General features: G+C 39.3%; 2 pseudogenes; both read right to left on the minus strand.

Annotated features, from left to right (window-relative positions):
- Positions 1-19116: 19116 nt before the first annotated feature.
- On the minus strand, positions 19117-43724 carry LOC124513760 (60S ribosomal protein L36-like; annotated as a pseudogene).
- Positions 43725-44165: 441 nt separating this feature from the next.
- Positions 44166-44740, minus strand: LOC124513761 (28S ribosomal protein S7, mitochondrial-like; annotated as a pseudogene).
- Positions 44741-60948: the final 16208 nt, after the last annotated feature.

A 60948-nucleotide genomic window follows, 5' to 3' on the forward strand; every position in this document is an offset into this window, starting at 1 on the left:
ACACAGGGAGGAAGGCACAAGTATGCAAGCTGTCTTGGAAACTGCTTCAGTAGGTTTCTCAGGAAGGTTTTCTAAACCACTCTTGGTCTCTAAGTATTCTCATATTTTACAGCTGTAGTCTTACAGATATGACAAAAGTACTTCCCAAGAATCAAACGCTGCAAGTACATAGAGTACGGTGAATTCTTTATCTGTCACAAAAGTGGGGGACAAGTGAAATTCTAAGAAGAAAACACTAGTTTTAAAACCTTTATAAAGCTACTTATTTAGCTACCCAGAAAATTTTTTTAAATGAAGCTCTAAGCAATTCAGAGTATGTGTAAGCTATTCTTTAAATGATATATAACATACCTGGCTCACTGCTACTTGCAGTCTGCAAAGTTGAGTTTGGTTTAGGGTTCTCCTTCTACTTTTGGTTAATCTTTTTCTTCCTCTTCATTTTTTTCTTCTTCTTGCCTGGGTTCTTCTCCTGTGTCATAGTCATCATCATTCTGTGTCCTACGAAGTATCAGGCTGATCTTTGGACTGGATGCTCATGGAAAAAGAACCCCAACTGAAGGTCTTCAGGAATTTTAGCTGTAATAAACCTACTCAGCATTCCTAACTGGGCATTTCAGGACTCTAAAAGTAATTGAAGAATGAGTCTTTAGAAATTGTTTTGTACATGATCCTAGAAGCTCCTTTTTTTGTGCTATCCTGTTGTATAATGCATTCTGAGTGACATTCCTCTTCCTGCAAAGTATTTGTCATCCAATGCAGCCTGTAACCTATGGTCCATAAGAAAAGAAGGGATCAGAATTATCTGGGTATGACCTCATTATATATGTTTTAGTCAACACCTCTTTTTTTTAAAAATTTTTTTTTTCTTCAACGTTTTTATTTATTTTTGGGACAGAGAGAGACAGAGCATGAACGGGGGAGGGGCAGAGAGAGAGGGAGACACAGAATCGGAAACAGGCTCCGAGCCATCCACCCAGAGCCTGACGCGGGGCTCGAACTCACGGACCGCGAGATCATGACCTGGCTGAAGTCAGACGCTTAACCGACTGCGCCACCCAGGCGCCCCAGTCAACACCTCTTTTGAGAAATATTCACTGGACTCAGAGAAATTCTATGAAAGTCATAGGCTCACCAGCATTGAAGAGCTTGAGCAAAATATCTTTCAGGTGCTATAAAATAGGATCATTGGGTTTCTGACCACATTTCTGAGCAACTCTGCATTCTTCAAAACTTTCATGCCAAAATAAAGAATTTTTTAGGGTAGACTTTACCTTTAGACGTTTTCTAAAGTTTTGTCTTCTTTTTTAATTTCCTTAACTGTCTCCTTAACATCCAGTTCCACTTATTTTCATCTTCTGTAGGCTCATAAGGTGATTTGTATCTCTTATCAAACAGAGGTTGATAGGGACAGGTATATTTTCTCTCAGTACCATGAATTGCTTTATGACATTTAGATTTTATTTTTGCCTGCTCTATCTGGAGTATTCTGAAAGCAGTAAGTCACTGCTTAATGACATTAAGCAAGTCTTAAAAGAAGTTTACACATGCTCAAACTGAATTTATCACATTTTTCTTGGGAAGCTACCTCAGCCTGAGGAATTTGCCTCCTCTCCACAGTTATTTTCTTCCGTGCAGTCTTCAACAACAAGGTGGCCATCCACGTTTGTTGCACCTTGTGATGCCAGTGTCACAGCCTCCCTGGCAGAAAAGAGCCTCCTGAGCATAGCTTGAGGGTCTTTTGCTTGCCTGTGTCAATGCCTTTATCCTCCTCCTCATTGTCTGTGAGGCTCAAGTGTTCTCCATCCCCTAATTAAGACGGGTGGCTCAGGAGGGTGTCAGTGGGGAAAGATGATGGGCATGCCCTCAGCACCATATTGTATCGTTCTGGTGTCATGTGGCCTACTCCTCCTGGTTGGGCAAATGGAGCTGGTTTTATGTTGCTTTCATCAGACATGTTGGGGGCAGCCAGGTGCCTCCTCACTAGCTATGACTGGGAAGCAGGGACACAGGTGAGAACAAACGAGGATGTGGTGGTGGCAGTGCTTCTGGGGTGAGGACAATGGGCTGTGGTTGGCATGGTGGCCACCACTGCTGGAGAACCTTGCCTAGTAGATTCCCTGTCAGCCTTGAGCTGGTATTTAAATCTGACCAGTAATAGACACATGAAAAGTTGCTCAACATCGTTCATCATCAGGGAAATACAAATCAAAACCACCGTGAGATACAACCTCACACCTGTCCGAATGGCTAAAATTAACAACTCAAGAAACAACAGATGTTGTCAAGGATGTGGAGAAAGGGGGAACCCTTTTGCACTGCTGATGGGAATGCAAACTGGTGCAGCCACTCTGGAAAACAGTATGGAATTTCCTGAAAAAATTAAAAATAGAACTACCCTGAAACCCAACAATTGCACTACTAGGAATTTGTCCAAAGGATACAAAAATGCTGATTTGAAGGGGCACATGCACCCCAATGTTTATAGAAGCATTATCAACAATAGCCAAATTATGGAAAGAGCCCAAATGTCCATAAACTGATGAATAGATAAAGAAGATGTGATGTGTATACACAATGGAATATTATTTGGCAATCAAAAAGAATGAAATTTTGGGGGTGCCTAGGTGTCTCAGGGTGCTTGATTTCAGCTTGGGTGATGATCTCGAGGTTCATGTATTTGAGCCCCGTGTTGAGCTCTGCACTGGTCGTGCAGAGCCTGCTTGGAATTCTCTCTCTCCCTCTCTCTCTGCCCCTCTCGTGTTCTCTCCCTCTTTCTCTTTCAAAGTAAATAAATAAACTTAAAAAAAAGAATGAAATCATGCCATTTACAACAACCTGGATGGAAATAGAATGTGTTATATAGTAAGCGTAATAAATCAGTCAGAGAAAGACAAATGCCATATGATTCCACTCATATGTGGAATTTAAGAAACACAACAGATGAATATAGGGGAAGGGAAAGAAAATTAAGATAAAAACAGAGAGGGAAGCAAACCATAAGAGACTCTTAAATAAAGAGAACAAACTAAGGGTTGCTGGAGGGGAGGTGGTGGGGGGATGGGCTAAATGGGTGATGGGCATTAAGGAAGGCACTCGTTGGGATGAGCACTGGGTGTTATATGTAAGTGATGAATCACTAAATTCTACTCCTGAAATCATCATTACACTATACGTTAACTAACTTGGATTTCAATTAAAAAAAATATATGGTCAAGGTCAGGGCAAGTTGAGGAAGAGCTCAGGAAAGGTCAAAGTGCTGTTCCCTCCAGCAAGTTTCTCCTGCTGACCCTGGAGGCCTCTAGGTCTAAACTCATTTTCTATGAAGTGGTAATTGACAGGTGGTCTCTTTGTCACCCCACCTGCCACATTGCCTTCAATTTGCTTCTGTGAGGAGGGCTCATTGCTTCCCTCTCCATGCAGACCTCAGGAAGAAAGACTAGTTTACGATTACCAATATGTCATATGCAAATGATTTAAGATAAGTAGCCTTTTTTTAAATGCAATTAAAAACATTTAAATTCAAGTTAGTTAACATATAGTGTAATGATAAATTCTAGAATAGAATTTAGTGATTCATCACTTATGTGTAACACCCAGTGCTCATCCCAACAAGTGCCCTCCTTAATGCTCATCACCCATTTAGCCCATCCCCCCACCCAACACTCTTCCAGCAACCCTCAGTTTGTTCTCTGTATTTAAGAGTCTCTTATGGTTTGTCTCCCTCTCTGTTTTTATCTTATTTTTGTTTCCCTTCTCCTATGTTCATCTCTTTTGTTCTGTTAAGTCCATCCATTCCAGTGTGTCATTCCTAGCCATGTTTCCTTCTTGACTTTCTGCTTATATGATCTGTCCCTTGCTATAAGTGGAGTGTTGAAGTCCCCTACTATTATGGTATTATTATCAAAGAGTTTCTTTATATTTGTGATTGATTCATATATTTGGGTGTTTTATGTTGGGGGCATAAATATTTATAATTTTTAGGTCTTCTTGGTGGAGAGACCCCTTAATTATGATATAATGCCCTTCTTTATCTCTTTTTACAGTCTTTTAAAATCTAGTTTGTCTGATATAACTATGGCTAATCCAGCTTTCTTTTGACAACCATTGGCATGATAGATGTTTCTCCATATCTTTACTTTCAATATGCAGGTGTCTTTAGGTCTAAAATGAGTTTCTTGTGAACAGTCTATAGATGAGTCTTGTTTTCTTATCTAATCTGCTACCCTGTGTCTTTTGATTGTAGCATTTAGTCTGTTGACATTTAGAGTGAGTACTGAAAGATATGAATTTAGTGCCATTGCATTGCCTGTAGAGGTGGTGTTTCTGGTGATATTCTCTGGTCCTTTCTAGTCTTTCTTGCTTTTGGTCTTTTTTGTTTTGTTTTGCCTTTTCTCCAGTCAAAGAATCTGGCTTAAAATTTCTTGTAGGGCTGGTTTAGTGGTCATGAACTCCTTTAGTTTTTGTTTATCTGGGAAAGTCTTTATCTCTCCTTGTATTTTGTATGACAACCTTGCTGGAAAAAGAATTCTTGACTGCATATTTTTCTAATTCGGCACATTGAATATTTCCTGCCACTCCTTTCTGGCCTGCCAAGATTCTGTGGATAGGTCTGCTGTGAACCTGATCTGTTTTCCCTTATAGGTTAAAGACTTTTTTCCCTTGATACTTTCATAATTCTTTCCTTATCTGTGTATTTTGTGAATTTGACTATGATATGCCCTGGTGATGGTTGAATCTAATGGGAGTTTCCTGGATTAGGAATGTTTTCTGCTATAATTTGCTTACATAAACCTTCTGTCCTTTTTTCTCCCTCTTCATATTCTGGGATTCCTATGATTGGGTTGTTACTCCTTTTTAGTAAGTCACTGAGTTCTCTAAGTGTTGTATCATGCTCTTTTGCCTTTGTTTTCCTCTTTTTTCTGCTTCATTATTCTCTATAATTTTATCTTCTATATCACTGATTTGCTGCTCTGCTTCATCCATCCTTGCCATTGTGGCATTTATTTGAGATTGCATCTTGTTTATAGCATTTTTAATTTTGGCCTGACTAGATTTTCTTTTATTTCCATAGAAAGAGATTCTGTGGTGTCTTCTATGATTTTTTCAACCCCTGCTATTCTTTTTTTTCAATTTTTTAATGTTTATTTATTTTTGAGAGAAACGGACAGAGTGTGAGTAAGAGAGGGCAGAGAAAGAGGGAGACACAGAATCTGAAGTAGGCTTCAGGCTCTGAGCCATCAGCACTGGGCCCGATGCAGGGCTCGAACTCATGAACCATGATATCATGACCTGAGCTGAAGTCGGATGCTCAACCGACTGAGCCACCCAGGTGCCCCATCCCCAGCTAGTATTCTTATCGTGGTTCTAAACTCTAGTTCAGATATCTTACTTATATCTGTGTTGGTTAATTCCCTGGCTGTCATTTCTTCCTGTTCTTTCTTTTGGGGTGAGTTCCTTCCTTTTGTCATTTTGGAAGAAAAAAAATTATGAAATAAAAAATTAAAATTATTAGAATCACAACAAAAAATCAAATAAAGGAAGCTAGATCCTATGTGTGTTTTGTTCTGCTTGTTGAAAGATACTAGGTGTGTTTTGTTCTGCTTGTTGAAAGAACCTTGATAGAAAAGAGAAAAAAGGAAAGGAAAGAAAAGAAAAGTAAGAAAAAATTTAAAAATTAAAAAATATTTATATAATAGAATAGAACAAAATAAAATGAAATAGAATAAAAAATTTAAAAATAAAAAAGTAAGAAAATAAAAACAAAAATTTCTCTTTCTGCATCCAAGAAATAGAAACTAAGAAAAAAGAAATCATTTTAAGCAAAAACAGAAGCCAAGAAAATGAACAAATAAATGAACCAGCAAACAGAACGAACCTTAATGAAGTTAGATACAATTTCCCCTAGAACTGAAACTTTGATGCACACTATAGTCTATACACTAAGCGGGTGGACAGATTTGTGCTTGCTTTCTGAGGGATGTGCTTGGAGGGTGCAGTTGGGCGGGGCTTGGTGTAATGACTCCATTCTCCACTAGGTGGCACTGCTTAGCTTAGTGGGGTGGATCAGTGTGCGTGTGCACATGTGCGTGTGTGGGAGATGTGGAAATGGCTTCACCCAGACCCCTTGTCTTTGGCGCAGGAACTTTGCACTCTCACCAACCTGTGACCAAGCACCCATCCTTTGTTTCAGTCCTCCATCCACTCCTCACCTCTACCCTGTCCGTGTCCAACCTGTCCGCTTGTCAGGGGGCACCTCTCTCCAGAGTTTTATCTCAGATGGGGTTGTGTTTCAAAACCGCATAATTCAGGGGTGCCTGGGTGGCTCAGTCGGTTAAGTGTCCAATACTTGGTTTTGGCTCAGGTCATGATCTCGCAGTTCGTGAGTTCAAGCCTCACACATCGGGCTGACAGCGCAGAGCCTGCTTGGGACTCTCTCTCTCCCTCTCTTTCTGCCCCTCCCCCATGCTCTTTCTCTCCCTCTTTCAAAATAAGTAAATAAAATTTGAAAACCCCCCACACTTCAGAGACCACCCCCCCCACAGCTTGGATACATGCCAACTCTGTGGGGGGATGGTCTCACTCATCAGTGGCTGGGTGCCAGCTTGCGCCAGAAAACATTTGTGTGATTGTGCAGTGGCAGAGGTTCAGAGATTATGACAAATCACAACACACAGCCAGTGCCAGGTTTCATCGCACTCTGGTGTCTTTGTCCCAATACCAGCAAATGTGACTGCTCTCCAGGGTCCACTGGGACCTTGCATGTGGGGAGGCCATATGGTCTCTACCAAATGTACTCCAAGCAGGGGAACTGCTTCTACCCTTGTAGCACATGGACCCTCAGACCATGATGCCTGCTCCTGGGGATTTGCCCTGACTCCTTACCAGAGAACTGCCAGGTATTGAGCTCCAAAACTTCAGACTCTGTGCTCCATTGCTTATAGAATCCTGGTAGTATTGAAACTCTCTCTTTTCTCCCCATCAGTGCTTTTGGGGAATGGATTTCTTGTTCAGTCCCCTGTGAGTGTTTTCACTCTTTCTTTCCAGGTACTTTTGGGCAGAGTGCTCTCCTTACATGATCCTGGTGTGTCGCGCTCTCCCCCTTTCTCTTTCTCTCTCTGTGCTCTCTCTGCGAAAATGGCTTCTTACCCCCTGCAGCTTTTCTCTCCCCCACTTCACCTCTCCATACCATGTACCTGCCGAGTTCTGTGGCTCAAGTGATGCAGATTGTTGTGTCAATCCTCAGATCAATTTCCTAGGTGTTCAAAATGGTTTGATGCTGATCTAGCTTTGTTTTTGAGACAAGCTCAGGGTCTCCATGCTGCTCTGCTGTCTTAACTCCCAAGTCTCTAATGTACCCAAAGTTTAAGAACCAGGGTTGTAGATGCTTATGTTTGAACTCATTGTACTTCACAGATGAGTAAAATGAGGCTCAGAAGGATTAAGAAACTGAGCAGAGCTGCTGATTTTTAGTAGTGCTGTTTTTACTGTCCTAAGAGAGTCTGTCCAGCTAATCAGTCTGAGTAAATGAGGTCTGTGCAGCTGCAGTTTTATTTTAAAATGAACTCTTTTTGGGGTGCCTGGATGGCTCAGTCGGTTAAGCCTCTGACTCTTGATTTCAGTTCAGGTCATGATCTCATGGTTTGTGAGTTCTAGCCCCATGTCAGGCTCTGTGCTGACAGTGCCAAGCCTGCTTGGGATTCTCTCTCTCTCCCTCTCTCTCTGCCCCTCCTCCACGCTCTCTCTCTCTTTCAAAAATAAATGAACTTTAAAGTAAAGCAAAATGGACTCTTTCTCCAGGGCACTTGGGTGGCTCAGTTGGTTAAGTGTCTTTCAGCTCAGGTCATGATCTCATAGTTCGTGGGTTGGAGCCCTACATCGGACTCTCTGCTGTCAGTACAGAGCCCACTTAGAATCCTCTGCATCCCTCTCTTTTTCTGCCCACTCCTGCCCATGCATGCTCGTTCTCTCTCTCAAAAACAAATAAACATTGGGGCACCAGGGTGGCTCAGTCAGTTAAGTGTCTCTTCGGCTCAGGTCATGATCTCTCAGTTCTTGGGTTTGAGCCCTGTATCGGGCTCTGTGCTGACAGCTCAGAGCCTGGAGCCTGCTTCAGATTCTGTGTCTCCCTCCCTCTCTGCCATCTCCAGCTAGTGCTCTGTCTCTCTCTCTCAAGAATAAACATTAAAAAAATTAAAAAAAACATTAAAAAATCTATTAAATAAAATTAATAACATTAACTCTTTTCCCAATATGAGGCTCAAGCTCATGACCCCGAGATCAAGAGTCACATGCACTACCAACTGAGCCAGCCAGGCTCCCCAAATAAGATAGGTAGCTTTAACAAACACAATAGGTATAGATTCCACCAAGGAAAAGGAGTGTTTTCTCCCACTAACAAACTCCAATGATACTTCGTTTTTTTTTTAACCTTTTGGTTCCAGATCAGGAAGACTACATGGTTTTATGCAAAATGCCCTGGAGATTAATGCTCAAATATTAATGTAAATATTTTAGGTTGTAAGAGACCTTAGAAATCATGCAATCCAGTGGTTCTCCAAACTTGAGTGTGCATGGGAATCACCTGAAGGGCTTATTGGACCACAGATTGCTGGGCCCCACTGCCAAGGTCAGGCTTCCAGGGTCTGGGGTGACCTGAGAATTTGCATTTCCAATAAGTTCCCATGGGAGGCTGCTGGTGCTGGCCAAAACATGCACTTTGAGAACCAGGGTTCTAACCAACTTCCTCATTTCACAGATGGGTCAACTGAGGCAGAATCCCAGCTGGGTTCCAAAGTTGGTTTTAATACTTATCCGTTGTTATGACTTGGCAATCTCATTTAGCTTTTCTGTGCCTGTTTTCTCATCTACAAAATTAGGGTAACAACCCCTGTGATGCCTACCCCGTGGAGTTGTCTAATTTACAGGGTGGTTGCTGTTGGGTAGTTATTCAGGCATTTAGTTACAGCCCTCTAATTTGGTTATGGAGCAGTCATGTGGTTATTAGGTCTATGAACTTAAACATATCCCCCCTAGCTACTAACAGTTTACACCCCTCCTTCCCTTTTGTCTAGGACTTAGAGAGGCAGATGCTGTCATATTGAGGTTGGACATCCCTCAATGTATTTTCTCATTTTGCATTTGCCTCTTATGCTTGTTAATATTTATAAGTATTTTAGTTTCCTTTTTTTGTGTAGAAGGTTTCCAATATTTTCCTTTTGTATTTCTTCCATCTTTAAATTTATAAAATTCTTTACCATCTGATGACATGACCATTTAAGCAAACATTTTCTTCTCATTTTTGTGCTGCAAATTTTTTTTTACCATCTATACTTTTATCCATCTGAGTTATTTTGGCACATGATATGAAGTTTGGATCATGATTGGTTTGTTTTTTGTTTTTGTTTTTGTCCCCAAGCAGCTAACCTCTGGCATCTTTTGTTGAGTAATCCCTTTCCTCTCCTTTGACGTGTGTCTGTGAATTCTTTAGTACTTTCTAGGAATGTAGAATAGGTGGGAGACAGATTTGTATCTAGGCCCATTTTTGTTATTTTTATTTTTTTAAGTTTTATTTATTTAAGTAGTCTCTACACCCAATGTGGGGCTCGAACTCACAATCCCAAGATCATGCTCTTCCAACTGAGCCAGTCAGGTCCCTGAAGCCCATTTTTTTTTTAATGGGGAAGTTGAGGCATGATTTGTGTGTTTGAGTCCTGCTTCGAGCTCTGCACTGGTGGTGCAGAGCCTGCTTGGGAATCTCTCTCCCTCTCTGTCTCTCTCCCTTCCCCACTTGTGCGCTCTCTTCCTCTCTCTCTCAAAATAAATAAACTTTAAAAAATTGGGGAAGTTGAGGCCCAGAAAAGTTAACAGGTTTTCTTAACGTTGTGCTAGTTAATGGAGAAACCATGACTAAACCCAAGGTTGCTGAGATCTAATCTGAATTTGAGGTAGGTCTGCATTTTGTGTATCCAAATTTAGTGGTGGAAATTGACTAATAATGTTTCTTCATTTTCTGGCCCCTAGTTGGGCCAGGGGTGCCTAGGTGGCTCAGTTAAGTGTCCAGCTCTTGGTTTTGGCTCAGGTCATGATCTCGCATGTTGTGGGATGGAGCCCTGAGTCAGACTCCATGCTGAATGGGATTCTCTCTCTCCCTCTCTCTCTACCCCTCCCCTACTTACTTGCACGTGCTTTCTCTCTCTCAATAATTAAATTAATTAAAAAAATAAATTACTACTTGGGCCAAACACAATATGCTCTCAGCTCACATGTGACCATGGGTTGGTAAATTTTTAACTTTTTCAAAAAGTATTTTTAGCATTGGCATGGGACTTGTAGCCTGACTTCTGTTCTAACCATCCCAAACATAGAGCATCTAGCTAATATCAACAGAGAAGCATTTCCTTATTTTTTTCATTCCCTTTCTTCTTCCCCAAATAACCCAGCACAGCAATTTGTATTCTTGTTCTTGTAAGAGACCAGTTGAATTAGATTATCTGAATTCGTTTATGGCATTAATGACCATTTTTGGTAGTTTCCTGATTTTATTGACTTGAATTGTAATCTAGGGTTAGACTAATACATGGCAGGTTACCCTTCATTATGGTTCCTGGAGTGATGAAACTTCAAGGCCTGTAATCAATTTAACAAGATAAAAGAGATTCAAGTGTGCTGCATTTGAAGGGAAACCAGGGTAGTAATTGCATACTAGTGCCTCTTCCTTTCATTTACCTTTTACCTTAACTCACAAATCGCTCCGGGAGAGCTTGCAATCTTCATCCTTACCTGTAGCAGTTTTATAAAAAATATTTCCCATATTTTGACATCTTGCCTGAATTACTGTTGACTGACAAATGTGCTATTGATAATTTAGACACCGGGCCACTGATGCACTGTTTAATTAGGGAAGCGCTACCTGAGGGAGGACTGAGAAATTTTATAATGGGGAGAATTAAAAGATCATGCATTGAAGCAGCAGTGTGACTTGTTTTGGAAGATGAAGGTTATTGTAAAATTGTTTTCCTTGGTTATGCCACAGGGCCTTTCAGAAATGGTACACAATTTGGTGATGAGGTAGAGAAGAAAACCTTATCTTCTTCTCAACTTTACTACTTCCTCCTTAGTTCAAACTTTAACAATCTGTCACCTTGATTATTGCAATATCCTCATAACTGGTCTCCCCCACTTCCATTATTGCTAGCTTTCAGTCTGTTCTTAATACAGCAGTCAGAGCAATCCTATTCATAAATCCAGTCATGTTCAAATCCCTCTTTCCAATACCTCCCATATCATGTTAGGTGAAACCCAAGTGATGCCAATAGCCTTCTGGAGCCCTTTGTGATCCAGACTCTCATTACTTCTCTGGTGTTCTATCCTGCTTCTCTCCCAATACTCTGTTCCAGCCACACTGGCTGTGCCTGTGACACACTGGGCATTGTCTTCCTTAGGATTTTTGCACTTGTTTCCTCTGCCTCCGGTCCTCTTCCCTCAGTGATCTGTATGCCTTGTTCCCTCACTTCATCTGGGGTGGGGGAGAGGGGAAAGTGGGTGATGGGCATTGAGGAGGGCACCTGTTGGGATGAGCACTGGGTGTTGTATGGAAACCAATCTGACAATAAATTATATTTAATATATATAAAAAAGGTCATCTTCTTACCGGGGCCTTCCCTGATTGTTTGACTTTAACTTGAAACCCTCCTTCAGTACTCTTACTTACTTTTCCTGCTCTTTTTTTTTCTTACCTGATCATATCACTTGCTAACCTACTCTATACTTTACTTATTTGTTTACGGTTTATAAAGGTGTCTCTGGGCAGGGCAGGAGCGTCTTGGGCCCACAAGGTGAGATTCTCTTCATCAGATTAAGGAAAGTTTTCTTTGGGGTTTATTAAGTGCTTTTTCTACATGTATTAAGATAATAATTAGATTGTTCTTTTAATGTGGGAATTACATTGCTAGGGGTGTTTCAATTTTCTCTCTTCAAAGAACCAACGTCTGTCTTTGTTGATGTTTATATTTGATTTCTACTTCATTCCTGCTCTTTCTTATTTCCTTCCTTCTACATTCTTTGAGTTTAATTTTGTGTCCTTTTTCTAACTTCTTGAGATAGATACTAGATCTGCCTTGATTTATCAGCCTTTTATCTTTTCTAAGATATACACTTAAGGAGAAGGCCACTTTCATGGATTGTTACCTATGCAGTCACACAGGGTACCACACTCAGAAGCCCTCCCCACCCCAACTTGATTTATGCTGTTGCCATCTTAAAATTTTTTATTTTATCTTAGTACTGCTTCTAAAATGGAATCTTATGGGGCAATAGAGCATGCACATGAACTTGGTAATATGTGCCATACACATGTCTGAAATTCCTTGCTACCCTGTTTGTAGATGGTGTTTGTGATGCTCCATGTTTACAGGATTCTCACATGTAAATATGTCATATGTTTATGCAGAACATAAAGATGAACAGTAAAAATTTATGCTAAGAGTTTAAAATTAAAAATTTTCTTTCTTAAAGATTCTTAAGATTATATTTAAATAGCAAATAGAAAATACCACAACAAGTTGAGAGCAAGAATGTGATGAAAAGGACAGAGCTTTATATAGTATCTTTAATGGGACTTCCCCTTACAGCCCAGCTTTTTAGACAAAGGGCCATGCAATTTCATTTTGTACTGGGCCTGGCAAATTATGTAGACAGCCCTGCTTAAATGTCTTTCCAAGCACAGCATCCCAAAAGTTTGACAGAGCATATTTTCACTATAATTCAGTTCAAAATATTTTTAAAATTTCACTGAGAGTTTTTTTCCTTTTATCCATGGAGTATTTACAAAATGAATTTCTTATCTCTCAAACATGTGGAGACTTTCTAGTTATTGTCTTATTATTTCTAGATTATCCTCAGTCTGTTGAGATCACATATTCTGTGATTTTATTCCTTTCAAACTTGTTGCTTTGGGGACGCCTGGGTGGCTCAGTCGGTTAAGCTTTCAGCTGTGGTTCGGTCAGGATCTCATGGTTCGTGAGTTCAGGCCCTCCATTGGGCTCTGCACAGTATGGAGCCTGCTTGGGATTCTCTCCCTCTCTCTCTCTGCCCCTCCCCTAATTGCTCTTTCTCTCTTTCTTTCAAAATAAATAAACTTAAAAAAACTTGTTGCTTTGTAATGCATGTAGTCAATTTTAGTAAATGTTCAATGAGCACTTGAAATATATATATTCTGCAAAATTCAGTGCAGTGTTTTTTATATGTTAAGTCCAGTTTGTCAGTTGTGTTATTTATATCTTCTATAGCTTTATTGAATTTTTGTCTGGTAAGTTGTTGAGAGAAATATGTTGAAATCTCCCTGTGCTATTATTGTATTTTCTATTTCTCCTTTTAGTCTTGTCAATTATTAAATAATTATTTTATAAATTTTGAGGTTTATTGTGTTTCCATTTTCATTTGTTTCAAGATATTCTTTGGTTTTTCTTTTGATTTCATCTTTGACCCATTGGTTTTTCAGGAGTCTCTTATTTAAAAAAATTTTTTTTAATGTTTATTTATTTTTGACAGAGAGAGAGAGACAGAGCATGAGTGGGGGAGGGGCAGAGAGAGAGGGAGACACAGAATCTGAATCAGGCTCCAGGCTCTGAGCTGTCAGCATAGAGCCCGATGCAGTGCTCGAACTCACGAGTTACGAGATCATGACCTGAGCCAAAGTTGGACGCTCAACCAACTGAGCCACCCAGGTGCCTCTTCATAGAGAGAATCTTAAGCACGCTCCAAGCTCAGCAGGGCTTGAACTCACAAACGGTGAGATCAGGACCTGAGCCGAAGTTGGATGCTCAACTGACTGAGCCACCCAGGTACCCCTAGAACATCAACTCTTGATCTCTAAGTTGGGAGTTTAAGCCCCATGTTGGGCATACAGCTTACTTTAAAAAAAAATTCCATAGGCAGAAATGGTTGGACGAGGAATTCCAGAAAGGGCCATGACTAATAATAAAAGATAGTCAACATTGGAAGAGGTATGGTGTGCCCCTCTAGCAGTATAATGATGTTTGAGGGTATCATCTAGGTGCCCTCAAAACTCACTGATGCAGAAATGGAACTATGGTGAGACTTGAGGTCATATTTTTATCCCATGCTGGTGAAACAGACCATACTTGTTATCTAAGTGTAGTGTTTGGCGATATGAGCTTATTATATCATATCATGTTTCCTCACATTTTTACCTACAAGTGGCCCAAAGGAATATCCCCATACTCTAGAAAGGAATAATTCCAGAATAAAAATAATAAGCCATTGTCCTAACTGTTTTGTTATAGTGTAAAATGTTGCACGCATTTTTATCTGGACTTGAAACCAAAAATCGAGAAAAATGATGAGCATCAATTTGCGGAGAGACTAATTACTACCATATCATATTGTGTCCCATTCTTTTCCATGCCACATCCACCCATATGCCTATCTATTCTGTTGGTAGGAACAGTCAAAAATTGGAGAGGGATGAATACTGAAGTTAGAAGAAAACTCCAGTTCAGTTCTCCTTAGCGGCTCACAAAAGCCCAACTTCAGAGGATAGAAATAAATCAGTCTGTAGGTTCCCTGGATTTACTTTGTTTGTCTGAAGCAATTTATCTGAATAAACTTTCCTCTTACTTCTGTAGTGCTTGATAATACTGTCAGAAAAGATGCTAAGTTTTAAGAAAATAATATTTTAAAGCTTCTAAGAAATAGGCTTAAGAAAATAAATTATGGTGTAATAATTTCTTGTTTAAACCCAAATCAAATTACTTTATCACCTAACATTATTACCACTTCATTTTTGTTGTTGTTGTTGTTGTGTGTGTATGTGTTTAAGTAGGCTTCACACCCAGCATGGAGCCCAACACAGGGCTTGAACTCATGACCTTGAGATCAAGACCTGATCTGAGTTCGAGTCGAATACTCAACCAACTAAGCCATCCAGGTACTCCTATTTCCACATTTTTTCATGCTTTTAAATTAGTTGGTAAGTGAAGAGAGTGGGTTGCCACACATTTGGTGTAATGATATTGCTGGGAAGGTGTCATCTTGATGTACACAAAGCCTCCTTACTGATGCTGAAATGGAACTCTGATATGAGATTAGGGAAATTCCTACAGCTTGTATATATTCCTGCAGCACATTAAACATTTATGTCCAGATCTGAATTTGTTTCAAACCTCCTTTGTTGCTCTCTCTTTGGCTCTGCCAACTGAATGGGTAAGGGATTCAGCCTCCTGTGCTAGGGCTTTTCCTAAGGGAAAGAGCTGGTATTCTTCATTTTTTATATAAACAGGCTGATTTCCTGTTTCTCTAAGACTCCATTTTGTGTACTGAAAGAAAAACAAAAGAAAGATGCAGCTGATTAAGTCCATTCCCCAAGGGTATTGTACTGGGCCAAAGATATACTGTATGTGATTGCTTTCGTTGATATTTGGTGTGCTTATAAAAAATAACAATAGCAAGCATTTATTAGGTTTTAATGTTGTAACAGTTGCAAGTACCTTACATTTCATTTTTAATCTTTCTGATAGCCTATGAAGAAGGTGTTATTATTTCCATTTTATAAAGATGAGGAAACTGAGCCTCAGAGAGTTGAAGTGGCTTGCCCAAGGCACACAATCAGTCAGTGTTGGAGCTGGAATTTTAGCACAGGCAGGCAGACTATAGATTCCATGCTCTTAGCGAGGAATTGGCAAATTTTTCTGTAAGGCGATAGATAATAAATCTATTTAGGCTTCGTAGGCCATATAGTCTCTTTTGCAAGTACTCACCTCTGCTGTTGTAGAATAAAAGCAGTCATAAACAGTATATAAATTAATGGAAAAGGCTGTGTCCAATAAAGCTTTATTTACAAAAACAAATGGAGGGATGTAGACTGTGGGCTATTCATTTGTTGAACTCTGCTCTTAACCACTATGAAATATTGTCACAATGTTAAGGATTAATGATTCATGAATAACCAAGGTGTTTTCCTTATTCTTCTATGGGAGATAGACAATGCTCTTAGTCTTATAGAATGAAAAGCCAAAAGGATACTTAATATTTGTAACCTTTTGTTTATAAAATATTTCCATATAGGTGGCCCAGTTAGTTAAGTGTGACTCGGTTTTGGCTCAGGTCATGATCTTGCAGTTCATGGGTTTGAGCCCCACATCAGCTCCGCACTGACAGTGCAGAGCTTACTTGGGATTCTCTCTCTCCCTCTCTCCCTGCCCCTCCCCTGCTTGCATTCTCTCTCTCAAAATAAATGAATAAACTTAAAAAAATTTAAAGTATTTCCATATTTATATCTACATATACATTTATTTATATAAATGTACATATTTAGATGTGCAGGTATACATGAACATAGACATGCAGGTACACACAGGGGTATGTGTGCATGTGTTTGGGATATATATACACACACCTCCCTATATTATATATATATGTAATAAATAATTAATAGTTAATAAATATATAATATATATAATATATATGTGTATATATATATATACACATACATATTAAAATGTTCATTGTGGTTATTTCTTGAGTTAGGGAATATTTTGAATTTTCTTTTGTAAAAGTGATGACTTTTCTAATTTTTATGTAATGCATATTTATTACTGACTGGAATCAGAGCAAATTAAAATTATAAAAACATGTTTATTGGGATATTTTCCACGTGGGAGGCACAGAAATGGAGAAAAGACATAGCATTGGGTAGAAGCTAAAACCAGGAAAAAGAGGCTGCTCAGGCACATACCAAGGTTTAACAGATCTGACAATATGAGTTTTTTTATTTTTCAGCTCCATAAGTATTCTTATTTTTTAATATTTATTTTTGAGAGAGAGAGCACGAGCAGGGGAAGGGCAGAGAGAGAGAGGGAGACACAGAATCTGAAGTAGGCTCCAGTCTCTGACCTGTCAGCACAAAGCCTGATGTAGGGCTTGAACTCACAAGTGTGAGATCATGACCTGAGCCGAAGTTGGAGGCTTAACAGAGTGAACCATCCAGGTGCCCCCTGCCATAAGTATTCTTACTGACTGATCTGTGAAAATGAATCTGGACTTTTTAAATGGATTACCTTTTCTAGTTATGATATTAAAATTTGTCAGAAAGCATTAAAGATACATTAGAAGGAGAAAAAAATTGATTTCTAATTCCAACGTGCTTACACAATGAACTTACGCAGGACAAATGGCTTCCCCATTGTCTAACTCCTGTAGTATGGGTGGCTTCTCCAGGGCCTAGCTTCTATGGTACAAGGGATCCAGCAGCTCCCAGCTGCCCTAAGGTCTTCCTGGTAATGCTCTCTTAGGTGATTTTGCAGCGGAGTGCTTCTGCTAAAACACTTCCCATGAACTCCCATGACAATGAATTTCTGACAAGTTCCAAAGAACAAATTTCTGGCAAGTTTTACTGGTGTGGCATCACAGCAACCTCTTTGCCATCCAGTCAGCCATGGCTATGTCCTCTTCCCCAATGTTTATATCCCAGCCCTATTGGAGGAGGGTTGTGGGACTGAGGAGGAACTCTTCCTTGGGAATTCAATCTCTGCATTGGGGGTAGTGATTGCTCCTTATAGATGTTATTTCTGTACAGTGAAACCTTGGATTGCAAGTAACTTGTTCTGCAAGTTTTCAGCAAGATGAACAACGATTTCTAATAAATTTTAACTTGATAAACGAGCAGTGTCTTGCAATATGGGTAGTATATGATGCTGAATGTCACGGGATCACAACTGAGTCAATGGTATACAAGTACTTTGGATTACAAGCCTGTTTCTGGAATGAATTATGTTCACAGACCAAAGTTTTACTGTATTTATTATTTCTTTTGTTTCTTTTATTTTTTTAATGTTTATTTTTGAAAGAGAGAGTCTGAGTGGGGGAGGGGCAGAGAGGGAGGGAGAATCTAAAGCAGGTTCTGCACTGTCAGTACAGAGCCTGATGTGGGGTTCAAACTCACAAGCCCTGAGATCATGACCTAAGCCAAAGTTGGACACTCAACTGACTGAGCCACCCATGCACCACTATTATTATTATTTTTAATGTTTATTTATTTTGAGAGCGAGCAAGAGCATGCATGTGTGCAAGCAGTGGAGGGGAAGAGAGAGGGAGAGAGAGAATCCCAAGCAGGCCCCACTCTGTCAGCACAGAGCTTGAACTTACGCACTGTGAGATGACCTGAGCTGAAATCAAGAATCAGATGCTTAACTGATTTGAACCACTCAGGTGCCCCTGCTATTTCTGTATTTAGAATGGTCTCTACTTCTTCCTAGCCAATCCCTTCTTACTATAATTTTCTGTTGTAACTAAATTTTTTTCTTTAATTTTAGAGAGAGAGAGTGTGTGCAAGGCTGGGGGGAGGGACAGAGGGAGAGAGAATCTTAACCAGGCTCCGTGCTCAGTGCAGAACCCTGCACGGGGCTTGATCCTACAGTCCTGGGATCATGATCTAAACCAAAATCAAGAGTCAGATGTTCAACCGAGCCACCCAGGCACCCCATATAATTAATCGTTTTTATATTAAACTTTCCCTGTTAAAATTACCATGTCATTTATTTCACCTGATTGGACCCAGACTGATACACCAGCACACTGAACCTGGCTGCTTAGGATATCTGAGGACCAAGCAGACAGAGTCTTCTTAATCAACCAAGAGGGAGCCAACTAAATTGGGAAAGTGAATATTGACCTTTCTGACAGTTACCGAAGGACTGAATCAGGAGCAGATTTATTATCTAAAACCAAATGCTGTTGCTTTTATTTTCTGAGTTGGATGAAACTGCTCTTGGTCTCTCTCAATTTTACATTGCCTAATTGGTATGGACTTTATGTCTTCAAGTTAGTTTTATGCATATGGTTAAATTATCTTTTTCTAGAATGGCGGTGTTCTGTAGTGGCAAGTATAGATTTGGAGCAAGGCAGATCTGTTTGAATCCTGACTTTATCACTGACTCGCTATATGAACTTATGTAAATAAATTAGTCTTTCTGAGTCAGTTCAGATTCCCCCTTTGTAAAATGGGGGAAATGGTACCTACCTAATGTGTTACTGATGGTTTCTCTATTTTTATTTTTTTCAAGTTCCAAAAAAACTTTATTACATACAGAGGGGAGGGGTTCAGTCCTTCTTGGATACCCTTTTCCTCATAGCTGCCAGGATGTTGCTTAGCTCCTCTCTCTTCCTTTGGCACGGATGTGTGTCCCTACCCTTTTCTTGATGAAGTTGAGAGTGTGCACTTGTCCTTGGAGACCTTGGGCAGCTCCATGGCTCACTGCTGGTATGGGGTGAAGCCGCACACCTCTCTGATCATGTCCCACATGAACTTGGTGTGCCTTGTGAGGCACTTGCTCATGTTCTTGGTCACCTTGTGGCCCTTGTTGAGGCCCATGGCCACAAGGCAGCTCACAGCTGTGGCTGATTGTCCTCAATAGTTCCTGCCTGTTACTGGAGGTTTAATACCAATGAGTGTAGGGGCGCCTGGGTGGCTCAGTTGGTTAAGTGTCCGACTCTTGATTTTGGCTCAGGGGAATGGGCTCATTCACTGCCTTGGGCTCTGTGCTGACAGCTCAGAGCCTGGAGCCTGCTTCAGATTCTGTGTCTCCCTCTCTCTCTGTCCCTCCCCTGTTCACGCTTGTCTCTCTCTCTCTCTGCTGCACACCCCCTTGTGCTCTCTCTGTCTCAAAGATAAACATTAAAAAATTAAACGAATGAGTGTAAAGGCCATATGGTGCTTCATACATAGTAATTGCTAAATTTCAGCTAGTAATTTTTGCTATTATTAGTGTGTACAGGAAATTATTCTTCAAGTAGATGTAGAGGAAACAAGAGTTATGATCTTAAAGCTGGACCCACATGTATGTTAGGAGCAGATTGTAACATAAAGGTATGAAAGACTCTTTGTCTCCCTAGCCCCCTTTTCTTTCAGGAAGACGCATATCTATAGTCTATAAGTAGACAGTGAAGAACCAGGATGAAGTCCAGGAGCAGATGTTGGAAGCAACATTGGTCCCGTTAGGTCCTGACTGAGCTTAGCATGCTTAGGTGCAAGTGAGAGGGGCTGGCTCTCGCTTAAAGAATGGTGACTCCAAATTAGGTAACAATCATATTATACCAATAGTTAGGACCCCTGCTGTAAGTAGGTTTTCTCTTGATTTAGCTTCCCATGATGCCTAAGGAATAAAGAGAAGGCTTATTTGATATGCACACCAGGATGTATGCATGTGTTGGGTGGTGCTGAGTGTCTTTTAGTGGGACTCCTACTGTGATTGACTCCTTACAAATAAAATGTGCATGTAGCTTGGTTCCCTTTTCATGTCTCTGTAAAACAAGACGGATTCCAGTTCTTCTAGCCTGAGACCATGTCCCGGATGAGCTTCTGGTGTGTCACATCTGCGTCTCTGTGTGTCTATTTGCCTCTGTACTTGTCAGTGACATTCATCAGTGGAGGGAAATAGCTTTTGCAGTTGCAGATCTGTTGTTGAGTTTGGCCAGGCCTGGCTAAGTAGGTTATGCCTGGCTCAGGCTGGTCTTCTATGGAAGTAGAGTAGGTGGTATTCTTTGGATTAAGTTATCAAGGACCCATGTTAACATTTATTGCCTACTTTGTGCAAGATTCTGTACTAAATGTTAATAAATTATCTCCTTCCCAACCTCAGAAGACTATGAAGTAGGTGCTATTATTATCTAATTTTATAGATGAGAAAACTGAGGCTTAGGTGATTTATCCAAAGTTACACAGCTAAAAAGTGGCGTTCATTCATTCAATGAGGATTTTTTTGAGCAACCTCTGCATTGAGTACTGTTCTAAGTGGTAGGGATATACCAGAAAACAAGAGAGACAAATACCCCTGACCTCATGGATCTTATATTTCTAATGGTAAAAAACAAAAATTGAAATATATGTTATATAGTGATAAGTGCTAAGAAGATATCTAAAACAGAGAAGGGTATAGGGAGTATGTATATAAGATTGCAGTTTATTATTTATTTATTTAAAATTTTTTTTAATGTTTATTTATTTTTGAGAGAGAGACAGAATGTGAGTGAGGGAGGAGCAGAGAGAGAGAGAGACACAGAATCTGAAGCAGGCTCAGGCTTTGAGCTGTCAGCACATAGCCCGATGCGGGGCTCAAACTCACGAACCGGGAGATCGTGACCCAAGCTGAAGTCGGATGCTTACCGACTGAGCCACCCAGGCGCCCCATGATTGCAGTTTAGAGAAAGTGGTCAGAAAAGATGTCACTGACAAGGTGACATTCGACCAGAGCTGTGAGGGACGTGAGAGAGTGAGCCATGAGAATATCTGCAAGGAGGAGAATTCCAGGCAAAGGGAACAGAAGTGTCAAAGGTGTAAAAGGCCTTGATGCAGGAATATTCCTGGCATGGTGTAGGAACAACAAAGAGGTTAATAGGACTGGAACACAGTGAGCAGAAGGGATAGTAGGAGATGAGATAAGAGAAGTAACAAGGATCCAGGTTGTATAGGACCTTATAGCCATTGTAAAGATTTGACTTTTACTCTGAGACTAGAGAGTTTGGGCACAAGAGTGATATATATATAGACTTTTCTTTTAATAGGATCCATCTATTATATTGAGAATAAACTGGGGTTAAACAGGTATAGCAAGGAGGAAGAATACATTAAGTGATTTGTCAAAAGATTAATCTTTTTTTAAATGAACACTTTTTATTTAAAAAATTTTAATGTTTATTTTTAAGAGAGACAGAGCGTGAGTGAGCAGGGGAGAGGCAGAGAGAGAGGTAGACACAGAATCCAAAGCGGGCTCCAGGCTCTGAGCTGTCAGCACAGAGCCCTATGTGGGGCTCAAACCCACAAACTGAGATCATAATCTGAACCAAAATCAAGAGTCAGATGCTTAACCAACTGAGTCACCTAGGCGCCCCACAAAAAATTAAATCTTTGAGTTCAACTCAATAAACACTGAATACAGGAGTGCCTGGGTAACTCAGTCAGAAGAGCATGTGCCTCTTGATCTTGCAGTTGTGAGTTCAAGCCCCATGTTGGGTGTAGGTATTACTAAAAAAATTAAGGAGCATCTGCGTGGCTCAGTTGGTTAAGTGTCTGACTCTTGATTTCAGCTCAGGTCATGATCTCACGGTTTGTGAGATTGAGCCCCATGTCGAGTTCTGCACTGACAGTGCAGAGCATGGTTGAGATTCTCTCTCTCCCTCTCTCTCTGCTCCTCCCTGACTCATGCATGCACAGGCGCACTCTTTCTCTCTCCTTCAAAATAAATAAACTTTTGGTGCCTGGGTGGCTCAGTCGGTTAAGCGTCTGACTCTTGATTTCAGCTCAGGTCATGATCTCACAGTTTGTGAGATAGAGCCCCGCATTAGGCTTTGTGCTGGCAGCACAAGGCTGCTTGGGATTCTCTCTCTAACCCTCCCTGCCCTACCCCCCACCCCCAAATAAGTTAAGAAACTTAAAAAAATTAATTTAAAAAAATTAAACACTGAATAAAGGGCTGGATCTAGTATTTGTGGAGTCTGAGGCTTTATACAATTTGGGGGGCCATCTTAAAGAATTCAAAAATAGGTATATATGTGAGTTATTTATTTTTAAAATTAAAAATTTTTTTAGAGAGAGCGAGTGCGTGAGCGAGTGAGAGGGGCAGAGGGAGAGAGAGAAATCTTAAGCAGGTTCCATGCTCAGTGCGGAGCCTGATGTGGGGCTTGATCCCATGACCCTGGGATCATGACCTGAGCCAAAATCAAGAATTGGACACTCAACTGACTAAGCCACCCAGGCACCCCACATTTTTTAAATTAAAAAAAAGGAAGAGGGGCATCTGGGTGGCTCATTCGGTTGAGCATCTGACTCTTGATTTCAGCTCAGGTCTCTTGGTTTGTGAGATTGAGCCCTGAATTGGGCTCTGCATTGACAGTGACAGTGCAGAGCCTGCTTGGGATTCTCTTTCTCCCTCTCTCACTGCCCCTCCCCTGGTTGTACTCTCTCTATTTCAAAATAAAAATAAACATTAAAAAAAAGAAGGGACTGGGAAAGGGTCTATGGAAGTAAGGGACTCTAAAGCATTAAGCTTCATTAACTTCACAAGTATGTCTGCCTCTGAGTGAATTACTGTGTATCCGACTGTATGCTAGGCCCTGGGAGCAGAGGGATGGATAAATCACAGTGATTAAATTGAACACCTGGACTATTGGAAAGCCTTCTCTCTGACTTTCCATATCTCCTTTTCTGCAATCAACCCAGCATACAACTGAAGATTTATTTTCCTAAATCACTGCTGTATCACTATGGTACTCCTCTTCTAAAAGCCTCTCATTGACTTTCCATTGCTTGAAGCAGTTCTCATATTCTATCAGGCATCAGAATCACTTGATGAGGTCTGTGTGTGTGTGTGTGTGGGGGGGGGATGCTTGTTCAAAATACAGGTTCCCTGGCCCCAGCCCTAAACCTGCTGAATCAGAGTCATTGGACTCCGGGTCTGTAATTCATTTTAAACACTCTCCAGGTGATTCTGATGTGGGTGGCTACACTTTAGTAGTAGCTAATGTGCTGAGGCCAAAGCTCCTTAATATGGGATATCATCCATAGTCTTGACCTACTTGTATCCTTCTTATTCTTCAACATAGACCATCCATTCTAGCCATTGTTTCTCAAGCATGCTTGACACATTTCTGACTCTTTAGAATCTTTGATCACTTTGCTCCAGCTGGCTGAAATGCCCTTTCTTTCCTTACTGCCTCTCCAAATATTAGTCATTTCTTAAGTCCTAATTCAGGTTTAGTCTCTTTCTTGGTGCCTTCTCTGACCCAACAGCCCATAGCCTTCACACTCCCAGAGTACTCACCAGCAACCTTGTCATGTTTATTGCATTATTATACTTCTTAGGTCTGTTAGCTCAACTAGGCCATAAATTCCCTCAATGTAGGGTCCATTCCTTTACCTTTTTGTATCTCCCAAGGGCCTTTCCCAGTACTGAGCAGGCAGAAAAACAAAAGGAGGAGGTAGGAAAGAGTGTTTATGCTCATAATGGAGCATATTTCTTGTCCTTTATATTCTCATTTAGTAGAGCATAACAAATTCCCAAACAACTACTTTTCAATGAACAATGCAGATTTGGTTCATAAATACAGGTTCCAAAAATACATTGAAGATAAAACCTCTTTGGCTCAGATTCTCCTGTCGCAGGAAGGTATTCAGTGATATACTACTGGATACTGGCTGCTATTTTAGTAAATATTTCAGGAATCAATTTATTCTGTGCTGTGATTTTTAAATTTTTATCCAAGGTTGTTGTATTTCATGTTTTGTTGCTCTTGAAGGAGTTTATCTGCATGCTGAAACTGTGTACTTCTAGGCTATTGGAAAAGAAACTCTATCACCAAAGTATATCTAGAGGTTGCATTGAGGTTTACTAATGATTATGACATTATACTTATCAAGGTTTAAGACAAGAGGATGGTTCCAGAGTCACTCTCCCATTAGCCTGTTCACACAAGAATGAGTATAATGTCTACATTTTTTAAAGGAGGGCAAACAGGCACAGGTTAATAAGACATGGTCAGATGGGGCATCTGGGTGGCTCAGTCAGTTAAGCCTCCGACTCTTGGTTTTGGTCATGATCTCATGGTTTGTGAGATTGAGTCCTGCATCAGGCTCTGTGCTACAGCATGGAGCCTGCATGGGATTCTCTCTCTCCCTCTCTCTCTGCCCCTTTCCCCCTTCAAAATAAGTAAATAAACATTAAACAAAAGAAAAGAAAAGAAAAAGCCATGGTCAGGCAGTGAGATTGTAATCTTGCTGAAAATTGAGTTTATGGAGCCTTGTTTTTTCTATTTTTGTTGTTTAGTATATTGAGTTTCAAACTGTTTTCCAGAGTCTTAGGGTTCTACAGAGTTACTCTGATGGCCACTGAGAGCTAGGGTCTGGTGGTTAGGGCTGATATTGTTGTAAGAAACAGAGAAGTATTCAAATTCCATTTGGCTTCTGCCTTCGTCCCAAAGGGTAGAACTCTGCATGGTAAGAATGAATCCAATGTCAAGATAAAAGTTGAGCTTGTGACCTCAAGTCTTTTGGCACAGTTTATATCCTAGGGGACTGATCACAGATGGGATTATAGCACTGCTGTTTAGGAATCTTTAAGGAATCATGAAAATGGACTTACTTCCCAGTAAGGAAACTGGGAGAGGAACAGATACTGTTCTGATTTTCAAAATGGAAGAAGGTAGAGTCTGTGAACTATATAGACTCATAAACTCAACTTTATTTTTTAATAAGTGAACTCGACACCTAACATGGGGCTTGAACTCACAACCCTGAGATCAAGAGTCACATGCTCTACCCACTGAGCCAGCCAGGTGCCCCAAGACTGATAAGCTCAACTTTTATTATTTCTGTTTTCAATGTCATTGACTTCCACTATTTATTTCCTTCCCTTTGCTTGCTTTGAGTTTGTTTTTAGTTTCTTTTTTTAATGTTTTATTATTTGTTTTTGAGAGAGAGTGTGTGAGCCGAGGAGGGGCAGAGAGAGAGAGAGAGGGAAATAAAGGATCTGAGGCATGTTTTGTACTGTCAGCAGAGAGCCCCATCCATGCTGGGCTCAAACTCACAAACTGTGAGATCATGACCTGGGCTGAAGTCGGACACTTAATTGACTGAGCCATCCAGGTGCCCCTGTTTTTAGTTTAAGTCAGGCCTTTAGGTTATTGAGACTTTTTCTCTTTTCTTTTTGTTTTTTTTTCTAAATTTTAATTTATTTATTATTATTTTTTAAATTTTTGACAGAGAGTGAGAGCAAGAGAGCATGAGCAGGGGAAGGGCAGAGGGATAGAGACTGTTAAGCAGGCTCCATGCCCAGAGCAGAGCCCAGTCTCACGACTGACCCTGAGATCATGACCTGAGCCAAAATCAAGAGTCAGACAGCTTAACCCACTAAGCCACCCAGGTGTCCCTTCTCTTTTCTAATATAAGCATTTAATCCTATAAATTTCTTTTTAGCACTTCTTTAGCTATATCCTTCAACGTCTGATATGTTTATTTTTATTTTCAATCAATTCAGTGTATTATTTTAATTTCTTTAAGACTTATTCTTTGCCTTAAGGATTATTTAGATTTTGATTTGTTTCCAAGGGTTTGGAGATTTTCCTGTTATCTGTTATTGATTTTGTTTATTGGTATATGTTCCATGTGCATGTGAAAAGAATGTGTATTCTGCGGTCGTTGACTGGTGTGTTCTATAAATGCCGTTTAGACCCTGTCAGTTGATGGTGTTGTTGAATGCTATATGCTTGTTGATTTTTTGCCTAGTTCTGTCAGTTTTTGAAACAAGAGTTTTGAAGTCTTCAATTATAATTTTTTGTCTGTTTCTCCTTTCATTCTATCAGTATTTGCTTCATATATTGTGCAGCTCTGTTGTTCGGGGCATAAACAATGGGAATGTGTTATGTCATCTTAATAGACACTTTCATTATATAATGTCCTCTCCCTCTTTATCTCTGATAATTTTCATTGCTCTGGTCTACTTTATTTGATATTAATATAGCCACACTTGCTTTTCTTTGTTTAATATATGAATGATATAACTTTTTCTAGCCTTTTACTTCCAACATGTGTATATTCTGATATTTGAAGTTTCTTTTATAAGCATATCATTGTATCATATTTGGAAACTATTCTGCTACTTTGTCTTTTAATTTGTGTATTTAGACTGTATACATTTAATGTAATTATTGATATGTTAGGGCTTAAGTGTAACATTCTTTGTTTTCTGTTCTCTCTGTTCTTCACTTTTGTGTTTATTTTTCCTTCATTCTTTTGATTTCCTCATACCTTCTTTAGAATTCCATTTTGATTTATCTATATTTTTTTACAACTTTATTGAGACATAATTCACATACCAAATAATTTGGCCACTTAAAGTACACAATTCGATGGTTTTAATATATTGAATTGTGTAATCATCACCACAATCTTTATCACCCAAAAAGAAACCCTGCAACCCTCTAAGCAACCACAAATCTACCTCTCTCTCTCTCTCTCTCTCTCTCTCTCTCTCAATTTTGGACATTTTGTGAATGGAATATTGTATTATGTGGTCTTTTGTGACTGCCTTTACTTAGCATGTTTTCAAGGGTCATCTGTGTTGTAACATGTATCGGTACATCATTCTTCTTATGGTTGACTAACATTCCATTAGACAGAGATACAATATTTGTTTATCCCTTCGTCATTTGATGGACATTTGAGTAGATTCTGCCACTTGGCTATTACAAATAATGCTGCTATGAACTTTTGTGCACAAGTTTTTGTGTGGATGTGTTTTCACTTCTCTTGGGCATATATCTAGGAGGAGTAGAATTGCTTGGTCAAATGGTAACTTTATGCTTAACTTTTTGAGGAATTTCCAGATTGTTTTCCAAAGTGGCTACACAGTTTGATATTCCCACCAGCAGTGTATAAGGGTTATGGCTTTATATCCTCACCAAACTAACTCTAATTATCCTTTTCCTTTTTGTATAACCATCCCGGTAGGTATGAAGTGGTATCTCATTGTGATTTTTATTTATATTTCCCTGATAATGAATGACATTGAACATTGCTTCATGTGTTTATTGTCCATATCTTTGGGGAAATGTCTGTTTAGATAATTTGCTGGTTTTAAAAATTGGGTTGTCATTTTATTATTGTGTTTTAATCATTCTTTATATATTCTAGGTATGAGTCCCTTATTAGGTATATGATTTACAAAAATTTTCTCCCTTTCTGTGAGTTGTCTCCACTTTCTTGATAGAATCCTAAGAAACAAAAGCTTCTTAAAATTTTTTATGACATTTAAGTTACTTGTTTTTCTTATGTTGCTTGCATTTTTGGTGTCATATCTAAGATTCCACTGACAAATCCATATTCTATTTTCTGAGAGTTTTATAGTTTTGACTCTTTAAAAAAATGTTTATAAGTTAATTTATTTTGAGAGAGAGAGAATGAGAGAGTGTGTGTGTGAGCAGGAGTTGGGGGGCAGAGAGAAAGGGAAGGAGAGAATCCCAAGCAGGCTCCTCACTGTCAGCATAGAGCCTGATGTGGGGCTCAGTCTCACGACCCTGAGATCATGACCTGAGCTGAAATTAAGAGTCAGCCACTTAACCACCTGAGCTACCCAGGCGGCCCTATGGTCTTGACTCTTATATTTGGGTTTTTATTCATTTTGAATTTTTGTATGTTGTGTGATATACAGATCCAACCTCATTCTTTTATATGTGGCTATCAAGTTGTCCAAGCACCATTTATTGAAAAAACTGTTCTTTCCCACCGAATTGTATTGGTGTGTCTATTGAAAATCAACTGACTATATACATGGGCTTTTTTCTAGACTCTCAATTATATTCCACTCATCTATATGTCTATTCTTATGCCAGTACCATGCTGTCTAGATTACTGTTGTTTTGTAGTAGATTTTGAACTCAGGAAATTTTAAGTCCAACTTTTGTTCTTTTCTAAGATTATTTTGGCTATTGTGAGTTCCTTGAGTTTCCATAGGAATTTTAGGATCGGTTTGTTAATTTCTAGAACATAGCCAGTTGGTATTTTGATATAGATTAAATGGAATCTTTAGGTCAATTTGGGGAGTACTACTATCTTAACAATATTATGTCTTCCAATCTGTGATGGCTAATTTTATGCATCAATTTGGCTAGACCACAGTACCCAGATATTTGGTCAAATATTAGTGTGGATGTTGCTGGGAAGATATTTTTTAGATGCTCTCCATAATGTGGATGGACTTCATCTAATCAGTTGGAAGGTTTAAGAGAAAAAAGACTGACCTCCGCACAAGAAAGGATTCTGTCTGCTGACTGCCTTCAAACTCAAGCATCCCTTCTTCCCTGGGTGCCCGGCTAGTTTTGCATTTCTTTTATTAAAATTATTCCTAAATGTTGTGTTCTTTTTGATGCTATTTTATTTTTTTTTTATTTTTTTTTAAATATTTTTTTTCAACGTTTTTTCATTTATTTTTGGGACAGAGAGAGACAGAGCATGAACGGGGGAGGGGCAGAGAGAGAGGGAGACACAGAATCGGAAACAGGCTCCAGGCTCCGAGCCATCAGCCCAGAACCTGACGCGGGGCTCGAACTCACGGACCGCGAGATCGTGACCTGGCTGAAGTCGGACGCCCAACCGACTGCGCCACCCAGGCGCCCCTTGATGCTATTTTAAATGGAATTGTTTTCTTAATTTCATTTTCATATTGGTCATTGAAAATGTATAGAAAGACAATTGATTCTTATATATTTGTCTTCTATTTTGCAGCCTTGCTTAACTCATTTATTAATTTTTACAGTTTTTCAAAAATGGATACTTTTGGGAGGTATTTTCAAAAATGGATACTTTTGGGTGGCTCAGTTGGTGACGTGTTGGACTCTTGATCTCAGCTCAGGTCTACTTAAAAAAATTGGTTCTTGTATATGCTAACTAATTTGGATGTAAATTAAAAAATAAAATTAATTTAAAAAATGGGTTCTTTTGGGGCGTCTGGCTCACTCACTCAGTAGAGCATGTGACTCTTGATCACAGGGTTGTGAGTTTAAGCCCCACCCATGTTGGGTGTGGAGCCTACTCAAAAAAATGGATTCTTTAGGATTTTCTACATACCAGATGATGTCTTGTGTGAATAGAGATAGTTTTACCTCATCCTTCCCAATCTAGATATCTTTTATTTCATTTTCTCGACTAGGTGTCCTGGTTAGAAACTCCAGTAAAAATTTTGAATAGAAGTGGTGAGAGCAGACATTCTTGTCTTGTTACTAGTCTTAGAGGGAAAACACCCATCTCTTACCATTAAGTAGGATGTTAGCTATAGGTGTTTTGTAGATGCTTTTTATCAGACTGATGGTTCCCTTCTATTCCTAGTTTGAGTATTACTGATATGAAAAGGTGCTGGAGTTTCTCAGATGTTTTATCTGCATCTATTGAGATGATCCGTGTGTTTTTTGTTTTTTAATTCTGTTCACATGGTATATTATATTCATTGATTTTTTTTCCAAGTTAATATACCCTCATGTTCATGGGATAAATCCCAGCTAGTCATGGTGTATAATTCTTTCTATATGTTGATGGATTTGGTTTGCTAGTATTTTGTTGAAGATTTTTGAGTCTGTGTTCTTAAGAGATACTGGTAGGTAGCTTTTTTTCACATCATGTCGTCGTCTGATTTTAGCACCAGTGTAACAAGGGACTCATAGAATGAGTTGGAAATGTTCCCTCTTCTTTTTTGGGGGAAAATTTTTCAAGAATCAACATTAATTCTTTAAGTATTTGGCAAAATTTACCTGTAAAGTCACCTGGTCCTGGGCTTTTTCTTTGTTGGGAAGTGTTTGATTACTGATTCAGTTTCTTGTTAAAAGTCTACTCATATTTTTGTTTGTTGTTGAATCAGTTTTGCTCATTTGTGTTCCCTAGCAATGTATCCATTTCATTCGTTATCTAATTTATTGGCCTGCAATTTTTTTTATAATTGTTTATAATTGTTTTTATTTCTATAATGTCTATTAGCTTCATAATTGTTTTTATCTCCGCAATGTCTCTTAGCTTGGGCTGTTATAGCAAAGTACCATAGACTGGGTGGCGTATACACAACAGACATTTATTTCTCACAGTTCTTTTTTTTTTTTTTATATGAAGTTTATTGACAACTTGGTTTCCATACAACACCCAGTGCTCATCCCAAAAGGTGCCCTCCTCAATACCCATCACCCACCCGCCCCTCCCTCCCACCCCCCATCAACCCTCAGTTTGTTCTCGGTTTTTAACAGTCTCTTATGCTTTGGCTCTCTCCCACTCTAACGTCCTTTTTTTTTTTTTTTTCCTTCCCCTCCCCCATGGGTTCCTGTTAAGTTTCTCAGGATCCACATAAGAGTGAAACCATATGGTATCTGTCTTTCTCTGTATGGCTTATTTCACTTAGCATCACACTCTCCAGTTCCATCCACGTTGCTACAAAAGGCCATATTTCATTTTTTCTCATTGCCACGTAGTATTCCATTGTGTATATAAACCACAATTTCTTTATCCATTCATCAGTTGATGGACATTTAGGCTCTTTCCATAATTTGGCTATTGTTGAGAGTGCTGCTATGAACATTGGGGTACAAGTGCCCCTATGCATCAGTACTCCTGTATCCCTTGGGTAGATTCCTAGCAGTGCTATTGCTGGGTCATAGGGTAGGTCTATTTTTAATTTTCTGAGGAACCTCCACACTGCTTTCCAGAGCGGCTGCACCAATTTGCATTCCCACCAACAGTGCAAGAGGGTTCCCGTTTCTCCACATCCTCTCCAGCATCTATAGTCTCCTGATTTGTTCATTTTGGCCACTCTGACTGGCGTGAGGTGATACCTGAGTGTGGTTTTGATTTGTATTTCCCTGATAAGGAGTGACGCTGAACATCTTTTCATGTGCCTGTTGGCCATCTGGATGTCTTCTTTAGAGAAGTGTCTATTCATGTTTTCTGCCCATTTCTTCACTGGGTTATTTGTTTTTCGGGTGTGGAGTTTGGTGAGCTCTTTATAGATTTTAGATACTAGACCTTTGTCCGATATGTCATTTGCAAATATCTTTTCCCATTCCGTTGGTTGCCTTTTAGTTTTGTTGGTTGTTTCCTTTGCTGTGCAGAAGCTTTTTATCTTCATAAGGTCCCAGTAATTCACTTTTGCTTTTAATTCCCTTGCCTTTGGGGATGTGTCGAGTAAGAGATTGCTACGGCTGAGGTCAGAGAGGTCTTTTCCTGCTTTCTCCTCTAAGGTTCTGATGGTTTCCTGTCTCACATTTAGGTCCTTTATCCATTTTGAGTTTATTTTTGTAAATGGTGTGAGAAAGTGGTCTAGTTTCAACCTTCTGCATGTTGCTGTCCAGTTCTCCCAGCACCATTTGTTAAAGAGGCTGTCTTTTTTCCATTGGATGTTCTTTCCTGCTTTGTCAAAGATGAGTTGGCCATATGTTTGTGGGTCTAGTTCTGGGGTTTCTATTCTATTCCATTGGTCTGTGTGTCTGTTTTTGTGCCAATACCATGCTGTCTTGATGATGACAGCTTTGTAGTAGAGGCTGAAGTCTGGGATTGTGATGCCTCCTGCTTTGGTCTTCTTCTTCAAAATTCCTTTGGCTATTCGGGGCCTTTGGTGGTTCCATATGAATTTTAGGATTGCTTGTTCTAGTTTCGAGAAGAATGCTGGTGCAATTTTGATTGGGATTGCATTGAATGTGTAGATAGCTTTGGGTAGTATTGACATTTTGACAATATTTATTTTTCCAATCCATGAGCAGGGAATGTCTTTCCATTTCTTTAAATCTTCTTCAATTACCTTCATAAGCTTTCTATAGTTTTCAGCATACAGATCCTTTACATCTTTGGTTAGATTTATTCCTAGGTATTTTATGCTTTTTGGTGCAATTGTGAATGGGATCAGTTTCTTTATTTGTCTTTCTGTTGCTTCATTGTTAGTGTATAAGAATGCAACTGATTTCTGTACATTGATTTTGTATCCTGCAACTTTGCTGAATTCATGTATCAGTTCTAGCAGACTTTTGGTGGAGTCTATCGGATTTTCCATGTATAATATCATGTCATCTGCAAAAAGCGAAAGCTTGACTTCATCTTTGCCAATTTTGATGCCTTTGATTTCCTTTTGTTGTCTGATTGCTGATGCTAGAACTTCCAGCACTATGTTAAACAACAAAGGTGAGAGTGGGCATCCCTGTCGTGTTCCTGATCTCAGGGAAAAAGCTCTCAGTTTTTCCCCGTTGAGGATGATGTTAGCTGTGGGCTTTTCATAAATGGCTTTTATGATCTTTAAGTATGTTCCTTCTATCCCGACTTTCTCAAGGGTTTTTATTAAGAAAGGGTGCTGGATTTTGTCAAAGGCCTTTTCTGCATCGATTGACAGGATCATATGGTTCTTCTCTTTTTTTTTGTTAATGTGATGTATCACGTTGATTGATTTGCGAATGTTGAACCAGCCCTGCATCCCAGGAATGAATCCCACTTGATCATGGTGAATAATTCTTTTTATATGCTGTTGAATTCGATTTGCTAGTATCTTATTGAGAATTTTGGCATCCATATTCATCAGGGATATTGGCCTGTAGTTCTCTTTTTTTACTGGGTCTCTGTCTGGTTTAGGAATCAAAGTAATACTGGCTTCATAGAATGAGTCTGGAAGTTTTCCTTCCCTTTCTATTTCTTGGAATAGCTTGAGAAGGATAGGTATTATCTCGGCTTTAAACGTCTGGTAGAACTCCCCTGGGAAGCCATCTGGTCCTGGACTCTTATTTGTTGGGAGATTTTTGATAACCGATTCAATTTCTTCGCTGGTTATGGGTCTGTTCAAGCTTTCTATTTCCTCCTGATTGAGTTTTGGAAGAGTGTGGGTGTTCAGGAATTTGTCCATTTCTTCCAGGTTGTCCAATTTGTTGGCATATAATTTTTCATAGTATTCCCTGATAATTGTTTGTATCTCTGAGGGATTGGTTGTGATAATTCCATTTTCATTCATGATTTTATCTATTTGGGTCATCTCCCTTTTCTTTTTGAGAAGCCTGGCTAGAGGTTTGTCAATTTTGTTTATTTTTTCAAAAAACCAACTCTTGGTTTCGTGGATCTGCTCTACAGTTTTTTTAGATTCTCTATTGTTTATTTCTGCTCTGATCTTTATTATTTCTCTTCTTCTGCTGGGTTTAGGCTGCCTTTGCTGTTCTGCTTCTATTTCCTTTAGGTGTGCTGTTAGATTTTGTATTTGGGATTTTTCTTGTTTCTTGAGATAGGCCTGGATTGCAATGTATTTTCCTCTCAGGACTGCCTTCGCTGCGTCCCAAAGCGTTTGGATTGTTGTATTTTCATTTTCGTTTGTTTCCATATATTTTTTGATTTCTTCTCTAATTGCCTGGTTGACCCACTCATTCGTTAGTAGGGTGTTCTTTAACCTCCATGCTTTTGGAGGTTTTCCAGACTTTTTCCTGTGGTTGATTTCAAGCTTCATAGCATTGTGGTCTGAAAGTATGCATGGTATAATTTCAATTCTTGTAAACTTATGAAGGGCTGTTTTGTGACCCAGTATATGATCTATCTTGGAGAATGTTCCATGTGCACTCGAGAAGAAAGTATATTCTGTTGCTTTGGGATGCAGAGTTCTAAATATATCTGTCAAGTCCATCTGATCCAGTGTCTCATTCAGGGCCCTTGTTTCTTTATTGACCGTGTGTCTAGATGATCTATCCATTTCTGTAAGTGGGGTGTTAAAGTCCCCTGCAATTACCACATTCTTATCAATAAGGTTGCTTCTGTTTATGAGTAATTGTTTTATATATTTGGGGGCTCCGGTATTCGGCGCATAGACATTTATAATTGTTAGCTCTTCCTGATGGATAGACCCTGTAACTATTATATAATGTCCTTCTTCATCTCTTGTTACAGCCTTTAATTTAAAGTCTAGTTTGTCTGATATAAGTATGGCTACTCCAGCTTTCTTCTGGCTTCCAGTAGCATGATAAATAGTCCTCCATCCCCTCACTCTGAATCTAAAGGTGTCCTCAGGTCTAAAATGAGTCTCTTGTAGACAGCAAATAGATGGGTCTTGTTTTTTTATCCATTCTGATACCCTATGTCTTTTGGTTGGTGCATTTAATCCATTTACATTCAGTGTTATTATAGAAAGATACGGGTTTAGAGTCATTGTGATGTCTGTATGTTTTATGCTTGTAGTGATGTCTCTGGTACTTTGTCTCACAGGGTCCCCCTTAGGATCTCTTGTAGGGCTGGTTTAGTGGTGACAAATTCCTTCAGTTTTTGTTTGTTTGGGAAGACCTTTATCTCTCCTTCTATTCTAAATGACAGACTTGCTGGATAAAGGATTCTTGGCTGCATATTTTTGCTGTCTAGCACCCTGAAAATCTCGTGCCAATTCTTTCTGGCCTGCCAAGTTTCAAAAGAGAGATCAGTCACGAGTCTTATAGGTCTCCCTTTATATGTGAGGGCACGTTTACCCCTTGCTGCTTTCAGAATTTTCTCTTTATCCTTGTATTTTGCCAGTTTCACTATGATATGTCGTGCAGAAGATCGATTCAAGTTACGTCTGAACGGAGTTCTCTGTGCCTCTTGGATTTCAATGCCTTTTTCCTTCCCCAGTTCAGGGAAGTTCTCAGCTATTATTTCTTCAAGTACCCCTTCAGCACCTTTCCCTCTCTCTTCCTCCTCTGGGATACCAATTATGCGTATATTATTTCTTTTTAGTGTATCACTTAGTTCTCTAATTTTCCCCTCATACTCCTGGATTTTTTTATCTCTCTTTTTCTCAGCTTCCTCTTTTTCCATAACTTTATCTTCTAGTTCACCTATTCTCTCCTCTGCCTCTTCCATCCGAGCCGTGGTGGTTTGCATTTTGTTTTCCATTTCCTTTAAAGCGTTTTTCAGCTCCTCGTGACTGTTCCTTAGTCCCCTGATGTCTGTAGCAAGAGACTCTCTGCTGTCCTGTATGCTGTTTTCCAGCCCAGCGATTAATTTTATGACTATTATTCTAAATTCACTTTCTGTTATATTATTTAAATCCTTTTTGATCAGCTCATTAGCTGTTGTTATTTCCTGGAGATTCTTCTGAGGGGAATTCTTCCGCTTGGTCATTTTGGATAGTCCCTGGTGTGGTGAGGGCCTGCAGGGCACTTCCCCTGTGCTGTGGTGTATAACTGGAGTTGGTGGGCGGGGCCGCAGTCCGACCTGATGTCTGCCCCCAGCCCACCGCTGGGGCCACAGTCAGACTGGTGTGTGCCTTCTCTTCCCCTCTCCTAGGGGCGGGATTCACTGTGGGGTGGCGTGGCCCGTCTGGGCTACTTGCACACTGCCAGGCTTGTGATGCTGGGGATCTGGCGTATTAGCTGGGGTGGGAAGGCAAGGTGCATGGCGGCAGGGGGGGCAGGCTTAGCTCGCTTCTCCTTAGGTGATCCACTTCAGGAGGGGCCCTGTGGCAGCCGGAGGGAGTCAGATCGCTGCCGGAGGTTTGGCTCCGCAGAAGCACAGAGTTGGGTGTTCGCGCGGAGCGAGCAATTTCCCTGGCCGGAGCCGGTTCCCTTTGGGATTTTGGCTGTGGGATGGGCGGGGGAGATGGCGCTGGCTAGCGCCTTTGTTCCCCGCCAAACTGAGCTCTGTCGTCCGGGGGCTCCGCAGCTCACCCTCCCTTTGTCCTCCAGCCTTCCCGCTTTCTGAGCAGAGCTGTTAACTTATGACCTCCCAGACGCTAAGTCGCGCTTGCTGTCGGAACACAGTCCGTCAGGCCCCTCCGCTTTTGCAAGCCGGACTCGGGGGCTCTGCTTGGCCGGCGAGCCGCCCCTCCGCCCCGGCTCCCTCCCGCCAGTCCGTGGAGCGCGCACCGCCTCGCCGCCCTTCCTACCCTCTTCCGTGGGCCTCTCGTCTGCACTTGGGTCCGGTGACTCTGTTCTGCTAATCCTCTGGCGGTTTTCTGGGTTATTTAGGCAGGTGTAGGTGGAATCTAAGTGATCAGCAGGACGCGCGGTGAGCCCAGCGTCCTCCTACGCCGCCATCTTCCCAGAATCTACCTTTCTCACAGTTCTTGAGGCTAGAAGTCTGAGATAAGGAGGCCAAACATAGTTGAATTCTGGAGAGGCCCTCTTCTTGGTTGTAGACTGCTGTCTTCTCATGGTGATCTCACATGGCAGAAGTGGGCAGGGAAGCTCTCTGAGGTCTCTTTTATAGGGACACTAATTCCACTCATGAGAGCTCCCAATGACCCCACCTCCAAATATCATCATGTTGGGGATTAGGTTTCTGAATAGGAATTTGGAGGGGAACACAAACATTTAGTCTCTAGCAGCAACCTTTTTTATTTCTGATTCTAGTAATTTGAGTCTTATGTCTTTTTTTCTTGATCAGTCTAGCTAAAGGTTTGTCAATTTTGTTGATCTTGTCAGAGAACCAAATCTTGGTTTCATTGATTTTTCTTTATTGTTTTTCTATTTTCTATTTTACCTTTGATCTAATCTTTATTATTTTTTTAACCTCTGTTTGCTTTAGGTTTAGTTTGCTCTTCTTTTCCCAGTGCCTTGAGGTGGAAGGTTAGCTTATTGATCTGAGATCTTTCTTTCTTTTTTTTTTTTTTAAAAGGCATTTATAGCTATAAAATCCTGTTAAGCACTGTTTTTACTGGATCCTGTAAGGTTTGGTATTTGTGTTATCATTTTCATTTATCTCAAAGTACTTTCAAATTTCCCTTATGATTTCTTATTTAACCTATTGATTATTTAGGAGTGTGGTGTTTAATTGTACGTGTTTGTGAACATACCAAATTTCCTTCTGTTACTGATTTACAGTTTTGTTCTATTGTGGTTGAAGAACATACTTTGTATGATTTCTGTCCTCCTACTGAGACTTGTTTTATGGCCTACCAAATGGTTTACTGTGGAGAGCATTCCATGTGCACTTGAGAAGAATGTGTATCTTGCTGTTCTTGGGAGGCATGTTCTATATATGTCCATTAGGTATAGATATTTTATAGTGTTATTCAGTTCTTCTATTTCCTTGTTAATATTTTGTCTTGTTGTTGTATCCATTATTGAATACGGATTTTTTACTCTCTAAGTATTATTGTAGAATCGATTGTTTATTAATTTCTGTCAGATTTTGCTTCATGTAATTTGGTGCTCTATAATTGAATGTGTAGGTTTATACTTGTTATATAATCCTGATGGATTGTCCCTTTTATCATTGTAAAATATCCCTCTTTATCTCTAAAAGCACTTTTTTGTTTTAAAGTGCATTTTGTTTGATATTAGTATAGCCATTCCAGCTTTCTTACTATTGCTGTCTGCAGGATAGATTTTTCCCCATCCTTTTACTTTCAATCTATTTATATCTATTTTTAAGTAAAAAAATTTTTATGTTTTATTTTTTTATATTTGAGAGAGAGAGAGAGACAGGGACAGAGTGCGAGCAGGGGAGGGGCATAAAGACAGAGACAGAATCTGAAACAGACTGCAGGCTCGGAGCTGTCAGCACAGAGCCTGATGCGGGCCTCGAACTCATGAGCAGCGAGATCATGACCTGAGCCAAAGTCGGTTGCTTAGCTGCCACCCAGGCGCCCCGTCTGTTTATATATTTGAATAATAAGTGTGTGTCCTGTAGATGACATACAGGTAGAGCTTGATTTTTATCCATTTTGATAAACTCTGCCTTTTAATTATGTTGTCACTAATATAATTTTGTTTATACTATTTTTCCTTTTTTGTTTTCTATATGTCCCATGCCTTTTTGTTACTCTTTCTCATGTACTGCTTTCTTTTGCTTTAAGTGAATATTTTCTAATGTACAATTTTAATTTCTTTAACTTTTCCATTATAGTTTTGAGTTATTTCCTTTGTTGTTCCTTCATGGTCCCTTAGGCTTACCATATACATCTTATCAAAATTTGCTTCAGATTTATGCTAATTTAGTTCCAGTGAGACACAGAAAGGTTACTCCTGTGTACCTCTGTTCCCTTTTTCCTCTTTTTGTGATGTTATTGATACATGTATTATATATGTTAAAGGCACAATAACATAGTGCTATAATTACTACTTCATACAATTTTATATATTTTAAAGAAACAGGAGCAAGAGGAACATGTATATATATGTTTAGCTTTTGTTATATTGACCTTATTTCCATTTCTGGTTTCTTCATTTATTTCTGTTGATCCACATTACCATGTAGTACAGCTCTGTTCCCTACCACCTCCCCTACGTTATTGGCAAACCTATTACATTTCTATATATTGTAGGCCCTTCAGTGCAATTATACATATATTTTTAATTGTTTTTTTAAGTTGGTCAAGAGACAAAAGGAAAGAAATATGCATTTATACTGTCTTTTATAATGACATATAATTAACTTTACAAGTAGTTTTTGCTTTTTTTTGCTTTTTTATTTGAAATACTGTCTGGGTCACTTGCTTTCAGCCTAGTATTTCTTATAAGGTAGGTCTGCTAAGCAACAAATTCTCTCATATTGTGTTGATCAAGGAATGTCTTTATTTCACATTTATTATTCAGAGATAGCTTTGAGGGATATAGGATTCTTGGTTGATAGTTTTTTGTTATTATTTTGGCACTTTGAATATGTTTCTCTCCTGCCTTCTGTCCTCCATTGTTTCTGATGACAAGTCAGCTATTCATTTTATTGGGATTTCTTTATAAATGACTCTGTTGTTGCTTTCATGATTTTCTCCATGTCTTTTGGCTTTCAGCATTTTTATTATAATGTATCTTTCTGTGGATCTGGTTGCTTTTATTGTATTTGAAATTCATTGAGCTGTTTAGATGTATAAAGTTTTTCATCACATTTGAAAATATTCAGCAATTATATCTTTGAATATTTTTTCTGCACCTTAATCTCTTCCCTTCTGGCACTTCTGTTACATGCACATTGTGTACTTTGCAGGTCCCATATTTCTCTGAAGCTATTTTTTTAATGTAATCTTTATACCCAATGTGGGGCTCAAACTCACAATCCTGGGATTGAATCACATGCTCTACCAAGCTAGCCAGGCACCCCGACACTGCAGCTTTTATTTTCTTTTTTCCTCTGTGTTATTTTGATTTTTGATTACATAATATCTATTTTCATACTTGCTATTTCTTTTCTTTTCTTTTCTTTTCTTTTCTTTTCTTTTCTTTTCTTTCTTTCTTTCTTATCTTTCTTTCTTTCTTTCTTTCGGCTATTCAAATAGTAAATTTTTCTTTTAAGTTATGATACTTTAGGCTTCCGAATTTCCATTTGGTTCTTTTTTTATAGTTTTAACCTTTTTTAAAAAAAGTTTTTATTTATTTATTTTGAGGGACAGACAGCATGAGCTGGGGAGGGGCAGAGAGAGAAGGAGAGAGAGAGAATCCCAAGCAGGCTCCACACTGTCAGCACAGAGCCCCACGTGGGGCTTAAACTCACCAACTGTGAGATCATGACGTGAGCCGAAATTAAGAGTCTGAAGTTAATTTAACCGAGTGAGCTACCCAGGCGACTCTATAGTTTCTGTCCTCTTATTGATGGTCCCTACTTAATGAGACATTGTCACCATACCTTTACTTATTTAAGCATATTTTTATACTGCTTTGAATATGTTTCTCTTGGCCACTTTGAAATCTTTGTCCATTAAATATGATGTCTGTCCACTCTCAGCCAATTTCTGTTGCCCCCCATATATGGGTCAGACTTTGCTGTTTCTTTGCATGTCTTGTAATTTTTTGTTGGAAATGGGACATTTTAGGTAACATGTTGTAGCAACTCTGGTTATAGGTCCACATTCCATCCCACCTGTGTGTATGTGGGGGTGTTTGTTATACTTCTTTGTTTGTTTCTGGTAACTGGATCATTTATTTTAACTGGATCATTTTTAATGAAATGTATTTCCTCTCTATTGTATGCACTTCTGATAGGCACTTCTTGGAGGACACAGCATTGGGCATGTGCACAGTCACCTTAGAATGATAGTTGTTTGGCAGGGCTCTCTTTGTCTCTTTTCCTGAGCACGCCCACCTATTAAGCGCCACTAATTGCTGGCTGATTGTTCTATTATTTTCAACAATGTCCTGGAAAATAAATTGCCACACAGACTGATTCAATTAAAATCAGATCCTTTGTGAGGACAGTTTTTTGTTTTTTTTTTAACTCTTTTTTCTAGTCTTGTCCCTTCAACCTTTTTCTCTTTCCTTCCTCCCTTCTTCCCTCTGTTTTTGCCTCCCTTCCTCCTTCTAATTTTTTCCTCCAGCTTTACTGAGATATAATTGACATATAACAGTGTGTGAGTTTAAGGTGTACAACATGATGAATTGATACATGTGTATTTATTAGAAAATTGTAACTACAGCAGGGTTCGTTAACACTTCTATCACTTCAAATTACCCTATTTTGGTGTGGTGAGAACATTTAAGATTTATTCGCTTAGCAACTTTCAAATATATGATGTAGTATTGTTCACTATAGTCATCATGCTGTACATTAGATCTCCAGAACTTATTCATCTTAAAATTGGAAGTTTGTACCCTTCAACCAACACATTCCCATTTCTCCCACTGCTAGGACCCTGGCAAGAACCATTCTACTCTGTTGTATAAGTTTGGCTTTTTAGATTTCACATATAAGTGATATCATTCAGTATTTGTCTTTCTCTGACTTACTTCAATTTGCATAATGCTTTCAAGGTCCAAATGTTGTTGCAAATGGCAGGCCTTTCTCCTTTCTGATAGCTGAATAATATTCCATCGTGTGTGTCTGTGTGTCACATCTTACTCCGTTCATCCTTAGACATGTAGGCAGTTTCAATGTTGTGATTATTGTGAATAATGGTGCAATGAACATGGGAGTCCAGATATCTGAGATCCTAATTTCATTTCCTTTGGATATGCACCCAGAAGTGAGATTGCTGTGTCATGTGGTAGTTCTATTTTTAATTTTTTGAACAACCTCTGTATTTATTCCATAGTGTCTGTACCAATTTATTTACATTCCTACCAACAGTGCATGAAGGTTCTATTTTCTCCACATTCCTACTAACACTTATTATCTCCTGTCTTTTTGATAATAGCCATTCTAACAGGTGGTTTTCATTTGCATTTCCCTGATGACTAGTGATGTTGAGCCCCTTTTCATGTGCCTATTGGTCATTTGTATATCTTCTTTGGCAAAATGTCTATTCAGTTCCTCTGGTCATTTTTAACTGGATTTTTAAGTTCCTTTTTGCTATTGGGTCCTTATACGGAGGAGTTCCTTATATGAGTTCCTTATAGGAGTTCCTTATGTGTTTTGTATATTAATGCCTTGTCAGATAGATGGTTAGATAGATAGATATTTTCAACTATTTCATAGGTTGCCTTTTCATTTTACTGATTGATTATTATTAGTATTTATTTTTTTTTTTGCAGTGCAGGGCTTTTTAGTTTAAATCCTGCTTGATGATTTTTTTGCTTTTGTTGCCTGTGCTTTTGGCATCACATCCAAAAAATCATTGCCAAGACTAATGTTAAGGAGCTTTCTTCCTATGTCTTTTTCTAGGGGTTATAATGTTTCAGGTGTTATATTTATGACCTTAAAATATTTTGAGTTTGGGGTGCCTGAATTGATCAGTTAGTTGAGTATCCAGTTCTTGGTTTCGGCTCAGGTCATGATCTTGCAGTTCATGAGATGGAGCCCCACATCTCTCTCTCCCTCCCTCTCTGCCCCTCCTCCACTCATGCTACCTCTCTCTCAAAATAAATAAACTAAAAAAAATATTTTGAGTTAATTTTTGTTAGTGGTATAAGACTGGAGCTCATTCTTTTGCATGTGATTATCCAGTTTTCCAGACACCATTTGTTAAAGAGACTATCATTTTCCCCTTGTCTATTCTTGGCTCCCTTGTCACATATTTGTTAACCATATATGAGTGGGTTTATTTTGGGGCTTTTAACTGTGTTCCATTGGTGTATGTGCCTGTTTTTATGCCAGTACCATACTATTTTGATTACTATAGCTTTGTAATATAGTTTGGAATCAGGAATGTGATGTCTCCAGCTTTGTTCTTTCTCAAGATTACTTTGGCTATTCAGGGTATTTTGTGGTTCCATATGAGTTTTAGGACTGTTTGTTCTACTTCTGTGAAAAATGGCATTGGAATATTGGTAGAGATTGCATTGAATGTACAAATGACTTTGGGTAGTATGGAAATTTTAATAATATCCTTCCAAGGGGCACTTGGGTGGCTCAGTCAACTGGTTGAGCGTCTGACTTTGGCTCAGGTCATGATCTCGCGGTCTGTGATTTCAAGCCCTGCGTCGGGCTCTGTGCTGACAGCTCAGAGCCTGGAGCCCGCTTCGGATTCTGTGTCTTCCTCTCTCTGCCCCTCCCCTGCTCATGCTCTGTCTCTCTTTCTCTGTCAAAAATAAATAAACATAAAAAAATTAAAAAAATAATATCCTTCCAACTATGAACATGGGATATCTTTCCAATTATTTACACTTTCTTCAATTTCTTAAATCAATGTCTTACTGTTTTCACAGTATAAATCTTCACTTCTTTGGTTAAATTTATTCCTAAGTTTCTTGTTCTTTTGATAATATAAATGTGATTTTTTAAAATTTCTTTTTCAGACAGTTCATTATTAGTGTAGAGAAACTTGAGGAAAAGGAAGGTCTATTGTATTACCAAAGTTTTTACTCTTCCCATTATACTTTATTTCTTCCTAATGTTTCAAGATTCCTTCTCTTATTATTTACTTCCTGTTTCATTAATTGCCTTTAGCCATTCTTTTAGGGTAGGTCTTCTGGTGACAAATTCTCTTAATTTCCCTTCATCTAAGATAGTCTTGATTTCTCCTTTTTCCATAAAGAATATTTTCACTGCATATGGAATTCTGGGTTGATATTTCTTTGCTTAGCATTTAAAAATAGTGTGCCACTTCCTTCTGGCCTTAAGGTAGAGTCACAAGTAGGAGTTGTGTAGAGAAGGTTGTACTTCTCCTGAACTTGTATTGGAAATTTGCTGTAATTTGCATTAGTTTCCCCTGGAAATAAAGTGTCATTTATCTCTTGCTACTTTCTAGATTTTCTTTGCTTCTAATTTTCAGCAGTTTGATTATAATGTATTGTGACATGAATTTCTTTGGGTCTATCCTGTTTAAGGTTTGCTCACCTTCTTGCATTTGTAGGTTTATGTCTTTTGGCAAATTTGGGGGATTTTCAGCCATTATTTATTTTTACTTATTTGTTTGTTTGTTTTATAGTTAGCTTTATACCTAACATGTGGCTTGAACTCATGACCCCAAGATCAAGAGTCGCATACTCTACCGACTCAGCCAGCCAGGGACCCCTCAGCCATTATTTCTTTGAGTACTACTTTAGTGTCATTCTTTCTTATAACCTGATAGGAATCTGATGGCATGGATGTTAGATCTTTTGATCATTGACATGTTCTCTCTTTGTAAGGTGATAAAACAGGAAGAACAAGTTCTAGCCCCCAAAGAAAGGACTAAGAAGCAATAAATATGTTGCTCCATCCTTATGAGGCCTGCCTGAGCTTAAAAAGGAACTATACCCTTAACACACAAGTGTTTTTCATCATGACAGTGGCTGCTATTGTTTCTTGCAGCAGAGAGCCCTGGGCTGCTCCTTGAGCCTCTACCCTCTCTCTAACACCAGCAGTAGTGAGCTAGGGCATGGATGGCCTCAGTCATCTTGTTCATGTCATACTTCTTGATCATAGTGCCCTGGTTGTGAAAAGCCTCCAGCAGCTCATGCAATGACCTCTCTGGCATCAGCATCCTCCAGTGCTTCTCCCTGCACTCAGTAATCATCCACTTCATGGCCAGGAAGTGGCGACGTCAGTCAGCCAGTAGCACAGGGACCTGGTAGAAATGGCCACCTCTGAGGATGGGTACCAGCCCAATCACAGGCTCACAGTTTTCCAGTGCTTGGTGGAAGATGGTGTAGGGGTTGCGTTTGATGGCTGCCTGTTCTGCAGAAGCATGGTACTTCTCAAAATGCTTCCTTTCACAGCTTCCAGAGTCTGCATCATGAAGGATGTGGCCAGTACTTTGTTTCTGCCTTTCATCATCATGTTGGAAGATTTGCTGATCACTGGGTCTTCAAACACAGAGCTTGTTTTCATCGCTGGGGCAGCTTTGATAAGCTGAGTCTTCCTGAGTTCCTGCTCATACTTCTCAGAGTGGGCAATTTCTACTGTCCTATGTTTACATCTACTCATTCTTTCTCTTATCAACTCTGTTCTGCGGTTGGCCCCTTCTAGCAATTTTTCATTTTGGTTTATATTTTCAGTTCTAAAATTTGATTTTTATGTCTTTTATTTCTTTGCTTGGACATTATATTTATTTGATGGGAACTCTGGGACTTTCTATATTTTCATTTTCTTCAAGCTTTTACATAATTTTTCATAGAAGCACCATGATGACTAAAATCCTTGTCACATAATTCTGTTATTTGTAACTTCTTGTTTTCATCTGATGATTTTCTTTTCCTCATTCATATTGAGATTTTTCTGATTCTTAGTATGATGAATGATTATTTTTAGTGTGTCCTGGCAATTGGGGCTATTATGTTACGAGACTGTGGATCTTATTAAACATTCATAGGACTCTGTAGTCACCACACAAGAATTGGAAGTGGTATATTGCTTCATTACTGCCAATTAGGGATGCAAGTCCATGTTTTCTACTAGGCCACCTTTGACATTCCATGGGGAAGAGCCTCTTGTTATTTTGGGGCAGAGACAAAATTTCAAGTCTTTACTAGGCCTTTGCTGATATCATCTTGGTTGGGAGGAGAAAGAATGCCTCATTACTGCACCTGACATGGCCTCCACTATCACCATGGAATGGGGGGCCTCCTTACCACTGGGTCAAAATGAAAGTTCTGGCTATCTACTCTGCCTTTTTTGCACCACCCTGATATAGGGGAAGAGATGACTAGTTATGGCTTTGTAAAGGTAGAAGTCTAGGTTTCCTACCTGTCTTATTCTGTCATGGGTTGAGGTGCAACCACAATTTTTATCCCATAGTGTTTGGCTGGAGTAAGGTGGTTATTGTCTAAAAGTTTTCTGTCTTACTGGACTGCCTTTATCCTGGTCCTTTGGCTAGAGAGAACAAGTTTTACTTAAAGCATGTTTAGACTGCATTCATGGGTGTGTCCTGGTTACAAGCTTCTAATGTACCCAATCCAGGATATTCGCAAAAGGGAAATCCAGGGAATTTAACACTATGCCATACCTTGAGTCTCAAGGTCCTTACCTGGTCTTTCTTCTCTCCACCTTTCAGAGTCACCTTATGTGTTTATATATAATATTCAGGGTTGTTAATTATACTTAGTGAAAGGAATATGGAGAAGTACATTTCCTCTTCCATCTTATCATAGAACCAGAAGTCCAGGGAATACTTAGATATAGCCATTTTAGGTACTGGCGATAGTTTGATGCAGCTATTTTGATATAACATTAGAACAGTCATGTTAAAACACAAGAATACTTTTATTGCTAGGTAATAAATATTCTTGTTACTAGGTAATAGTCATTCCTGCCTCTCACTTCATCTATCCCTGACCTCCTTGGAAGTGGGAGCTCCTTTATCTCTTTGAAGGAAAGCGGAACTTCCTAGGATTAATGGACTCTCTAATGCTGGTAGGAGGTTGCAGAAGAGGCTTTGTGTTGGATCTCAACCCCTGACTCCTCCTGAGGTTGTACCCATTAATGGATTTTATGATTACCTCTGGAGAAAAGATATGGCACTTTATACCAAGGTGAAATAAAAACAGAAATTAGAAGCCTATAGCATCTGAGTTATCCTTGCAACAAATGAAGACTTAGCTCTTGTACTTTATCCTAAAGTAGTTTTTGTTAGAGTGGAAATAGATACAGTGATTAGCTTTTTTTTTTTTTTAATTTTTTTTTTCAACGTTTATTTATTTTTGCGACAGAGAGAGACAGAGCATGAACGGGGGAGGGGCAGAGAGAGAGGGAGACACAGAATCGGAAACAGGCTCCAGGCTCTGAGCCATCAGCCCAGAGCCCGACGCGGGGCTCGAACTCACGGACCGCGAGATCGTGACCTGGCTGAAGTCGGACGCCTAACCGACTGCGCCACCCAGGCGCCCCTACAGTGATTAGCTTTGAGGTCAATAATAGTAAACTGTAGTCCAAGGCTACAAAAGTTACTGAAATGTAACTGGCAGACTTTATGACCACAGCAAGGTAACCTAAGGGTATATGGTTTGCTACTTTCCTGGAAATGCAATCACTTTTTTTTATTCATAGAATTTTCTCCCCTTCTTTTTCAACATGAAATGATGGCTTTTTCCATGAGCATCTTAACTCCTGTTGCTCAGGATTCTCTGTTGCAAAAGGGACAGAAAAGTAGGGATGGGACTACCTATAATTGTACATATTAACTGAGCCTATTGAGTAAATATTGATATATTAAGACATAGAATCCATATCCCCTTTATTTTTTTAACTTTTTAAAGTAAACTCTACACCCGATGTGGGATCAAACTCACAACCCCAAGATCAAGAGTCGCTTACTCTACCAATTGCCTCATCCAGGTGCCCCAGTCTATAACCCTTTTGGATAATACTGTCAAAGGAATCAGACTATATGACGTCAACTGCTAGCTTCTCTGTTTACTACCTGTGAGCCTTTGGCAAGTTATCTAACCTTTCAGAGTCCTGGTTTCTTCAGTGGTAAAGTAAACATCGTAGCACCTGCCTTTTGGAGTTACTCTGAGATTTAGATACAATAAGAACTGTAACACTTAGAAAACCTAGTCCATTGTAAACATTCAACACATATTAGCTAAAATAATAATCATTTTTGAGGAGAATATTTCTGGTTGTGTGGATGGGTCCTAACTGCTGACAATATTTAATTTCTTCTTCTTCTTCTTTTTTTTTTTTTTTTTCCCTTTCTGACTTCTAAGTAAAGTGTGGAGTTGGGTAGTCCTTGAGCTTTCAGGGACTTCATAGTAGTACAAGTGCCTCAAGTAAATTTTTGGGTCATTTTTATTGTGAGAACTCATGGGATTATAAGATATTTATCCAGAAGTTCTGATCATTTGACAATTGTGGGTAGTAATTTTAGAAATCTAAACCAGCACTTAAAAAAAATCAGACAAATTAACTTTTTTTATTAGTAACATTTCATTTTTTAAAAACATTTATTTATTTTTGAGACAGAGAGAGACAGAGCATGAATGGAGGAGGGTCAGAGAGAGAGGGAGACACAGAATCTGAAACAGGCTCCAGGCTCTGAGCTGTCAGCACAGAGCCCGACGCGGGGCTTGAACTCACGGACCAGGAGATCATGACCTGAGCCAAAGTTGGATGCTCACCCGACTGAGCCACCCAGGCACCCCAGTAACTTGTTTCATTTTTTAAAAATATAATTTACTGTCAAATTGGCTAACATACAGTGTGTAAAGTATGCTCTTGGTTTTTGGGGTAGATTCCCATGGTTCATTGCTTATATACAACACCCAGTGCTCATCCCAACAAGTGACAAATTAACTTTTGAAAATGTGGCTGAAATGAAGTGGTCATTCCCCCTCTCATTTCAGTGTGGTCTGGGACTCTTGTGAGAACATAGACTGAGAACAAACTCTCATATCTTAGGCTAATATGCCTATACTTAACACTCAGGCATTTAAATAAAAATTTGAAAAGAAAAACAAAACAAAACAAAAAACAGTCAGGCAATGTCTTACTATTCAGGATCTCCCTTCAGGGAATACGGATATGTGTTTACTGTTACCAATAAGTTACTATTAATAAATAGTATCTAGAGTGACTTTTTATCTTTTTAAGTTTATGTCCAAATAAAGTATTAGTAGTTTGACCTTTTTTAGCCTCCTAACGGATTATGATATTTGGTTATCTGAAGAATAATGCCAAAAGATAGTATTTAGCTACAGTTAGAAAAAATCATTTATCTTAAATTTCTAGGAGAATACATAATAATCTATATGTTTAAAAAGTTGGAGTGGGGAGAGATGGAACAGATCAGAGAAAAATATGTTGTAGTTTGCTAAATTTTAACTTGAAACCTAGTTATTTCTCATGCCAAATTAAAAAATATATATATATATTTAATTTTAGAGAGAGAGACAGAGAGCGAGCATGAGTGGGGGAGGGGCAGAGAGAGAGAGAGAGAGAGAGAGAGGGAGGGAGAGAGGGAGAGAGAGAATCCCAAGCATGGAGTCCGATGCAGGGCTCAATCCTATAACTCTAGGATCATGACCTGAGTGAAAATCAAGAGTCAGACGCTCTACTGACTGAGCCACCCAGGCGTCCTTCTTATGCCGAATTGTTAGTCACTGATTAACATCTAAGGATTGTATAAAGTGTTTCCTTTTAGTTATTAATTCACTAAAATTTACTGAATGCCTACGATGTGTCAGGTATTTTGCTATGCTCTGGCTGTAAATTGAAAATAAGATGGACGAGGCTTCTGTCCTCATAGCACTTCAATTTAGTGAGAAGACAAACAAGATTAAAAGGCAAACAAATAAATGAGGAAGGTTAATTCCAGGATAAGTGTTCCGAAATAAACAGTATGCTGTGATAAAGAATAAATAGGGGGGACCTGTTAGTAGGATTTGGGAAGGCCTCCATGAAAGAGAAACTATTAAACTGAGATTTGAGGATAAGAATAAGCCAGTTATTTAATGATTTGAGAGAAAGGGGTTCTAGGAATTGAAATGCATGGCAGGAAGGAATTTTGTATATTCTTACAATGGAGATATCAATAATACTTGAGTAAAGAGGATACTGATAATGTTAATTCTTCTTTAAATGTTTGGTAGACTTTACTAGTGAAGACATCTGGTCCTGGACTTTCTTTATTGAGAGGTTTTTGATTGTTGGTTTGATCTTATCACAGGTCTATTCAGATGTTCTATTTCATATTAAGTCAGTCTGGTAGTTTGGTGATTTATTGATGTAAAATCGCTCATAGTATTCATTTATAATTTATTTTATTTCTCTAAGGTTTGGAATAATATTGCCTCTAGTATTTCTGATTTTCATTATTTAGATTTTCTCAGTCTAGGTAAAGTTTTGTCAATTTTGTTGATCTGTTAAACCAACTTTTGGTTTTATGATCCTCTGATTTTCTGTTCTGTATTTCATTAATCTGTGTTCCTTATTATTTCTTCTGCTAGCTTTGAATTCAGTTTATTTTTCTTTTTCTAATTCCTTAATGCATAAAGTTAGGTTATTGGTTTGAGAGATATCTCCTGTTTTAATGGATACGTTTAGAGGAATGCATTTTTCTCTGAAGACTGCTTTCACAGCTTCCTATAAGTTTGGGTATGCTGTGTTATCATTTTCATTTGTATCAAAGTATTTTCTGATTTCTTTTATAATCTTTTTCTTTTACTCATTGATTGTTTAAGAGTGTGTTGTTTAATTTCCACATTCCACATTTGTGAATTTTCCAGTTTTCCTTGTTATTGATTTCTAGAGTTATTTATATCAGAGAAGATAGTTTGTGTGACTTCTATCTTTTTAAATTTATTGAGACTTGTTTTGTAACCTAAAATATGGTCTGTCCTGAAGAATATTCCATGTGCAATTTAGAAGGATGTGTATTCTGCTATTGATGGGTGGAGTGTTCTGTATGTTTATTAGGTGTATGTGGTTTATATTGTTGTTTAAATCTTCTATTTCATTATTGATATTGGATCTAGATGTCTATCCATTAGTAGAAGTAGAGTATTGAAGTCTACAACTATTATTGTAGAACTATCTATTTTTCTCTTCAGTTCTGTCAATGATTATTTCACATGTTTTGAGTCTCTTTTGTTTGTATGTATGTCTATGATTGTTATATCTTCTTGATGAATTGACCCTTTTATCAATATATGATATTCTTTTTGGTCTCATAACAACTTTTGACTTAAAGTCTATTTTGTCTGCTATTAGATTAGCTACTCAAGCTCTCTTTTGTTTACTGTTTGCATGGAATATATTTTTTCTATTCTTTTATTATTTTTTTAAATGTTTATTTATTTTTGAGAGAGAGATAGAGTACGAGCAGGGGAGGGGCAGAGAGGGAAACACAGACTTTGACGCAGTCTCCAGGCTCTGAGCTGTCAACTCAGACGCTGGGCTCAAACTCACAAACTGTGAGATCATGACCTGAGCTGAAGCTGGATGCTTAACTGACTGAGCCACCCAGGTGCCCCATCCATTCTTTTATTAAAAAAATTTTTTTTTTCAACGTTTATTTATTTTTGGGACAGAGAGAGACAGAGCATGAACGGGGGAGGGGCAGAGAGAGAGGGAGACACAGAATCGGAAACAGGCTCCAGGCTCCGAGCCATCAGCCCAGAGCCTGACGCGGGGCTCGAACTCACGGACCGCGAGATCGTGACCTGGCTGAAGTCGGACGCTTAACCGACTGCGCCACCCAAGTGCCCCCATTCTTTTATTTTAAACATATTTCTGTCTTTAGATCTAAAGTGAGCCTGTTGTAGATAGCTTATAAATGAATCTTTTTTTTTTAAGTTTATTTATTTATTTTGAGAGAGAGAGCAAGAGTGAGCTTGAGCGAGCGGGGGAGTGCCAGAGAAAGAGGGAGAGAGATTATTCCAAACTGTCAGCACAGAGCCCAACGTGAAGCTAGATCCCACGAAATGTGAGATCATGATCTGAGCAGAAATCAAGAGTCAGATGCTCAACTGACAGGCACCCACGTGCCCCTAGATGAATAATTTTTTGAATCCATACTGCCAATCATCTAAGAAGTGAATTTAACTCATTTATATTTAAACTGATTATTGATAAGGAAAAACTTAATTCTAAAAAAAGTGTTTTAAAAAATTTTTTTTAAATAAAAGACTTAATTCTGCCATTTTGCTATTTTCTATATTGCTTATATCATTTTTGTTCCTCAGTTTCTTCAGTAGTTACCTTTTAAAAAAATATTTATTTATTGGGGTGCCTGGGTGGCTCAGTTGTTTAAGTGTCCAACTTCAGCTCAGATCATGATCTCACAGGTTGTGGGTTCAAGCCCCGCATCAGGCTCTGTGCTGACAGTTCAGAGCCTGGAGCCTGCTTTGGATTCTGTGTCTCCCTTTCTCTGCCCTTTCCCCACTCGCACTCTGTGTGTGTCTCTGTCTCTCTGTCTCTCTCTCATAAACAAACAAACAAACAAACATTAAAAACATTTTAAAAAAATGTTTATTTATTTTAGAGAGTGAGCATAAGTGGGGGAGGAGCAGAGAGAGAGGGAGACACAGAAACTGAAGCAGGCTCTAGGCTGTGAGCTGTCAGCACAGAGCCCAATGTGGGGCTCAAACCCACAAACCCTGAGATCATGACCTGAGCCAAAGTTGGATGCTTACCCAACTGAGCCACCCAGGCACCCCCCCCCCCGCCTTTTTTTTCTGAGAGAGAGAGAAAAAGAGAAAGAGAGAGAGAGAGAGAGAGTGAGTGAGAGTGTTTGCATGCATGTGTGAACAGGGAAGGAGCAGAGGGAAAGGGAGAGGTAGAATCTTAAACCCGTTCCACACCCAGTGCAGAGCCCAATATGGGCCTTGATCTCACAACTGTGAGATCATGACCTGAGCCGAAATCAAGAGATGGGTGCTTAACTGACTGAGCCATGCAGGCGCCCCAGTACTGCTTTCTTTTGTGTTTTTTTTTTTTTTGTACCATTTGATTCCCTTCTTGTTTCATTTTTTTTTTTTTTTTTAATTTTTTTTTTTTTCAACGTTTATTTATTTTTGGGACAGAGAGAGACAGAGCATGAACGGGGGAGGGGCAGAGAGAGAGGGAGACACAGAATCGGAAACAGACGCCAGGCTCCGAGCCATCAGCCCAGAGCCTGACGCGGGGCTCGAACTCCCGGACCGCGAGATCGTGACCTGGCTGAAGTCGGACGCTTAACCGACTGCGCCACCCAGGCGCCCTCATTTTTTATATGTATTTAAGTTATTTTTTTATTGGTTATCCTGGGATTTGCAAAGTAGACAGTTGAGTATAAAACTATGGAGGAAGTCAGGGCTGGAGAAATAAACTTGAGGATAATTGGTATATAGATGGTATTTAAAGCCTGGGACTAGATGAGGTCTTTTAGGAAGAGAATATAGCAGAGTAGAGCAGAAAATTCAGGTTCAACCTCTGAGAACTTGAAAGTCTATCCTCCCTATTGGTGGATATGTTTGTATTTATCTTTTAAGTCCCATGAATAGGTAGCATAACTGTCATTTGTATAGCTCAGTGGGTCTCATTTCTGAACACATTAAGACAAGACCTGTTTTACTGTATTAGCTGAGTGTTAGAACAAGGTGAATCCTACTTTTGCAGTTCTAATGTTCTCTTTCAACTTCTCCTTTTCCTGTCATATCTCAATGTATTATTTACCCATTGGAAAATCATTCAGAATCATTCAAATTCATTTTGTGTTCAGAGCTACCATTGACCTTCTTAAGTTTTTCTTTGGATATCATCTCTGTCTAGAACCACATATGTCTTGTTATTGGCCACAGCTTGCACTCCTGACTTGACTTGACCAGCATTCTCTCCAAAGCATATCTTTTTTTCTTTAAGATGTTAATTTTTTCTTAACTAATCTCTATACTCAACATGAGGCTTGAACTTCTAACCAACCCCGAGATCAAGAGTTTCATGCTCCACCATCTAGCCAGGCAGGTGCCCCTCAAAAGCGAATCTTTAATCCTAAGGGTTGAAGGACTAGGGATGATTCTTATGGAGGAGAAACTCTGCATTCACATTTTGTTGGGGAAGGCCAGGATTTTATCTTTATATCTGAATGATACTGCATTCCGACCCTTAAAACATAGCTCTCTGTAGGAGGGAGATGGGTTAAGAATAACCATGGCATGCCTACACTTAAAGTTTAAAAAATATGTAATAATAGAAGTTAATTGAACATAGTTTACCACTTGCTTTTTGCCTGTTGTCTGATTCCTGTTATTTGCTATATGCAGCCTGTTTTATCTTTGTCTCCTCCATTAGTTTGTCACCTGGAAAACTGATCTCTCACTGTTTGACTCTTGATATATGAGAATTGGAACATTGACAAGTTGATATTCTGAAATTCCCATTAGAAAAAGCAGAACTATGAAGGTGGGAAGCAGTCCCTGACAATGAAGTAGAAGCATTTTCCAGCATACTTGCAATATGGCAAGCAATGTGGGTAATATGACCCCTAAACTTTGAATGAGGCCCTTCAAGAAAACTGAGTTTTCTTCAGACTTTTCTCCCCACCTTGCCTTCAATTTTTGCCTGATTTACAGAAGCTGTAAAACATATTGACCAAACTATAAAACTGAGTTCCTAATCACCTCACTATGACAACCCCGTCATTGCCTAGACATATGCTGTATGTAGTCCTTGTGAGAACCCAAGTGTCTGTTCAAGGAGCCCACACAAGTCTTCTGTGGGGTTTTAACAGCGTTTAAGAGAAGTTCCAGGTTCTTCTCATGGTTGGAGGGGCTTAGGCTCCTAGTTTACTAGGGAAAGGGTGGTAAGTGAGTGATGGTACACTCCCAGGGCTTCTTAGCCTGGGTTTCATTGATGGTCTGTGGGGAGTCTGTAAACCTCCATCAACTGAATGCAAAATTTAGTGTGTATGTATACTTTTCTCCAGAGGAAAGGGAGAGGATTCATAGCATTTATTAGGTTTTCAGAAAATTACACAGCCTTCTTTGTACCATTGAGAGTTCTTGCCTTAACTGGTCTGTTAGGTAAATCCAGGTTTTGTTGTATCTAATTTTTTAAAAATAACTTTTTTTAAAGTTTTTAAAAATTTACTTTTTATTTTGAGAGAGACAGAGAGAGAAGAGAGAGCATGAGTGGGGGAGGGGCAGAGAGAGAGGGAGAGAAAGAATCCCAAGCAGGCTCTGTGCTGTCTGCACGGAGCCTGACGTGGGGCTCAAACCCATGAACTGTGAGATCATGACCTGAGCCGAAACCAAGATGCTTGGTTAACCAGATGCTTAACCTACTGGGCCACACAGGTGTCCATGTTGTATCTGGTTTTTGAACTTCATTTAACAAATGTGAAAATAAGTGGGTTAAAATGGGGATTTTTTAAGAGAAAGACAAGTATCCTTAATTAGCATTAAAACTCATAACCTGATTGCTACTCTATCAGTCTGGTGAACTAATGATTACACCGTAGCGCTTCTTAACTGCCAGCCCATAAAATCAGCCATGTTAAATGGCATACAGTGTCCATTGGAAAGGGTGTTGCCCTGAGCTAAATGGTGGCTGGAGATACGCACTGCCATTGAGGGATTGGTGTAGCAATGGCTCCAGACCAAATTATGAGGTGGGAATCAAAAATGAATGTTGCAGTGGTTTACTGCCAGCTACCGTGCTATATATTATCAGAAACTAAACTTAATTTTCAAAACCACCCTGTGAGGTAAATATTGTCATCCTAATTCTATTAGACCAGTAGAATGACTTGCTCAAGGTCTTTTAATCAATAAAGTGTCAGAGCTGCAACTGAATTCTCAAATTTCTGTCATTGCCTTTGATCTTATGAGAGCCTGGAATCACGAGTAGGGAGAGCATCCCAAGGAATGTTTGAGCCGGATTCTGGCCTTTAAACCTGACGAGTATTCACTTACCACACCTTTAAGAGAGATGGGCAATCTGTGTTTCAGGATGACTCAGTAGCTCCAGCAAGTACAAGTCCTATTGTTTGGGAGGCCACTGTTCTGTCTCCTTGAGCAGCTCTAAGTCTTGATTCTGTTTGCATGTTCTCTAAATAACACTGGCATTAGCCCACACTGAAACCACCTCCTCAGGATTTTGAAGTACTGTACAAACAGAGAGAGCATTGTCTAAAGCCATATGAAAGGACTGGAATTTGTCTGGTGAACAAAAATTTTGTAATCATAACACCTTTTACTCCCACGGCAAGCAGAACTTTTTCCTTGCGAAGGAAGCAAGCAAACATTTGATTTTCAGAATAATGATGATCTTTAAAGGGACACTGCCAGCAGTTTCACTCTTGATTTCCTTCTTTTCACATTTAATGCCATCAGAGGAGAAAAGCAGACTTCTAGATGCATATTCTTCAAAGTAGTAAAAGGAGAATTTGTGTTCCTATTACTTGAGTGGTTCCATGTGAGCTTTATGGACAAGTTAACAAGTAAAGTATTTCAAAGTGTGGACCGTAGCACCCCTGATAGCAGGATGTCCCGAGTACTTATATATACTGCAGACTCCTAGACTCCATCCTAGACCCCCTGACTCCTAATCTTTTGCACAGGGGATGAGGCCCAGGAAAATGCAATTTAGTCACCCCTTTGGAGATTCTTATGCACACTAAAGTCTAAAAACCACTGCAATTAGAGATATTTGGCTACAATGAATCCAGTAACTACATTCCTTGAAAGAAAGCCAAGTTAGATGCAGCTTTGCTATGATGAATTCATATATGAAAAAGAGTTGAAAAACATCTGTGGATAGGAGCTGTTGGGGAGGAAATATTTTTCTCCTACCCTTCTTGGTTTTTCGGCTGGTATAATAATCAAATTAACATATGACATGTTAATAAGAGACAAACAAATTAACTTATGTATATAGAAGGACCTCAGAAAGATAGACCCAAGGACAAGCCAGGTAATTGAGGCTTATGTGCCATCTTGAGCTAAGGAATGGGACAGAGGCTTGGGGCTTCAAAGAGTGGGAGATTGATCCACAAGCAGATAAGAAGAGCAGATGTTTGGTAATTAGATGTTTGTCCTGTCCTCCAGATAGGTCATTCAGATACAAAAGTTATCTCGTGGTAATAAGCTTTCTTCCTGGACTAGGCCCTTTATCTAAATTCTTTTAGGTAGTTTAGGGAAAGGCAGAAGTTTTTCTTGGATCTGCTGGGTCTTAATTACCTTCCGCTCAAAATAGTCCACATGCCATAAAGTAGCACATTTGGGGGAGAGTTGTTCTGAACCCCTTCAAAGCTTTACTGTGTTTAAGAGCTTGAAAGACTGGTAGGCATATTCTGTGATACTCCAGAGGTCAGAACTCGTGTCATATCTTAAAGTAAAAAGGGGCAGACTTGGAAAGGCTGCCATAGGCAACTAGACTGGCATAACTGGGCTGAGGCAGGCACAGACTCAGTTGGAGAGTTTAGGAGGAAGTTCATAGTGCAGTAGGAAGAACAGTTACTCCCAAATGTGGAAACAGCATGTGAGTCTAGACCAGTAATTTACTCTGAGTGAGGGTATGACTGTGTGTACGTATCTATGAGATGGGATGAGGCATTGCAATGGAGAATTAAGGAGTAGACTTTGACAAAAGCCCGCTTACATCATCAGGATTTGGTTCACTAATCAAAAAATCAGGTGTGGAGGGCCTGGGTTGGCTTAGTCAGTTAAGCATCTGACTTCGGCTCAGGACATGACCTTGCAGTTTGCAAGTTCGAGCCCCTCATTGGACTCTCTGCTATCAGTGTGGAGCCCGCTTCAGATCCTCTCTCTCTGCCCCTCCTCTGCTTGTGCGTGCTCTCTCTCTGTGTCTGCCCCCCTCAAAAATAAACATTAAACATAAAATAAAGAATTAAAAAATCAGTTACACCAAGAAATCTTTTTTTTTTCAACGTTTATTTATTTTTGGGACAGAGAGAGACAGAGCATGAACGGGCGAGGGGCAGAGAGAGAGGGAGACACAGAATCAGAAACAGGCTCCAGGCTCTGAGCCATCAGCCCAGAGCCCGACGCGGGGCTCGAACTCCCGGACCGCGAGATCGTGACCTGGCTGAAGTCGGACGCTTAACCGACTGCACCACCCAGGCGCCCCTACACCAAGAAATCTTAAAGAAGATACAGATTTGAATAATTCATTTTAAACTAAGACATCCATTTAAGAGCTGTACTACTATTTATTCTCTATCAAATGAAATATCTCAAGATATAGTGATATTAGCCACACTTCCTCTAGTCTTCTGTCTGAAGGTAGGAACTCTCAAATTTCCTGACATCCTGAACCTCATAGCTGGAATTACTCATTTAGTGATTGAGTTGAGTGGTGAGGTGAGTTGAGTGGAGGGTGAAAAAGCACCCCCCCCACCTTTTTTTAGTGCAGAGCCAAACTTCTGTGGATTTTTAGATGACAATTCTAGCTAGGGAACATACTCTACCTTCTTTTTATTGCTTCACCCTAGAGAGGAAACATTGTCTCAATGGAGAAATCCAATTACAACTTCCTTTGCCATTTTTGTAATACAAAGGACAGATTTCTCCCTAATTTATCTATGGAGACACACATATAGGAGTAAGCAAACAAGTGAGTGAACAAGCAGTGTTTTTAAATTAAGGGGATTTACAATGGAACAGAATAGAAAACCCAGAAAAAACCCCACATATATAGTCAATTAATCTTTGACAAAGCAGGAAGGAATATCCAATTGGAAAAGGACAGTCTCTTCAACAAATGGTGTTTGGGAAACTGGATAGCAACATGCAAGAGAAAGAAACTGGACTACTTTCTTATACCATACACAAAAATAAATTCAACATGGATTAAAGATGTAAATGCGAGGGGCACCTGGGTGGCTCAGTCAGTTGAGTGTCTGACTTTAGCTCAGGTCATGATCTCGTGGTTCATGAGTTTGAGCCCCACATCGGGCTTGCTGTTGTTAGCCTATCAGTGCAGAGCCCTCTTTGAATCCTCTGTCCCCGTCTCTCTCTGCCCCTCCCCTGCTTATGTTCTTTCTCTCAAAAAATAAATAAAACATTAAAAAATTATTAAATTTATTTTATTAAATTCTAATTTATTAAATTCTACATGTGAGACCTAAAACCATAAAAATTGTAGAAAAGAACATAGGCAGTAATGTCTTTGACATTAGCTGTAGCAAATTATTTCTAGCTATGTTTCCTGAGGCAAGGGAAACAAAAGCAAAAATCAACTATTGTGACTACATAAAAATAAAAATCTTCAGCACAATGAAGGAAACAATCAACAAAACTAAAAGACAACCTACTGAGTGGGACAAAATATTTGCAAATGACATATCTGATAAAGGGTTAGTATCCAAAATATATAAAGAACTTATCAAACTCAACACCCAAAAAACTAATAATCCAATTAAAAAATGGGAAGAAGACATGAACAGACATTTCTACAAAGAAGACATACAGATGGCCAACAGACACATTAAAAAGATGTTTATCATGATTTACCATCCTGGGAATGCAGATCAAAACTACAATGAATCACCTCACACCTGTCAGGATGGCTAAAATCGGGGTGCCTGGGTGGCTCAGTCGTTTAAGCAGCCACCTTTGGCTTAGGTCATGACCTCGTGGTTTGAGTTTGAGCCCTGCATTGGGCTCTGTGCTGACAGCTCAGAGCCTGGAGTCTGCTTCGGATTCTGTGTCTCCCTCTCTCTCTGACCATTCCCAGCTCACACTCACGCGCTCTCTCTCTCAAAAATAAATAAACATTAAAAAAATAATAAAATAAAAAACCCTCTTAAAAAAGTAATGGCTAAAATCAACAACACAAGAAACAACAGGTGTTGGTGGGGATGTGGAGAAAAAGGAACCCTCTTTCACTGTTGGTGGGAACACAAACTGGTGCAGCCACTCTGGAAAACAGTATAGAGGTTCCTCAAAAAAACAAAACAAACAAACAAAAAAAACAACTACCTTACAACCCAGGAATTACGCTATTATGTATTTACCCAAGGAATACAAAAATACTACTTCAAAAGGATACATGCCCCCCTATGTTTGTAGTAGCATTATTTACAATTGCCAAGATATGGAAGCACCCCAAGTGTCCATTGATTGATGAATGGATAAAGAAGATGTGGCATATATATACAATGGAATATTATTCAGCCATAAAAAGAATGAAATCTTGCCATTTGCAAGACGTGGATGGAGCTAGAGAGTATAATGTTAAGCAAAATAAGTCAGAGAAAGACAAAAACAATATGATCTCATTCATATGTCGAATTTAAGAAACAAATTAAACAAGCAAAGAAAAAAAATGAGCTCTCTTGGTCAAGAAACAGACTCTTAATTATGGCGAAGAAACTGATGGTTACCTGAGGGGAGGAGGATGAAAGGATGGGTTAATTAGGTGATGGGGATTAAAAAGTAGATGTGTCCCGATGAGCACCACGTGTTGTATGGAAGTAGTGAATCACTATATTGTACATGTGAAACTAATATAACATTATATGTTAACTAACTGGAATTAAAATAAAAATAAAAAAAATTAAGGGTATTTAATTAGGAAACCACCAGATGTTACTCATTTTCCCTTAATGAAAATGTAACTCTGTGAATAGAGCTCAGTGACCTTGGTCTACTTTGTTAAAAACAATAATCATAATTTATTAGTATCCTCTGTTTTGAGAAAAAGAACATTTGGATTTCTCATAATACAGAATTTGAACTCATGTCTCTTTGATTCCAGATCCCAGTGAGTCTGGATTGAAGATCTAGCACTGGAGGGAACTGAAAAGGCATGAATGTTGAGGGTAGATAACTTAAGTAATAATTAAGCCTAGGTATATTAAATTCTCCCTTTCCTTCTTTCTTTTTTTAATGTTTATTTTTGAGAGAGAGAGAATGTACACAGGCACTGGGAAAGCGGGGAGGCGGGAGGGGCAGAAAGAGAGGGAGACAGAGGATCCCAAGCGGGCTCTGTGCTGACAGCAGAAAGCCTGATGTGGGCTTGAAGTGATGAATCGTGGGATCATGACCTGAGCGAAGTCAGACGGTCAGCTGGTTAAGTGAGCCATCCAGGTGCCCCTGGGCTAATGTTCTTATTAAAGATACCCTACAGAGTTCCCTCACCACTTCTGTCATGTGAGGATACAATGAGAAGTATGCGATGCAGAAGAGGACTCTCACCGACCTTACTGGCGCCCTGATCTCAGACTTCTAGCCTCTAGAACTGTGTTAAATAAATTCCAATGGTTTATAAGCTACCCAGTCTGTGATATTTTGTTATGGCAGGCTGAATGTTCTAAGACCGTTTCTTACAAATTCTATTTTTCTTTGGAATTAAAAATGGTCTTATATGTGGTTTAGTTTTCTAAGTAAATCATAAGCTAACTAGAGTTGTAAACTCAATACAAGAAGGCACAGGAGTTATTGGTCAATTCTATTTTTTTTTCCCCTTGGGGATCAACCTCCTAGAGTTCCCTATCATGCTATTTCAGTCTGGACTGGTTGCTTTTTACTTCTGCTATACAGCTGTCATCTTAGAGTTTTCCTCACGATCATAAAAACACTTGATTTCTCTACTGGCTCTGTTTTCTGGATCCCATGATACCATCTTTTTTAGGTTATTCCCCTCTTCTGGAGCTCATCCTTTATTTTTGGAGACGTTTCATGTTCAAATATCTTTAGTCTTTCTTTACACTTGATTGATATGCATGAATTATAGCATTTGAGGTAAAAAAAAAT

The sequence above is a fragment of the Lynx rufus genome, unplaced genomic scaffold (assembly GCF_022079265.1).
Source record: "Lynx rufus isolate CCGP_SWC_20201006 ecotype Redwood Valley unplaced genomic scaffold, mLynRuf1.p SCAF_19, whole genome shotgun sequence".
Taxonomy (NCBI): Eukaryota; Metazoa; Chordata; class Mammalia; order Carnivora; family Felidae; genus Lynx; species Lynx rufus.